This window comes from Nyctereutes procyonoides, unplaced genomic scaffold (genome assembly GCF_905146905.1).
Source record: "Nyctereutes procyonoides isolate TBG_1078 unplaced genomic scaffold, NYPRO_anot_genome, whole genome shotgun sequence".
NCBI classification, from domain to species: Eukaryota; Metazoa; Chordata; class Mammalia; order Carnivora; family Canidae; genus Nyctereutes; species Nyctereutes procyonoides.
Window position 1 is genome coordinate 9,736,087 of NW_026575130.1, and position 72,089 is coordinate 9,808,175.

Below are 72,089 nucleotides of genomic sequence, written 5' to 3' on the forward strand. Positions count from 1 at the left end.
AAACTTAAAAAGAAAAAAACACTTTAAGCTATAAACATTAAAATAAAAAGGCAAATAGACTAAGGAAAACAATTTCAGGAAAAATGGCAAATGGTCATTTTTATATCATCTTCACTATATAAAAAGCCTATTCAATTTTTGAATGATTTTGAAATAAAACTAAAATAAATTCTATAAAGAACTCCCACACATAGACAAGAAAATAAGACCCTAATAAAGAATTAGGCAAAGGACAAAGCAGTCAATTCATACAAAACATAATTAATAAACAAGTAAATGGAAAAATATTAATACTGCTATTAATCAAAGAAATGCAAATTAAAGCAACAATGGAGCACCATTTACTAACTATAAAATTAACAAACATTATTTTTCAATAAAAATACTCAGTGTTGGCGAGGTGGCAATGAAACCATACACTTACATATTTCTGGTATCAAGGTAGAGAAATACAAATACTTAAGCCATATGGAATTTACTTATGTAAAAAAAAACCTTAAAAAATGGAAAAACCAAGTACAACGGTGTTTATGGCAATGTTATTTTTTTAATAAAAATGTCAATGATTATCTCTCTCAGCATAGACTTCTTACGGGGAGCTGTGTCTTTCTTGACCTGCTGCTTCCTCACCTTCAGGCACTCAGTGTTTCTCCAGAGTGTTTGTTCCTGACTTGTCCCTTGCTTTTGGCACTGGGCCAGATGCATAGCAGGGGCTTAGTAATTATTGAATGAATGAATGAGTGAATGAATGCGTGAATAAATGGATCAAATGAATCCACGTTAAAAAGTAGCAGCTTGCGTTAGAATGGCTCTTGATGAAATATGAACCTATTAATTTGCTAATTATGAAAATTATGTTGCAACTCGGAAAATGCTTCAGGATAGCAGCGCAAAGTAGGGGAAGAAACAGAATACATAATTGCACATATATTATGATTGTAACTAGATAATAGTTGTAGGCACATGGACAAACCCTGGAAGATAATATGTAAATTTAATAATGTTTTTTGTTGGAGTCATGGGATTACGGATGTTTCAGTCTTTTTCTTTTTTTCAGAAGCATATTAATTTTTCTCTTTTACAATTATTAAAAGGCAGGGGAAAATATGCACAGGCTTTGAGTCAGAACACTTGGGTATCAGTACCAACTCGACTATTTAATAGCTTTCTTACCTTGGACAAGTTACTGGAACCCTTTGAGCCTCAGTTTCCTTGTCTATTAAATGGGGACTATAATAGCTACCTCTCAAAGCTGTTTGTAAGGTTTAAATAGCCTAATGCATGTGAAAGGGTTTTATAAACTATAAAGTGCTATATAAAAGTGACACCATTATAACTAGCCTGTTTCCTAAGAGAAATAAGCTTTTTATTTCCTCCAGATTGTTCACATTTAGTCATTTACATACAATGTCAAAACAATTCTATAGTCATTGAAACATACATTATCCTGTGTCTCACAAGCTAATACTGAACAAGCTCTTATCACTGGCCCATCAGGCACCAGTGGATTCCCAACTGGGTAAAAGGACCTATAAGATGCTGGGAATAAATGAAACATAAACCCAAAGTGAAAAGCTTTCCCCAGGTAATCAAATAAGAAAAGTTACAGGAAATCCATCACTGACTTTTGGATGTTAATTATTTAATTTTCAAACACCAAAACAATATGAAAGGGAAAAGTCCCCTCCCATTTCTGTCCCTGGTGGCCCAGTCCTCTTGCTCCCATATGGTGACTATTATTACTTTATTATGTCTCCTTCTAGGATATTTTATGCACATGTAAGCAAACATAAGTGTTCATTTTTTTTCCTTTTTAAAAAAATGTAGCTATACATCTTGTTGTTTACATATTGGTACATAAGGAGGTTTCCTTATTTCTTTTACAGCTGTATGCTATTCCACTGAATGGATATGCCTTTACTTATTTATTGGTCCCCTTTGACAGAACATCCAGGTTGTTTCCAATCATTTGCTCTGCCCTCTGAAAAAGGAAGACTTCATTCTGCCTTGAGCAGTGACAATGAGACACACAGGGGAATGGGCACAGAGCAATCTTAACCTAGAGAGTCCATTTGCTTGCTTCTGTTTTGAACAGTTAGGCCTTTGGAATCTCCTCAGTTGTTTTTCTTGCCCTGGATCAAAATTACATGATTAGGAGAATCTATTTGTTAGCCCTTTTCTTAAAAGTCAGTATAATGCTATAGTGAATCTTGTAAAGCCAGACTACCTGGGTTCAAGTGCTGGCTGTTCCCACTTGCTGGTCAAGTTCTTTCCACCTCAAAATAGAGATGATAATAGTATATACCTCACAAGGTTTTATAAGGCTTGAGTGTGTTAATATACCTATCGGTGGCTCTTATTATGTCCAGCATCTTTCAGAGGGTATCTGGGAAGGAGTGACCAAAACAATAAAAGGTGTCATTATCTCAAGAAACTATGCCCTATATCAATGGTTCCCAAAATGTGGTCTGTGGACCAGTAGGATCACCTGGAAACATGTGAGAATTGCAACCTACTGAATCAGAAACTTGGACGGTGGGACCCAGCCATCTTGATTTTAATAAGCCTTCTAGGTAATTCTGATGCATGCTATGGTTTAATAACTATTGTCCTAAAATGTAGGGTATGGAAGCTCAGGGTGGTTTTAAAACATTCAGATCATAGAACACCTAAAAATCATGCTCTTTGTGGAACACTATGAACTGGTGACATAGAATTCCATGCATTTTACTAGTGGGGAATCTGCTCATATTATTTGTATGCCATTTTTTTAATCTCAAAATATATATATGAAATTGTTTTCTTTTAAATCACATTTCCAAAGTTTTCTCTTAGCATTCATTTGTTACTAATTCAGTAGCAATAATAGCTTACATAGTAGCAGGTACAAATATTTAAATAGGAGAAAAATTCAAAAATGAAAAAAAATCTCACTTTTAAACTCAGTCTATAATTACAAAATGAGACAGCTACTATGATTTAATTTTGTCATTTTTTTTTTAATCTGTGTATTCATTCAGCAAACATTTACTGAACATTGACTATATTGTCAAAAATGTGCTGAGCGCTTGCAATTCTAGTGATTAAGACAGGCAGGAGGAGGATATGACCTATCCATTGATCTATCATATGATCCATCTACAGAAAATCACAGTCCCGTTTGTACTATACCCATATTTTTATGCCATTGGGCAGGGTTTCTAGAATGAAACAAACCATTATTGTCCTTATTCTCCCTGGATCCAGCACAACAGCTTCTCCAATGAAGAAATCCTACTATCCTGTAGCGATGACCAAGGGTATCAAATAGGTCTGAGGTCAATTCTAGCCAGCTGGCAAGGCTTTCCTGGAGCATTATTTTGAGAAAGATTATGAGACAATATTCTGGCTGGGCAGGAAATAGTGCTGTGCACAAAAAAAGAAAGCAATATCAACATAAGAGTTTTTTTATTTGCAACCCTTGGAGAATGTAGCCTTCCTTTTCCTTTGGGATATGAGAGGATATTACTCAGCATTTCTTGGATTATAAAATGGTACCTTTTGCCTTGTCTCCTCCTAAGACTACTAATATTGGTTTTCTCCTTTCCCCTTGCACTTTCCTTCTGTCAGAGCCTTTGGAAATGGCCTGCTCAAGTTCAGAGACAGCAAACAGTGGTCTCCGATGTCAAATATATTAGTATGGGATGATTTCCTGTGTTTGGGCTAAGGCTCAAGTGCCCAGCCCTGTTGCTTTCTTCCATTGGCTTTAAGACACCAGGCTTGCTTGTGAAGTAGTGTGAAGCAGCAGGATTTGTTTTGCTGAATAAGAGAGCACACACTTTCCCCTTTGCCACTTGGTTGGTGTTACACAGATGTGAACAAATGGCCCTTCGCCTTCCACCTCTATGTCAACTAACCTCTTGGAATAAACATAAAGAAGACTCCCGCTGCAAGCTTCATGTAAGTGAATACAGAGGAGACAAAGTGGGCATTTATGGTCAAGAATGTAGTGGTTAGGCTGGTTCTCCATTTGCTCTACAATTAAAAAGGTGTGTATGGCATTTCTAGATTACTCTTTATTTGCTTACATGCATCCCTTACAAAAAAATCATGAATCCCTATTTAGGACCCATTAGGCTCATAGCTCTAGGGCAGTTTGAACCAGATCGATTTGGTTCCAGTGGTCTGCTGGAGCTATAATTTGGAATATGTGGTGCAAAAACCTGTTCCATGCTTTAAGAGACGACAAAGACCCTGGAATTCCAAAAAAAAAATTTTTTCCAACCAATTTCCTTCAAGAAGAGCCAATATGGAAACATACCCAGGAGATTTCTCCATTAGCTCTATTGAGAATTAATAAAGATTATATTTATCCTGATTTGCTGAAGACATTAGAAATCATTGTTCTCTTCCCCCTAAACATTTTTTTCTCTTCTAATATTTTGCTTCTTTATTCAAATCCAGCCAAGTTCACAGTGCTTGCTTATCACCAGACTATTTGCAAATATTACTTGGATCTCCTTTCCTTGGCTTCCCATTCTACATATTTCTGATTTCTATGTAAGTTTCTTGAGGCGCCTCAAGAACACTGTCTTGAAATGTTTGCTTTATTTTTCTTTATACTCATAAAAAAAAATGTTCTGGGGCCATCTAATTTTAAACCCTACCACAAAATAATGCTTTACAACTTTTATAAAGTTGCAAACTGGGAATCAAATCAATGTCTCCCATAAGACAATTAATTGTAAAAACCTGATTGATTCTCATTTTAGACCACTGTCACATCTGATTCACAGATGGCTCTCAACTAACCCTAATAATAATGAATGGCAAGAGAACTGAGTGTTGAATTAAATCATAGGTAACTGTTTTTATAATAATATCAATTTCCTTCCCTCACCAGAATGCAGGATAACACTGTAGAGTAAAATTGACTGGCTTACTTTTATATTGTTTTTCTTCCCATCTTCCTTTGAAAAATAATGAGCAAAGGCAAGGGAGAGAAAGAGACTAAAGGGTGACCAAGATATGTGAAAATGCCATGAACTATTCCTAGAGAGTAAAAAAAACAACAACCAAACAAATAACAACAACAACAAAAAAACCCCAAAACCTGGCTTTTGTTGGGACTTTCAAAGATTGTGGACATAATATGCCAAGTCCATTCACTGGCTCTAAGCAGTTTTTACAGCCAGTCATAAAATGGAAAGTAAAGGTTCATTGTGAAACAGTTGGCACATATTTAACAAAGGTAAGACAAGCTGGCACCACTATAATTTATACCCATTAGCACCCAGTGGTGATCTTATGGTAGAGGGCATAGCTAATAAAGAACTTCAAAAGAAGAGAGAACAAATTATGAAATGTTGATTAGTGTAAGCAGTTTACATTTTCAACCATGGTGAAACTAAATTTAAATTGCAAAGATTCACAAATATCACTATTAGTTCATATAAATAACCCAGCAATTCTATAAATGGATAGAGATTTCACACAATGAGTTCTGCCATAAAAAGACTCAGTTATCATATCTAAAATCTACACTATTTAACTTTGAAAAGGAATGAAATGATAGCTCTTGAAAGCACTTAAGAGAGATTATCTGTCAAATCTACACTTGTAAAGATTTTCCTTGTGAAGACAGAAAATAACTGGATCCCTCTGCCTTGTAATAACCATCTATATTTCTAAAAACAGAAACTAACTGACTCCTTAATCTTTACTTTTACAGGTAAAACAATTGAATTCCCATCAGCTTTGTCTTGAGAAACTCATTTTCCATATCCTTGGTTATCTTTCTCTGGCTCTTCTCCACACTCCCACTTTTCTCTTAGAAAAGTAGGTAGGAAAAAAGAGAGAGAGAGAGAGAGAGAGAGAGAGAGAGAGAGAGAGAAGAAAGAGAAGAAAGAAAGAAAAGAAAAGGAAAAGGAAAAAGAAAAAGAAAGAGAAAGAAAGAAAGAAAGAAAGAAAGAAAGAAAGAAAGAAAGAAAGAAAGAAAAGTAGGTAGGTCTCAGTAAAGATGCTTCCAAACCTCCCCCAGAAGTGTTCCCGCTTCTTCAGACTATGCTTTTCTGTCTTTCGTTTGGGCAATTCTATTAAAAACCAGATACTTTTAAATTCCTAAGAGATTTGAACACAAATCAAAGATGACAACTAAACCTCTAAAATTATCATAGCACTAATCCCTCTATTAAGTGTATGGAGGGTCTGCAGACCACATGAGCTCACCCTAAAGAACATGCTGTTGTTTACCTGGGAATCAACTGTTTTACTATGAAACACGCTCTGTGCTCATCTTAGGTCTTGCGCCAAGAACTTACACTGCAATGCACAATATAGAAAGAGGCAAGGAGAATGCTGTGATGAGGATACTTAAATCAGTTGCTTTTTAGTGCATTATTTTAGTCGTGAGAAAGTTGGATAAGTCAAGCGCTTTCTGAGACCCCAAAGATCAAAGAGAATTCAGTCAAGGGCAATGCTTTGAAGAGCAACAACTATACTATTCTTTAGCAGAAGTTCTGTGAAATGTAGGTTTGGCACATTCATTTCTGTAATTCTTACACACATTTCAAATGCCAAAGAAATCTGTTTAAAAATGTAGATTTGACCATTTAAAACTTGTATGGCCTGGCATTTTGTTTCAGGATGCGAGATTACACCATGGTGCAAACTGAAGGTATATCTTGATGTTATTTACTAATCACCACGGACAACAGCCATGCCTGTCAGAAATTAGGGAATAAATACACACAAGTGTGAAATGCTTTGTAGTCAAACCAAAACAGAGACTGTATTTTGTTTAACCAGAGGGATGATACTTCAAAACTGAAAGGAGTGCTATAAATCCAAAATTCATAAACCCCATCTACTTCTTTATCACATCCCTCAATGCTTTACTGCTCCAAGTGTGGTACCCATATCAGCAGCATCGACACCACTTGAGAGCTTGTGGGAAATGTAGAATCTCTCACCCTCCCTCAGATTTACTAAATCTGCATTTTAACAAGATTTCCAAGAGGTCTGTATCTACATTAACATTTGGGGAACACTGCTTCATAGATTACTTTTTAAAAGGAAATTTTAGCTATAAAATGATTTCATCCTTGGGACGCCTGGATGGCTCAGTGGTTTGAGTGTCTGCCTTTGGCTCAGGGTGTGATCCTGGGGTCCTAGGATCGAGTCCTGCATGAGGCTCCCCGTAGGAAGCCTGCTTCTCCCTCTGCCTGTGTCTCTGCCTCTGTCTGTGTCTCTCATGAACAAATAAATAAAATATTTTTTAAAAAACTGATTTTGTCCTCCTAAACTCCCTCTCCAGGAAGTAAAAAGTGCTAATTTGGCACTTTATGGCAATTAGAAATCTCCTGCAGAGCCATCAACAAAGCCTTCTGTCTTTGGATCATAGGATGGCCTACTACACCCAAGCACTATGACCAGGAGGGGAAAAAGAGTTAAAAGATAGCTCTTGGCAAAACATCAGATATTCCCTTCCTTGTCTTACCTTGTCTAGGGAGGGATCTCCCTAGAATCACCATCTTTATTTCACATACTTTCTTAAGCGAAAATCTAGAAAAACTTCAAAGGAGGACCAGGTGCACTAAGATTAACAGGTGTTTATTATTATAACTAATTTACTGAAAAGAATTTAGTGCCATAGCAGTCCTGAGGAGATTATGAACCCAAATGGAAGCGTTAACTGCCTATATGCATATTCACCAAAGATCAACTTTACCCTACAACTCACAGCAAATTGATCTTTAAAAAGGCGAGGGGATGAGAGATTCCATTACCAAAAGTTGAAGGATAGAACTGTGGAGATCTAACTCAAGGTGAACTGCCTTTCCTTGAACTGCTGAATGACTTCCAAACCAGCTTGTGGTTTAATTTTCCCATATGGATAGAATATTTTAGGAGTAGTGGCATAGTTTCTGATGGAAAGGGCAGATATCTAAAGACAAGGTTTCAAAGGATATGGGAAATAACTTTTCACAATTCTAGGTTATTTTCAGTGGGGACCTAGCAGCAATTGGCCATTCTTGTTAGTTCCCCAGCCTATTACTTTCCAGAAGGTACTTAGGTATTTTCAGGCATTTTAAGGAACGTGCTCTTAAATCTCTTTCTTGTTTTTGTTTGTTTTGTTCAGTGTATGTCATATAGCAGTGTCTGCAGAGAATAATAGTCTGAAGACAAGTACTATACATGATTCCTTAAAGTAGTGCTGCCTGAAAAGTGGACCAGAGGTCAACTGTATCTGAATCATCTGCATCGCTTGTTCAAGTGCAGGTTCATGAATCTCCAGATCTAGTAAATCAGAGTCCATTGAAGCTGAATCTTAGAATCTGCATTTTGGGGGATCCCTGGGTGGCGCAGCGGATTGGTGCCTGCCTTTGGCCCAGGGCGTGATCCTGGAGACCCGGGATCGAGTCCCACGTCGGGCTCCCGGTGCATGGAGCCTGCTTCTCCCTCTGCCTCTCTCTCTCTCTCTCTCTCTCTCTCTGTGTGTGACTATCATAAATAAAAAATTTTTTAAAAAGAATCTGCATTTTGAACAAGCTCCTGGGTGATTTTTTGCATGTAAACTACTGCTTACATTTTAAAATCAGTTGAATTTTGGACTACGAGAGCACTCCAGCCTGCATAATTTTCCGTAACTATCTCCAACATTTAGTCTGGGGTTGGAGTGAGCCTGAGGTATCTTTCTATCTTGAGGAATCCCAACCCAGCCTGGGTTATTTCTCCACGTAGAAGTGTTAAAGGAAGAAACAAAGTATATCCGTGGACCCCCTGGTACACTGAAATGCTTCCCTGGTGATTTAAATTGTAGCTTGGTGAATCTCCAGCCCAGGTTCTCTCTGCTCAGCTAAAAGATGTTTCCAAAAGCAGATTCTCTCCAACTGTGGGATTAGAATGATCACTGCAAGAGAGTGGTATGTTAGGTAGATGGATGAGGAAACCCGGAAAGTTTCATCTAGACTTCCTACAAACATAAGGGTTCCAGTTCAGTATCCACATGGTCCATGCCTGAACTCACCTTGCAACTGACTAGTCATATCTTGGGTTGTTGCAGAATGTGCACCAGAATTGTGCTTTCATTTCTTAATTTCTATGCTGAGAAATGAGGAAGTTTAAATTTTCCATCAGTTCTGGTTGAAAGAGCCTATTCACCAAGCTCTAAACTCACTGTGTTCTTATCACATTATTGGTGTTTCTTTTGTCTTTCCTAGGTAGAAACGGAACACTTATATGAATAGTAGAATATGAAGGTTATCCAGTATAATCAATGTTCATAAGTTAGTGTTAGTGCATGTTTTAACTTAAGCTCCAAAGACAACAAGCAAGTAGTGGTTTACTTTTATAGTAAAAGAGTTTTTGGATTCCTTATTTCTTATCAACATAAGTTCAGTCTTCCACTAAAACCAGCAATGAAGTAAGAGATTTCTGGCAAAGTTTTCCCAGCAACCTATACACCCAGCCCAGACTCATAAGCCATCATCATCCGGACACCCACATATTATGAGCAACAGTTAATTTTCCTCATGTTTCACTTAATGTGAGATTTCCTCTTTGAGGTCTTATATTTTTCAAAAAATACACAAGGAATTAAGTTTCCCTTCAAAGAAATAATTAAGAAATAAAAGCACAATTCTGGTGCACATTCTGCAACAACCCAAGATATGATATGCTTGGTCCAAGAACTAAATGATTTACATCCTCATGAAGAGCAGACAGCCATAGGTATATGTCCAGGCTAATAGGTAGCCATCAATTCTTTTCCCCTAAAATGACTGACTTTTGTCCCTCTAAACTACTCAGAATTAACTATACTCAGAATGAGGTAAGCTTGGCATTTGCATGACAGGAAGTAAACATATGAACTTTGAGGGACATGTAGCCACTCTCCCATCTTAACCCTTTGTTCTTTGTGCTCTCAATATGCAAACAGATTTATTCTGGATGACTTAAGAAAAATTTTGGTCACCTCAACGAACTATTTATTGTTCGGTGTTTCTGGATCTGAAGTGTCCAGATAATTGGCCAATTCACTCAGGATATTTTACCACAACTTTGTGTGTTTAAGTGACAAAAGGATAAATGGTGTGAGATAGCTAGCCAGAGGTAGGGGACATGGCTCTTTTCAATATAAGCTTTGTGAAGCACACATTTACATTCAGAGGGGAGCAAAAGTGTGTAATTCTCACTGGTCATCAGTTTATGAAATTACTAAAGGCTTGTTTGCCCTTAATTTCCTAAATGATTGGTAGGAAACTGTCTTTTTTTTTTTTTTTTTTTTTATGATAGTCACAGAGAGAGAGAGGGAGGCAGAGACACAGGCAGAGGGAGAAGCAGGCTCCATGCACCGGGAGCCCGACGTGGGATTCGATCCCGGGTCTCCAGGATCGCGCCCTGGGCCAAAGGCAGGCGCCAAACCGCTGCGCCACCCAGGGATCGATTGGTAGGAAATAAAATCAAGGATTATCACTATGTAATAAATCCAGAATACCACTTTTTAAGTAAGCTGAGCGATTTGCCTCAAGTTATGTAATAATTCCCCGCTGAGCCTAAATTAAAACTCAGAATATAGAGAGACCTGGGAAGAGAGCACAGAGTGCGTTCTCTGGGTCCATACCTTATCAAATAGGATCTCACACCATTCTTACAAGAATCCTGTGAGGTAAGTTTTCTTATATCCATTTTACACATGAGGAAATAGGGACCTGGTGTAGGTCATTTGGCTACCTTCACAAAGTTGGAAAATATCAGAACCAGGAATCAAACACAAACCTTCTTTCTTTTAAGCCCATGCACTTTAAGCTCCAAATCCAGAATTTCCCCAAGCATAATGCGCACACCCCTCTTCAGCTGGTACAAGGAAGAAAACTAGCATAGTAGTTCTTAAACTTTACTCTGAGAGAGAGAATCACCTGTGAAGCTCATTAAACTGCAGCACCCCACACCCTTCCCAAGAGCTTCTGAGTCAGCACCACCCAGGTGATTCTGAAGCAAGCCTTCTGATGGGTCTCACCGTGAGAAACTAAGAAATGCACTTGGGATGAAAATGTAATTAACACTACAAACCCACTTCACAGGCATTCCCTTTTCAAATAAAATTAGGTTAAAAAAGAAGGGGTGGGGGGTTTTAAAATTCACAGATAACTTTTTGAATTTCGCTTTATTTAAAGAAGAAAATGTCAAGGAAATGATAGTGGAGGTGTTGGCAGATCTGACAAAGATTGTAGAGGTGGTACTGGAACAACTGAGCTATTAGGCCAACAGCCCGTGACTACTACTCAGAAATAGCACTCTGCTGGCCACCCCCCCACCCCCAGCAGCCTGAGAGTGTGCCTCTCAGCCCATCATAGCCCCCCTCCCTTCAAAAATAACCACTACCTGGGTGCCTAGGTGGCTCAGTCAGTTAAGTGACTGCCTTTGGCTCAGGCCATGATTCCAGGGTCCTAGGAAACCCTAGGAATCCCCCTGTCAGGTACTCCGCAGGGAGCTTGCAGCTCCCCCTGCTTGTGCACTCGCGCTCGCTCTCTCTCTCTCTCTCTCTCTGTCAAATAAATAAATAAAAGCTTAAAAAAAACACTGCCTGCGATTAAGAGTAATCATTTCTTTGTAATTCTTTCTAGTTTTATTGCTGAAGTGTCCATCCTGAGATATTGTCATTTTATCTTACGCGTTCTTTAAAATCTGGCATGTATTTTCAGTCTCTTTTATAGCAAGTAGCAAGTCTCTACTTGTTATCTTTATTTCCCTGTTATATCTTTTGAAAAAAAAAATCTCAGACTAAAGTTTCTCACAAACTGGATTTTGCTTATTGCATACCCTTGGTGCTGTTCATTTTGTTTCCCTCTCCTTAATATTTCCTGTAAATTCCCCCCATTTGCTTCAATGTGGATGGAACTAGAGGGTATTATGCTGAGTGAAATAAGTCAATTGGAGAAGAACAAACATTATATGGTCTCATTCATTTGGGGAATATAAAAAAATAGTGAAAGGGAATAAAGGGGAAAGGAGAGAAAATGAGTGGGAAATAGAGAGGGAGACAGAACATGAGAGACTCCTAACTCTGGGAAACGAACAAGGGGTGGTGGAAAGGGAGGTGGGCAAGGGGTGGGGGTGACTGGGTGATGGGCACTGTCGGGGACACTTGATGGGATGAGCACTGGGTGTTATGCTATATGTTGGCAAGTTGAACTCCAATAAAAAAAATAATAAAATAAAATAAAATAAAATAAAATAAAAATAAAATAAAATAAAATAAAATAAAATAAATATTTCCTGTAAATTTGGCAGCTGGGCCCAGAGACTGACCAGATTCAGCTTGGGAAAGCTGTAAGTGGTGTGTTCTTCCCATGGAGAAGTATATAATGTATGATGTTCACTCCTTTTTGTTGTAAGCAGCCATTGACTCAATGCCTGGATCTATCTATTCATTAGACATTACAAAATTGTTACATTCTAATTGTACCATTTTGTTTTCATTTGTTAGCTCTAATAATTTTATAAGGAAATACCTAGTGGTATGGTTCACAAAGGAAAGGCAAATAATGTTTGATGCTTTTACCTACCCAGTTTTTAAAGGAACAAACTGGTCCCTGTTACCTTCAGAAGGTGACCACTAGTGCTACATATAAATATATGCATTTATGAACTCACAGATTTAAACATATTTAATGGATTTCAAGCCTGTGCAATTCTTACCCATTTTGAAGTTCAAATTGATCGTGGAAAGCCTTGTCTTCAAGGTGGTTCTCAAGTCCATTAGTCTTTGAGAGCTTCTTGGCTATCTGGTATTACAAGGTCTTCCAGGCTCATCTTATGTGTCTCCTGCCCCAGACTTGGGATCAGCTAAATCCTGGTTTCTTTTAGAGGAGAATAGCATTTCAAGACCTTAGGAATACTCATTGTTTCTGGTAATTGTTTCTAGACCTTTCCAGTGAACAGAGCTAAGAAATACACACACTAGATATGTACATATGCTTTTAAAAATACCTCATAGATTCATTGTATTCATACAATACAAATCTAGGACAACAAGATTTTCACAGGGCTCATGGGACAATAGTTCTTGAGTTCTTCCATGTTGATTACAAATTTTGTGCCCCTTTTGATATGAAAATCAGTTTTGCTAGATTAAAATCTTGGTACACATTTTCTTTCCTTAAATGTCTATTGAGTACCATTTTTTCCTGGCATAAAGCATTGCTGTTGAAAAGTCTGATGACAACCTAATTGGATTTTCCTTGTAAGTCATTTGCTTTCTTTGTCCATATACACAAAGGATTAGGTTTTTTTTTTTTAAGTTCAGTAACTTTCCTTTAAATTTCAGTAATTTTACAAGAATTTTTCTTGGTGTTGGTCATTCTGGGTTGATACTTTAAGGTTGACAGTGTGTTTTATGCAATTTTTTTTTGTTTTGTTTTTTTCCTGTTTCAGAAACATTTTCTGGAATTTTAGTATTTGCATTGGTTTTCTTCTCTAGGAATTCCTGTTATCTTCAGGTTTTATTTTCTTTGCATATCTTTAAAAAAAATTTTTTTTTGAAAAAAATCCACTTTACTGAGTCACACCCAGCTGTAAACATGTCACCATGAGAGCCCCACTCCAATCCCCAGGCCACACAGCAGAGATGAAATGACTGGGGTGCAGGGGGTGGGTCACCGGGGTAGGTGCCAAGCAGGGCAGCGGGCAGGCAAATGCAGCAGGCTCTGTGGTTCCGGGAGGAAACCCCGGGGAGAGTGGGGACAGGGCGGGAGAGAGGGATGGAAGTATATATAGAGGGATAATATGTATAGACGGATATATACATATAGTATAAAATTGACCCTCTGTTTTTTGTGGGGAATTTAGGAAGACCCAAAATCATGCTGTCACCATTTCCTCAGGATTCCAAACTTTAAGGCAATTTCCAACATTATAGAGTACTGAGATAATGAGGATTTTATTACAGTAAAAGATCCAATGTTTTGTTTAAATATAAGCTAGAATGTGCTATGGGTGGTAAAGATATGGTTCTGTGTTTTGTCTTGTTTTTTCTTTTTTTTTTAATTTTTATTTATTTATGATAGTCACAGAGAGACAGAGAGAGAGATAGAGAGGAGCAGAGACACAGGCAGATGGAGAAGCAGGCTCCATGCACCGGGAGCCCGACGTGGGATTCGATCCCGGGTCTCCAGGATCGCGCCCTGGGCCAAAGGCAGGCGCTAAACCGCTGCACCACCCAGGGATCCCTGTCTTGTTTTTTCTTAACATTTTATTTATTTGAGAGAGGGAGGGAGAGAACACACAAGCAGGGGGAGAGGCAGAGGGAGAAGGAGAAGCAGACTCCCCGCTGAGCAGGGAGCCTGATGCAGGGCTCAATCTTTGGACCCTGGGATCGTGGCCTGAGCCAAAGGCAGACACTTAACCCACTGAGCCACCCAGGCGACTGGGTACTATGATTTTCATGTGTTTTAGAAGCAGAAACTCAGAGCTTCCTGTCACATGTGGTATATAACCAGTTCACTATTACTGACAGTGCTATCTATGATGGCAGCATTGGCAACGACATTGAAATTTATCAATCATCCCAATAATCTCATTCATTTTACTTTCTTGAATTTCTCCTAGTTGATCATTTTTTCAGAAGTAAAATGAAAACTCAAAACACACATGAGTATGATTTCATCACCTTCTGCCAGGGCATGCTATCTGTGTAGAACTTCCCTCCTATCACCTAGGAAACACAGCTTTGCACTGGAGATGGTCTCAATGATGCAAAACTCAGATGGCATCAGAACGACTGACATACTGGGGAATAATATACCTTATTTCCAGGGGTCAGTTTAAAAAATTTATTAAAAAAAAAAAAAACTCAGGGTGCCTGGGTGGCTCAGTCAGTTGAGTGTCTGCCTTTGGCTCAGGCAATGATCTTGGGATCCTGGGATTGAGCTCCATGTTGGGCTCACTGCTCAGCAGGGAATCTGCTTCTTCCTCTCCCTCTGCCTCCTCCCCTGTGCTCATGCTCTGTCTCTCTCATAAATAAATAAATAAATAAATAAATAAATAAATAAATAAATAAATAAAATCAATCTTAAAAAAAAAAACTCTCAAGGTTCACCTGAGGTTCTTTCTATCTTTTATAACTTAGTGGGTACACAGAGACTGTAATATCATCTCAAAGAGTGTTTTTCAGGCCTATCTGACAAGGCTATATTTTTGGCCCAGGCAGGCCCCCACGAAGCTGATTCTACTACTATCTTAGATAGACACTTTTAACAGGGCCTGCTCATGTAACACTCTGTGAACTGCTAACTAAACAAAACCAAACTTATTAGAAAGAATCCACTCAACCTCCAATAATTTCTTCCCTAAGGTGTTAATAAGTCTCAAGATGAACTTACACGTATTTTACTTCTTCTGTCTGCCGTTGACCATTCTTTAGGCAAAGTGCTAAAAGGCAACCAAGAAGAGAAAGTAACAGGGACCCTCACATAATCCATAGCCTGGATAATGAAATCCTAAATAAAGGACATAATATTTTATTTTAAAGCTACAACTAGACCTTGTTGGAATTAGACAGGGTCTCTTTCTCCCCAGAACATTCTAAGGATGAGAGGCCACCCTCAAAATGCCACCCTAATACAAACTGATCCCCATACACACCACTAGTCATGGTTTGTTTTCTTATATGGCAAAAGTTTATTTTATTTCACTGCTCCATCAAAATTATTTATCTCATTTATCATACAGTTCCTGCCTAGTGTGTTTTGCCAGAACTAACATGCATGAAAATTATGTTAATGGGCCTTGGACTGGTTTTAATGTACTTCATATAATCAAGAAACTAAACAAACAGAAAGAGCTCTGAAAGGTGCTCATTCTACTCAGAAGAACCGCTTGCTCTCGTAAGACACGTTTTTGAGGAGAATACCTGCCAAGCATCAAACCACCACCAGTTCCCTTAGAAAAGACCTGTTTATTGAAAGAAGAAAATAGACTAAGGGACTTATCATTGTATCCCACTCCATCAAGTACCCTAGGTTTCCATTAGGCAGTGGTGGTTTCATGGAGAGAGACTGGGAAGTGATTTGGAAAAGATTCTTAACACGAAAACTGACCAAAAGAAAAATTAATTTTCAATTTTTGAGGAGAAGTCACCTTTGTGAAAATCGTCCATTGCTTGAGGAATTCAATGTGTGTGTACACAGGGATATCACTATAATGCTGGCCTGGTGGTCTACTTCCAAAACACACGGACGTCGGGAAAAGCAATATTATAAAGAGGCCTTTCTGCTACTTTTGAGAATTGAATATCCCAGGATTTAGTATGAGATGGGCCCACATTATCATAAATTTTCCTCAATAAATAAGTTTTATAGAAAAACTCCATTAAACTTAAAGAACTGAAATTTTGAGGATGAGTTTTAAGTAGCTTTGTGATATTGCTTGAATATTTATATTTACATACAAATTTTTTTAAAAAAATTAAGATTTTATTTGAAAGAAAGAGAGAGAGATAGTGACAGAGATAGTGAAAGAGAGCATGAGTGGGGAGGAGAGGGAGAAATAGGCTTCCTGCTCAGCAGGGAACCCCATGTGGGGCTCCATCCCACAACCCTGGGATCACAACCTGAGCCGAAGGCAGATGCCCGACTGACTAAGCTACTCAGGCACCCTTACATACTAATTTTTTATAAACAATTGCAAAAAGATTTCTTGAGAGCCAGGAATTGGGCTAGTCTCCAGAACACAACCACCACACACACATACACACAAATCCCTTATTAGCAATATCAAAAGAATGCTAAAACCAGATAGAACATGTATGTCTGAAATGAAAATAAAGACATTGGTTTGCTATTTTTAGTCATTTAAATGATAGTATCAGATAGACCAGTTGCCCAATCAAACCTATAGAGTTGGACTGTGGTTAAAAATGACCAAGGGACATGATCTCAAAATGACTGCAATGTGTAAAATATGTAACCCTTATTCTTATCTTGGATACCATCCAGGACATTGAGGTCATCTCTGTCCCAGTGACAGGAGGAACTCTGTGCTTTTCACAGGAGAAATATTTGTTTCGCTTTTGTCTAATCTGTCTTCCATTGAGAACAAGAATTATTTTGCTTCATGAAGAATAAGAAGGTAAAAACACAGCTGGACATCACCAAGCTCAGAAGAATAGGCTATAAATATGAGAGTGGGCAGTGGGAGCAGGTTGTCGAAACAGGACCTTGATGATTGAAGGCTAGCAAAGAGCTGTGTGAGCAAAGGGGGCCTGAAACATGATATAATTTCAAAAAAGCACCTTCTCAATATGGCACAACAACAGCAAGACCATTGGAACGTTTGTTCTTTGACTCAAACAAGGCTTTGTCCATAGAAAGAAAAACATATACTTCTGAAGAAAGGGGGCACATGAAACTTATTATTTATTTTGCACTTGGACTGAATATATGAGTCAAACTTCTTCCTTACTTTTTGCTTAACAAGGATCAGCTAGGGGGCGGAGGCAGCAGCGATGAGATAGAGGAGAGGTAAAGGGTGAAAAGACCCCTTGGTAGAGAGAGAAAATAAACCCTGAAGGAGTGAAATAACAGAAAGAGAAGAATAAGTAAAAACAAACAAACAAACAAACAAAACAAAAAAAACAAATGGAAGCCAAATCTTAACAGTAGACTTCTCCCCCTTAGGCATGTCACTGTCAGTCCTCCAGGGAAAACAGTATAACAGTCACTCTCTACTCTGTTCAACCATGTGACAAATATCATGTCTATAAGTATGCCATGTTTTTAAAAAGATGCTGACCAACTGTTGTACATCCATAAGAGTGTGACTAGGGTGATGAGAATCATGCAGGATCTTTAAGGAGACTAAGTCTATTTAGTTGGAGAAGATTTGGCAGCAGCGTGATAATTAACTCAAAGTTTTTGAAGGGAAGAGGGCAGATAAAGATGTACACTTAGAAATATTGCCCTTGATAATAGAGGACCAGTGAAAAGAGAGAAATTTGGGATCAATGTAGAATTTTCTAATGTCCAGAATCCTCAAAAAGGAAATGAACTTCTTCATAAAATAGTGAGACCCTTATTTCTAGATGTACTCAAGTCAGCTGCTGAGTACAGCAGCTGAGTACATCAGAGTTATTATAGAAAGGACTTAAATTAGTGAGAACTGGGATGCCTGGGTGGCGCAGTGGTTGAGCCTTGGCCTAGGGCATGATCCTGGAGTCCCAGGATCGAGTCCTGTATCGAGCTCCCTGCATGGAGCCTGCTTCTCCCTCTGCCTATGTCTCCTCCTCTCTCTGTGTGTGTCTCTTATGAATAAATAAATAAAATCTTTAAAAATAAATAAATAAGTGAGAGCTCCCAATTGCAAGCAACAAAAAACTAATTTAATTTAGATGACTTAAACAAAAAGGAAATTAATTGGTTCAATATAATTCTATATTCAGCATAGATGGGTCCTGAAGCTCAAATGATATCATCAGGAATCTTTTATCACTCAGTTCTGCCTGCCTCTGTGTTGGCTTCATACTGAGGCAGGTTATTCCTCAGATTGTGGCAAAGATGGCAACCTATGGTTTCAGTCTTACACTACATCAACTAAGCAACAGGAGTGGAAGGAGTTTCTTCTTTCTTGATAACACCAGCTATTGCTGGAAATCACTCTAGCTCCCATCAAGTACCTCTTCTGAACCTATAGTTATGACATTGGAAAGGAAGCAATCCCACTAGCCAGAACTAAGTCATGTACTCACCCTTGCACAATTCTTGGTGGTCATAGCATGTAGCACTCCCTTTGGTCACATCTGGGTTATGTGCACATCCTTAAAGTAGGAGAGGAAGGTGGGCATGGAGTCAACAATCCCTCCCTCCTAAACCATGTGGACCGAGTTGCCAAAGGAAAATCAGGATGCTCTTATCAGAAAAGAGGGAGGAGTTTCAGGATAGACTAAAGTGACAGCTATCTACAGGATAGCAACAGGCAAGGAGAGGAGCCAAACTTTTTTAGCCTTTTCTAGTTAAAATTTTGTTTATTGCTAAGTCACACTTGCTAAGTCAAGAACTAGGAACTCATTCTATAATTTAAAGCCAAACTGTTGACTTTTAGTTACATAATCCCTTAGATATACAGTTACATCAACTCAGAAAGTAAATTATTCAACTAATGGCCTGTTAATCACCTTCCTTTGTAAGATGTAAGATGGAAACCCATGGTGTACTAGCAAAATGGCTCTAGGAAAATAAAGCCTTGATGTATAGTATTTGCCAGTTTCCATGGTATAAATATTCCCATAAAGGCCAATTTCAAGCTATCAACATGAGGTCACTAAAAACAGAGTCGGGAAGATTCTGATGCACATATTCATCGCTCCTGAGTTGGTGCCATTTAGCTCCAGCACAGCAGTTGACAAGACTGAATACATAAATATTCCAATTCTATGAAAAATGATCTCAGATGATAGAGTCCAGTTTTTTTTCCATTTCATTTGAGGATATGGCAAGATACTGTAAATTTAAAATATGCCATAAAATATACAAATTAAGTACATCAATTTCTCTATAGTGGATGCTATTAGCTATTCAGTGAAAAAATATTCAGTGAAAAAATACAGTGTATTTTTTCATGTTGAATACCCTGTATTTTTCAACATGATGTGAGTGAACTCTTCATAAAATGATTCTCATTTCTTATGATTTGATCTTAAGAATCATGAAAACAGAGGCACTACTAGTTGGTGGCTTATTATGATATCTCCAGATTTGTTTGAAAAGCCTAAGATCCCTCTCTATCTGACAAAACTGGTATACTTTTTGGCAAAAAGAACCAAATTTAATGGGAAATAAAACATGTATCTACAATGGTTTATCAATAACTTGATTTGTTTTGTGATAAATGCAAAAATAACTTGATTTTTTTCGCGATAAATGCAAAAAAATTCATAAGAACAAATACAACTGTTTATGAGCGTACATGGTAGGCATTTGGCAAGAAAGGAAGAGAGCATAGGCTGGCACGGAAGCTCAATGGGAGAGCCATTGAGAACATACTGAAGGCACCTCTAGCAAAGCTTCTTATTATGTTTCCTCCCAAACAATCTCAGTTCAAACTTCAAGCATCCCACATCCCAAATAGACCAGTGCAGTTATTTTGAAAGAAGCTGTTTCTAATTCAACTTTTTCAAATATTGCAAAATAGAGTATGGCTAAATATATATTTCCTAGTTTGTTTACAGTATCCTGCTGGAATTTTAGAAATTGATTTTGTCCTGTCAGCAACCTCAACTATTTAACCATTTTGAACTATGAAAAAGGCAATTTTAAGTCAACACTTGGAAATAAAAATACTTAACAATTATGTAACTCTTCCTTTCTCCCAGGTGCTGTTCTATTTAATGTAGGCCCTTTGATGCATTCACTCAATAATGTACCAGACTGAGGTCTGTAGCCCCAGTAAGTGGGTTCCAAGAGGCCATCCAAACCAATAAGGCCTGACTTAGGGATCAGGAGCTGAAGCCAAAGTCAAGCAGTGCACAGAATGACAGGAGCAAGGGAAGCATGAGGCCACCAAGGGAGGCCAGAGACAGGATCATTCCTGGCTCCCTGAAGGTGTGTGTGTGGCTTGTTCCACTTATCATTTAACAGATGGAACAAATATAGAATCCTTTTGAAAAGTAGAAATCTGAATGTTAAAATGGGTGGATTTTTAGAAAATTCTGCAGGGAAGTTATTTTTATGGAAACTATAAAACTCAGAAACCATAAAAGGAAAGATTGATCTATTGAATTTGTCTTAAAATTTAAAACTTCTGTAGGAAAAAATACCACAAAGAAAATAAAAAGATAAGCTTGAATAAAACTTTTGTAACATATATTGCTTATACAAAAAGATCTCTTATAAATCAGTAGAGAGAAAGAAGGAAGGAAGGAAGGAAAGGAAAAAAGAAAAAGAGATAGAAAAAGGAAGGAGGAAAGAGAAAGGAGAAAAGAAAGAAGAAAGGCAAAAAAGGGGATCCCTGGGTGGCGCAGCGGTTTGGCGCCTGCCTTTGGCCCAGGGCGTGATCCTGGAGACCCGGGATCGAATCCCACGTCTGGCTCCCCGTGCATGGAGCCTGCTTCTCCCTCTGCCTGTGTCTCTGCTTCTCTCTCTCTCTGTGTGTGACTATCATAGATAAATAAGAAAAAAAAAATTAAAAAAGAAAGGCAAAAAAGAAAAGCAAAGGACAAACATGAAAATCTCATAATTTTATATATATCACTCACAATTTAAAAATATAAACATCACTCATAATTTTAATAATGCAAATTAATACAACAATGAAGTGTTCTTTTTTGACCTACACATTTAAAATTAAAGCAAGCATGTCAGCAAGTGTGTGGTAAGAGATAAATTATGAAACTTTTCTCGAGGACAATTTGGCAAAACATCAAAATTTAATATACACATATTTTTGACTTTGCAATTTGGTTGAAATCCAGAATCCAGAATAATAATAAATCAATAAAATCAGTATTTTGACTAATGAAGAAGCAAGCCACCTAAAAATGAACACTATTGTTCCTAGATGATTGATGATGTAATTTATAATATGAGAGAATGTGAGCTTTCTTGGACTAGCCTGATGGATTGCAGGTCAACTTAGAAGAATATTTATGAGCAGAACTAATAACAAATTCTGAGCCTACTTTGATCTGTGATTTGCTTGAATTGGTTTTCCCTTTGCCCTCCTCTGGACTGATTATCCAGTAGAAACCGAGGCTACTCAACACCCAGCATATCGCATAGGTTAGCAAGCTAAAAGCAGCATTGTACTGGAGGCCAGGAGAGAGTGTAACAAAAAAAGCAAATGCTATGTGAATGCATGGGTGGGAAAGGCTTCGCAGAAGAATGTTACCTGAAATGGGCCTTGAAGATGAAGAGCAGAGGATTGGAAAAGCCAGTCCAAAGGTAGGGGAGAGCAAGATCTAGAGTCAGGAATGGACAGAAAACTTTGAGACTTAAAGACAAATCTAGGAGATATTGGACTAGGAGCCAGAACATTCTTAGCACATATCTGCAACCATCAGTCGATCAAGGAAAACAGAGCCCCGGGATCCCAAGATATCCTATATGAGTAGGTCCCAAACTTTATATATCCATGACCCTCCCTCAAAATTCTTCCCTTATGGGACAATAAGCATATTTGGTCTAAATTTTTCCTTCGGGTCTACTCCCTTTGTATTTAGTCTTGTCTTAAGGGATAATACCCACAAAATGATATGTTTGTATGTTAGAAATGGTTCTTCTAATACTTAAGTAAATATATAGCTAGTAAAGTGTTTTTCAAAGTTCACTGTATACTACCTGATATACTGACACACTAACCAGTAAAATGACACATATCTCACCTTAAGAAATGTTGGTCTTCACAAACCATGAGAGACTCCTAACTCTGGGAAACAAACAAAGGAATGTGGAAGGGGAGGTGGGTGGGGAGATGGGGTAACTGGGTGACAGGCACTAAGGAGGGCACTTGATGGGGTGAGCACTGGGTATTATACTATACGTTGGTAAACTGAATTTAAATAAAAAAAATTAAAAAGAAATGTTGGTCTTCAAATATAGTCACTTCATACTGGTGTGAAAGCTGTCATTTGTTCATGTTTATATCACATATGACAACCCAGACCAAATGAAGTGCGAAATTGAAGATACCACATGGCATTTTTAAACCATGCTGAAGCATAACTTAACATACTACAGTACAATGAGAAACTAACATTGTGGGGGCAACTATTGTGTGTAGTCTGTGTGCTGGTTATTTAAAATATCTTCTGAATGAATGGACATGGAATTTTCACAAATTCAAATAATGTAATCAAGCAAGTAACCTGCAAATACAAACACCTTCATATTCCTAAACCTTGACTACCTGATATTAAATATCATTTCAAAGTAGTTTGAGCTGTTTTACTTCCAACCTTTGAGGAAAGTTGTTGGATCTCACTTGAAAGGATGACTATCCTTTAAGAAAGAAGACCACAATACCACAAGAAACAAGAAAAAAATATAACCTTCAATTATCTTACAACATTTACTAAAGGCGGGAGAGGTTTCAAAATAGTGTGACAGCCGGCTGGAGGCATGGCGTGGTTTCTCCTTTATCTGTTTATTTGCTTAAGGTACATATATTCATGTGTCCCACCAGCATAGTTTTCTGGGTGACCAAGGAAGATTTTTAACTAGGATTAAAATTGTGACAGTATGGACCCCTCTTCATAGAAAACCAAATGACTTCTCTTCCATTGGTCATAGAAAGGAATCAGGGGATCATGGGTGCCTTATTCTCCTGCTTACATGAGCTGTGGTTTGGGGGATTTAGACAGTCTGTTTTACTTCTCCTGTTTATCCCTAAACCATACAAAAACTCTCTTCTTTATGCATCCAGCAAGGCTGAAGTGGGACAGGGCTGAAGGTGACAGGTAAAGCATGTTCTGGAGCACTGGGAGAGGACAGCCAAAATGATTAAATGTTTGGGAAACAGTCCCCACAATGAAAGAAGTAAAAGAACTTAGATCATTTGTGTCTTTTTTTTTTTTTTTTTAGATCATTTGTGTCTTAAAAGAAGTTTGTGAGGACAGCGATATGACTCTCTTCCTAAGGGATTGGGATAGTTATTGACAGGCACATGACAAGGATCCATCAGTCACATGCATACGAATGGAGCAACACTGAACTTAACAGATGTTTCTTGCTGCAATTCCCTGATCGCTTTCTAGAACACCACCAGTATATGAGAGGCAGGGCAACAAACAGTGTAGGCACATAGACTCTGAAGCCAGACTTAGCCTCAATCCCCTTGCCTGTAAAATAACAATAATAAAAGTACCCACCTCATTAAATTTTTGTGAGGATTATATTTGTTACTATATGTAAAATGTTTGAACAGGTGCCTGGCACATAGTTAGTGCTACGTGTTTGCTATTGTTGTTTCGTTAGTGTAATGCTAATTATGTAAACTATAAGCGCTTGCTCTATTTCCATCAAGATTAACAAACTGGAGGATTGTTCTTGAAACAATAGTGTTGTATGGTGACAGATGGTAGCTACACTTGTGGTGAGCATAGCATTTAAAAAAAAAGTTTGGAGATGCAATTAAAGTGCATGAATTTGAGGTAAGAAGTTGAATCGAACAAAATGTGTCACTATGGGGGAGTGGGAGTTTTATCCTATAGGGGTGACCTATTTTTGTTGTTTGAGACAGCCTTTCTGAGATGGTGTGAACATCGTCCTTCCTAGAGGGTAAAGTGTATACAAGATGACCCATTGAGTTCTTCACAGCCAGCTGGTTTGGTATCAACAATGTGATCACAGCAGCTCTGGATAGAGAAATTTTTCCTAAATGCAGCTACAAGAACATCTCCTGTCAAGGTCTATGTTGTTTGACTCACACGCATAAGGCCAACAGATCTTTGCTATCTACCAGTCAATAAACATGTGTGATGGCGTCTCTCCCTATGGCAGGAGGGAGTGAAAAAGTGTCTCTGAATCCAGACTTTACAAAGCATGTGAGCAGGCTCTGTGTGTCTCTGCTGTCCATGTCAGTCAGTAAAATTAGGTCCTGACATCTCCCTTTTCTTAAAGGCATTTAATGAGTTACATATTCATTGTTTTAAGAAGCACACTCGAGGAACAATACAGTTTAAGAGCAGAAAAAAAGAACTACTCAGGCTGGGTTCTATTGCCATAAAAACTTGGTGATAGGAAGCAACCTCAAACACTGGTGAAATCTTCTGAACCAAGTGGGAGTCTGCCTGCTGAAAGACTGCACCATCCCCCTTGAGGAGGAGCCGCTTAGTGGTAGACAGATGTGGCTCAGTGGGAGTTTAAATCCTGGAGATCCTTGACATTTGCAGATTCAGCTATTCATAGAAGACCATTGGGGGAGCAACCTCAAGGGGCTATGCCATGTAATCGTTTGTAATTCTGCTGCAAGGCTGCAGTTCTCAAGAGACCACATAGCTAGTCATGTACTAGGTCAGTTCACCATACTGTCAAAATTGGGACAACTTTGAAGGGTAAAAGAGGGTGCTATTAATAATTACAGTTGGATAACAGGCATAAAGTGAATCTGTCCTGGGCAAATTAAAATGTATGATCACCCCACCCAAGGTCCAGCTTTTGGATCTTCTATGAATATAAGGCACATCTCCGGTGAATTATTTTTAAAAAAAATATTTACTTTTAAAAGCAATAAAGAGATAAATTCTTATTTCTGGTTGGTTAACTCCTATGACAATTTGCAGACAAAATGGATAACTGTAGGAAGCCTGGGGAGCTGCCAAAACATGTCCATTTGGGACATTCATCAAAATCTTGCCCTCGAACTTTGTGGGACTCCTAAGAATTTACCAGCTTGTCAAACATAGCATAAATTTGAACCTTGTGTGTCTACCAAACTCAATCGGGCCACTTAAACAGCAAGGTAAGCACCTGAGTGCCACTCCAAAAAAAACGTCACTGGGGCTTGTCATTCAGATTGCTAAAGGAAATGATCGAGTGGTCAATGGTGACCCTGATATAGGCGTTTGCTGATAGCTGAAATGAATTATTTAACTTAGAAAATGTTTGGAATCAGGAGGATCATATAAAAACAGCCCTACTAAGGCTTCTAGGTAAAAGGAAATAATTACAATGCACCATACACTCAGAATCTACCAGGCTCTGCTAGGCTCTCTATGGATGCTCTTTTATAATCTTCACAACTCTGTGAAGGAGATATGATCCCCATGTAACAGCTGGAGAAATCAGAAAGTTTGCATAACCGATGCAAAGGAAAGTCATTTATAAAATCAGCAAATGCTTTTTACACAATCATGGTCTGGAGCCATGCTTAAAGTTGGCAGCAAAAAATCCGCTTTCATCTTCTGTTCACCTGGGAAGGGGAAGAGAAATTAATTCTTTGCTGCCTCCAAGAAACCACTACTATTCAGTCCGCCGTGTACCAACAGAATTCTAGAGACTAATTAGACTAAGATTGGTGCCTTTCTACAAACTAAGCTATTTGTTGGCAATGATTTTGTTGCTCCGTTGCAATTCCCAGGAGAACTACAGGAATCCTGGGGCAGCCTAAGTGACATAAACAGGGCAGTGGTTTGCAAACACTTTACTACCAATAGTAAGAAGTCCATTTTGGGTCATTTCTTTCTGAGTCTTCAGTTCAACATCTGTATTGAGTCATTAAAATGAAAAGGAAGAAATTGGCATTGATGGGGGTAACGGGGAGAGACAGCAACTACAAACTAAAGCCAGGAAGTGACTAAAACACATTTTGTCACAAATGCACTGATGAAAAAGTGTGAACACTAATTTGTTTAAAAACTAGGCACTGAATCTGCAGTATGTGACTCCCAGATGAACTCCCTTTAGGCTGAGGTTTACACTCTTGGTAATTACCGATAATTATCATTTTGGTTTTTTTTTTTACATAAAAGGAAATAGGTTATAGTTATGCTGCAATAATCCACTTACGCACAGTTTTTGTTAATTCTATCTAGGATAGGAGATGGGAGTGTATAGGGGAGAACACCTCCAGTTAAGCTTTAAATGAAAATGTGTTTCAAGTCACCACAAGTTGGGTAAATACAATGATCCAGGATTTTTAATGCACGTATGAAACACTGGGAGACTGGCATTGGCAGATTCCTAAGGTAAAAGAACAACTCAACTAATCTAGCAAAGATTGCCTGGATCTGTGTGTCCAGGTGGGCACTGTGTTTCAAAGATGAAAAAAAAAAGTGTTTTGGGCTGTCTTTCTCCAGGACACACCTTCATTCTAGACAACTCCTTTGGTAGAAACAGCCTTCCCCCTCCTCCCAAGCCCCCTGGCAAACGCCTGTTCATCATTTAAAAAGCATCTCAAATGTCACAGTGAAGTTTTCTCTCAGCTCTCCTATGAAGCCTTCTCTCAGCCCCAAGGCAAAGGTTTGTGATCTCTTAGCGGGCTCCTTTGTGCCCTTGTACAGACATCCTTTTCCCCTGTTCATCACACACCATGCTAGCATTCAAGAGTGGTCTGCCTCCAGCATGTCATCCCACTGACCTCCAGGGCTGACTCTCGTGACCTGAGGATTAGACACGGGATCTCTTCCTCATTTAATACCCAAGAAAATGGCATGCACACCTAGTAAAAAATCTTCTGTTTCAGAACAGGGTAAAGAAGTAACTCATAAATAAGTGTCTGTCCGTGCGTGTATATTGCCCACTGGGCTGGGAGTTCTTTGGGCTCAGGTATTAGGCCTTGGTAATTTTTATAACTGGTGCTTATATAGTACAGATTATCTGTACCTCATTGTGTACATCATCATTGTGTGTTCATGAGATAACTTCAGGGAAAATAAAGTAACTATTCTCCTCTCCTTTTCCTAAGTTTTTTACGTTCTAGGATCTGTCTAGATTTTAAAATGTTTTCATTTTTACTGTAACTGAGGTAGCCTCAAATTTGTAAAGGAATCCAAATTTCTATTTCCAGCCCTGACCCTCAGACACACAGAAGGAACTTCCAACTTGACTCTTTACTTCTACATCTAATAAGCATCCCAAGACTACCATGGCCAAAACAGAACAATGGATTTTACCTGCACCCCCTCTCTGAAGGTAACCTTTCCCACTCTTCCCATCTCCATATCTTCAAAATGTACCTGGTATCCTTGATCTCAAATCTGCCTCCTGCTACTGCCCTGGTCCCAGCCCCCATCGTCTCTCCGGAAGGACCTCCAGCTAGTCCCCTATTCCCATCCTTGTCCTGTCCATACAGCAATAGCTATAGCACCCTTCTTAAAATATTAATCAGATCATGTTATTCCTGCACTCAAATATCTCCAGAGGTTTCTCCAGATACTTAGAACAAAACCCAAACTCCTTCCTGGAAGCTTCCAGTATAAAAACCATCTGTGGTCTGTCTACCTCTTTGATCTCATTTCCTACCTCTCTCCACCATATTCACGGGATCCACATTCCCTCTGTTCCAGGAACCTGCCATGCTCTTCTCCTCTTAGGATTTTGCCTTTGTTCTTCTCTTTGCCCACAAGGCACTACCAGGTCTTCTGTCCAGCTCTGTCTTGTCATTCTTTGGTCTTAGCCTAAGTATTAGCTCCTCAGAGAGCCTTCCCTGACCAACCATCTAAAGCTCTCCAAGGGTCCCCTAGAACAATCCTCTATTTTGCTTTGAATATTGTTGCGTTCATGGTCTGTCTCCTCCACTGGAATGCAAATTTGGTGAAAGCAGGGATCATTCACTACTCTATCCTCAGCTCCTAGAACAGGGCGGGTGCTTCTTTGTGGAATGGAGATGGAGCAATTCTGGGGGGAAAAGTTGTCAACAAGAAATCTGAATTTTAGTACAGTCACCAGGAAGTGGCTGTTCTGTAGACACATGATACTTTCTTTGTTGTCAGCCACAGAAAATAAGTGAGGACTACACAGAAAGAACAGTCTAGTGACAAATGTGCAACAGTTTGCTCCGTGACAACTTCCAAACTACATGGAAGTATGTCACTGCACTCTGTAGAACAGATGTTATCCAAACTGCCTGTAGGGCCAACACAGCTGTGTTGAACAGGTGGCCTGTTCAAAAGAGAGTAGGCAGGACTGTCACCTCATGAAACAGATTCTCACTGACTGAAATACCAGAGCAGCTCCAAAATCTGTTGGACCAAATGAACACCCCAACCCTTCAGTACAATGGAAGGAGGACAAAGAATTGATCTATTTTATAAATTACAAAACTTGATCCTACCCTGACCCAAATTCTGGTCACTGTGACTAATTAGCTTCCCCTCCAGATATATAGATTAGACTCTGTCTCTCCAGTTCTGCCTTCCCCATATCAATCTCACACCCCTAACCCTTTTTTTTTCCCAGCTAAGAAGGTATTTCTTTACTGAAAGTAACCCAAGGGCTATCCCACAATGATTTCCATTACTTTTGTCCATTTTAATGGCTAATAAGAAATATAAAGCAATCTGTGTAATGAATATGTAATAAGAGCTCATCATTGTAGAGCTGAGCCACCAGCATGGTACTCACCATACGGAGATTAATGCGGCTGTAACTCCTTACAGATTCACCCAACCTCCTCTGTACTCTTAGAAGCACATGATGAGCTCTTGCTTGAGAATCTAGAACACTCCTCACTCCTTCCCTCCCCATGCACCTAAAGATATTTCATTTTTTGATTCCTAGTCATATCATAGAGAACAAGGTGGGGTGGGGGTGGGAGTCAGAAGTCCTTATCCTACTTCTGGTTGAGTCCTTACTTTTTTATGTGGCATAGAGAAAGCACATGGGCTTTGAAATCATGCACATCATGTGACCTGGGCAAACGGGTAGACTCCTGCCATCTGTGGCTGCCTCTGATGTTTAATGTCTCTGGTTTTAGGCCTTTTGTGATCAGCAATTCACAGTTAGGCCATCAAAAGCAGGAAATGCTGTGCATCTCAAGAAATACTTCTCTGTGATGCTCCCTGCGTCACATGGCATGCCTGCTGGCGACAGTTGCTATGGCGGAAGAGAGCCACCTCAAGGTTCTGTGATGAGGTTCATGGAGAAAGGAAACAGAGGGCCTACTCCGTGGCTTTCATGGCTGTGAAAGAAATGAAGGACAAAACCCAACAGAGCTGAATTTTCAAATGACGTGGTTAGGTAGGTATTTCAGCTCTGGAATAAAAAAATACCAGTCTTTGCCACTTACTGGCTGTGTGCTATCAGAGAACTAGCAACTGCTTCAGCCTCAGTTTCTGAAAATGAGAAAAAAATACAGCACCTACCTTGTAGGCTGCTGAAGGATTAATTTAGGTAATATATGTGAAGCGTTTAACATACCTCCCGGAAGGCGGGAAGTACATCAACACATCTTGGGCTTTTACTTTGGCGGGAGAATTTGAGTTTCCAGATGTCATTTATTGATAAATGGTGATTAAGTGCATCTTTAGTTATCCTTCTTGTATCCTTAATGATTTTGTTGGAAGTGTTCATGTAAGATAGGCAGAGCCTCTTCCCTACCTATATTTCCAATATTCCTGGAAGGGTTAGAAGAGGGAGGGAGTGTGCCAACAGTGGCATTATTCCACAAAACTAATTGCCTGGGAGTCTAATGCACAGGTGCCCTGGCATGGGTACTGCATGACAAAGCACTGACAGAAATACCCACTTCGTAGGATAATTGTGAATATTAAATGGGATCAAAAATAAGAAACTACTTAGAGTCTAAGGAGCCATTGCCTCTTCCTCTTTCCTTCGCATGATTGGGGAAAATGTTTAGAGCTCTTATTTAGTAACTTACCAAAAATGTTTTCACCCCCTAAATCTTACAAGACCGTTTCTTTCCTTGATATATTTTTGATATACTATGTGTTTCTTAAACATTTTTTTTCTAATAATTTCCCCTTCCTTCCTCACCCTTTGATCCTTTCTTTCCCTTGCAGTGTCTCCTTTTCTCACATTCCTTTAATTTACATTTTGTTGCAGAATCCTGGTACAAGAGCTTTATTGTGGCACTAATCACAGAATTGCTTTTTTAAATGGTCAGTTTTAACAGAAAAGTGTAGAATCCTTACAGGATGCATGCTGCCACGTTCTGATAGATACTCTTTTTTTCTGAATTTAAAAAAAATGGCTCTTTTGGTATTCTATGCAAATGAACGTTGACTATAAGTTGGAAACACATTCAGCTGCCTCCTCAAGCAAAGATGTCTTTTCAGTGTCAGAATTCTTGAAAGTCCTTGAATAAAAATTCACTTCCCTCTAGAGTTATATTGATGTATTTTTAATATTGCTATTTTCCTTTTATTGTTGCATAGAGATGCATTCTAATTTTGTTTGTAGTTTATAATCAAAAGGAACCAAGGGAAAAGCTAGTAAGGGTCTATTGAAAGAGTTAAATCATTTCCCTACAGCTTTCCTAAGCGGAACTGATAGTCTTAGCCTGACTTAGAGAGCTGGAATAGAAAGGCTGCCAACATCTGTTTTGGTCAGAGACAGATAAAAGAGACTAATTCATAGTGGGAATAACCCATGTGTGGCATTCTGTATTCCATTACCCTTTTCACACACACACACAAAAATACGCATGATACAGATAGACAGATATATTTCTACCTAAACTTTTTCACAGTGAAAATAAAAGTGAAAGACTCAAAAGAGTTATTATTGATTTATTTACCTAAAATGAAGCCAGAAGAGGCACAGCACATCAACAGCACCACCACCACCTTGCAAGGGTGGGTCTTTGCCGTTTGACAGAACTGGTCTTGAAATCTAAAAATACAGAAGTGAAAATAACTTTTCAAATACCCATAGAAACATGAATTAGAGCTGACATAAGCAAATGAAATGCAAGAATAATGTAAGATCTTTATTTTATTCATAGTTTCAACCTTCTCTCCATTAAAACGAATTCAGGAAGTGCTAAAATATAGCCAAATAAATTTATCTGAGACCCTCTTCTCTCATTATTGGTAAAGATGCTAACAGGTAGGCAAGAAAAGTCATTAAGCTATCTGGATAATTGATGAAATGAGTAAGCCACACAGAAATAATCAAGGCATGGCTGTATCAAGAGATCAATATCAGGGATCCCTGGGTGGCGCAGCGGTTTGGCGCCTGCCTTTGGCCCAGGGCGCGGTCCTGGAGACCCGGGATCCCACATCGGGCTCCCGGTGCATGGAGCCTGCTTCTCCCTCTGCCGGTGTCTCTGCCTCTCTCTCTCTCTCTGTATGACTATCATAAATAAATAAAAAAATTTAAAAAAAAGAGATCAATATCAGGGGAAAAAAATGTTTTGCATTTGACAGGAATGTAGCTATGGAGGTGGGAGTGTAGTGAGGAAGATTTGGTTTCTTTGGTTGGTTACTTACTTGGCCAGGAATGAAACCTACAGGTTCATTTCTTACCTAAGAATACATAAAAAGTCACCAACATCCAGGGTCATCAAGAAATCTGTTTAACTCTGAATTATTTCAGGTAAGTAGCTCAATGCTTAAACTCTACTTTCTTTTTAGACACTAATCCCTGCATGACCCAAACAGTGTTGTAATAGTAACAGAGTTTTAGGACATACTTTTGACAACGAACAGGAAAATCTTGAGTCAAAGCAGCCCAGTGGATGAACTATATGCCACAGTGCTGACACCCAGAGCCTAGGACTCCCATGAGAGAAAAAGCTCCACCTTGGCTACTCCAAAAGTGGAGTGGAAGCGTCCTTGTTTGTGAGGTGTGAATTCTCTTCTCCAACTTAAAATTAAGCAAAAGCTCCTCATGACTAATCATACCTTCTTTTTCTATCTCTTTTCCTCTTTTTTTCTTTGTCATCTTTTTCACTCCCCCCTCCTCACCCCTTTCTCTTCCATTGCTATGGAAATTGGTCACGGTCTGGGTGGGGAATATGTCTTCTACCTGAACACCAGAATGCAAGTTCATTGGGGTCTAAGACTGTAGAGAGAAGTGCTCAAACGTGCACTTTTAATTAAATAGAATAAAGCCAGGACCACCTCAAGGTCCTATATTGAAGAAGTTGCTATGTCAGAGGGGGAGCTGCTCCTCCACAGGGAGGGTCAGGCTGATGAGGCACATTGTTTCTTCTATCTCAGAATCTGAAAACATTTGCTTATGAGCAACTGTCTTGTTAAATAACAACTGTGGTCTTTGATACTTAGGACACAGTACAAATGTTTTATGTTTATGAATTCTTTAAACATCTCAGAGTCTTAATTAACCAGAACTCAATGAAATGGAACACTAACCACCACCACCTTCCAAAAAAATATTTTAAATTTTTTGTCATCATAAATTTTAAGTAACTCACAGAGACCACAGATAATAACTGATAAAAATACCTCCATGTACACCTAAGATAGCATATATTTAGGCCAATCTCTTAAATCTTCTATAGGCAGAGCACATGATACTGAACGTATAATGATCATACATATTCAGAATTTTAATCCTGAAGCAGAACAGAGCCATGATAATGGAAGAAATACTGCTGTGTTCTCTTTTCTAACTAAAGCAAGAAAAACTGCTACTGGCCTTCAGAAAGATTTTCAACAAGAGAGAATATTCTTTTTTTCTTTGCATTCCAGATAATTGAATTTCTTTTTTCATCTGCCAAAGAATGTCAGTGCTCTGATCCTTCTAAGAAATCTGGGAGTAGTAGCCTGGAATTATTTATGATTTATGCCTACTGCCATAAAGGATTTGAGATCCGTATTCAAAGAATTGATATGACCAATATGCTAGACTCTGCCCTTGACTTTTTGACCAAAGATGTGTGCTTCTTTTACTCTAACTGTAAAACAAAAGACAAAGAGTTATAGGATGACAGAGTTAGAAGGGATATCTACTACTGGAAGCTGTAGATCATTTGATAGAGAGCCAAGTTCCAGAAAAGTAAAATAACCTGTCTAAGGCCAAAGTGCTCATCAGTACCAGAAGTGAGATAAGAACCAGGTCCCCTGACTCACAGTCTTTCCCATTGGCCCAGGCAGTCTTCCCACTGTGCAGCTTTTAGGAGGATACTGCAATCAGGATGAGACAGACCATTTTGTAAAGTCAGAATACTGGAAAACATGCCCTGAAAGTATAAAATATTAAGCCCAATTTTCCTCTAAACACCAACTTCTACCCTCTTAGATTAACCCAAGGGGCACCTCAAATGGGTTACAAGCTAGGATCTCAGCTATTATGTGGCCACCTACGATGTATCTCCTTTCTCTGCCAGTGTCCCTGGCAAAGCCAGAGATCAAATGGAGTCCAAGAAGCACCTGCCTCTGAAAGCACCAATGCCCACCAATAGGCTTCCAGATTCTCTCCTGAATGGTGGGGTGGGGATTGGTGGTGGTAGAGTCCAGCTCACATGTTGTGCACCAGGAGATACCAGACCATTAGGCTGGGAGTGGGAAAGCATACAACGAAGGAGGTATAATAGGTTAGCAAACTCTTTAGTGTCTGAATCATGTACTGGGATATGGAACATGGCTCAATGGGTTCAGAGTACTAGAGAAAAAGAATGCCATGGGATTTTGTTTGTTTCTTTTTCACATGTAGTTATTTAATGAATCAGGTTCACATTTAGGGCCTGGGGGAGATATGACTTTTTTTCTCTCCTGGAAAATCTTCAGTTAATTTGGGGTTGGGAGGGCCCATATCAAGAGGGCAAAGTACCTTTCTGCCATAGATCCTCCTCTAGTATCTAACGCAGAAGAGACTTTGGCTCTGGAAAAATAGGGCAAATTCTAAGTAAGAGTAGGAAACTCTACTAGTAAAAGTTTAACCATCAGCTCTCTAGGAAAAAAACGTATACATAAATACATGCATACGCTTAATATAAATTTACTGATAATAAAGAATGGCTATGATATATAAATAAAATATTTATATAGAAATATATAAAATATCAAGGCTCTGTATTAGAAATTCTATATAATCAGTTGGTTTCTCACAGAATGCTTTCCTTGATTTTTATCTTACTATTGTCTCCTTAACTACCTATGGTTACAGTGATCAAACAAGTATAAGTCCCATGTGAATACTGGTTAATATTTTTATTCATATTAAAAAGTAATAAACAACAAAGACATAAATCAGAACAGTACTTGTTTATTGACGATGTAAGCCACTTCTTTGCTGAATCAACAATAGTTTCCTTTTTTTAAAAGATTTTTATTTATTTATTCATGAGAGTCACAGAGAGAGAGGCAGAGACACAGGCAGAGGGAGAAGCAGGCTCCATGCAGGGAGCCCGATGTGGGATTCAGTCCTGGGTCTCCAGGATCATGCCCTGAGCCAAAGGCAGACGCTCAACCACTGAGCCACCCAGGTGTCCCCAGATAATAGTTTCTAAATACCAGAAGATACTTCCTTAATTTGGAGGGCTATCCACAATGTAACAAATATAAGCATAAAACACATTTAAATTTATTATCACTAATGTTATTAATATTTTCTCCATCACTTGCTTACATCTAGATAATCGACAAAATGATAAATCAAGCCATGATTTGTAGCCAATTTCTGTAATGTAAATATTCCCATCATGCAGATTTCAAACTATCATGTGATGTCACTGAACGTGGGATCATGTAGAGATAGGAAGGAGCACAGCATTATATAATCTGTCCACCATACAGGTATGATAGATGTAAATAACCTCAGGACCACGGATCATGTTAAAATGTAGTAGAATAACTTAAAAGTGGAAAGTTGGGGGTATTCATTACCTTTGTTTTTAATATAACTCATGTAATTCTGAGTTTATATCATTTCATTTTTAATAGCAGCTGTATTTAACAAGTGGCTCACAAAATTCCTAAAAACTTAACGATCAGCTCTCATAAGCCGGGACAAACTGGCTCTAGCACTCCACTGAAGGGAAAAGACATTCTTTTGAAAATGAGTATCAGTAAAAAAGATTACTAGTTTATAAGATTCATGTTCCTATTAAGTTATAAAGCCATTTATTAAGAAACTGAATTTTCAAACCCTTGTCCAGTCAGTAGATTTGGCTTTTCTGGAGCCAAGTGTGTGAGGGGGTTGGGGGTGGGGGAGTTGGATTTTCCCACTTCCCCCACAGCCTTTAACCACCCCCCCATCAACTCTCCCACAGACACCCACTGCACAGAAGGGATTCATTTAACACACCTCAGGAGAGCTTCACCTTGTCCTATCCAAAATAACTCTTTCTGGAGCCAATTTTTTAGTGTAATTTATTCCAAACCTTTGATGGGGAAACTTGTACTCTTGAAGCTGTTCAGATGTGCAGCCAGCGGGGAGCTCCTGGGCCACATTGGCTTCTACAGCTACAGATGCTGTGGCCAACCCCGACGCCCAGGGACACCACGTGGATTTATAACATTCCTTGAGGGATAGCGGATCCATAGCCTCTAAATGAATGCATTATGCCTATCCACGTACATGTTTTTCATCTGTGACAGGTATTTTATGGATTGGAGCCTTCATTTAAATGTTACATAATCCTCCTTTAACAAATAATGTGAATATTCAATATAATTGAAACAAGAAAGACTGCCTTTGTTTCAGCATAACTGGTTCAAAAATAAAAGGACTTGGTACACATTAGAGACTGATCATCAAAAAGATCAGTTCAGTTACATTAGAAGGTATCATGTCTATCAAAGTTTATTCATAATGAAAGAAATACAAATGATATAAGAATTTTTGCCTCCTTATATGGTCATCTCAAACTCTTCAGGCATAAGAAACTGGTGAAATGCACCATTTGGTCAAATTATTAATTTGGCTTAACTAAAAGCAAAGCCAGGATGAATCAATTAAAAACATTAAGTTACAAGATGCTTTTTTACAAAACACTTTTTAAAGAAATTAAGTTGCGCTACTCTGTGGGATAAGACATAAGAGAAATTCTTCCACATTATCACATAGAGTTTTTACTTCAACAACTTAAAGTGTATGAGACTGATGTCAACTCGGGAATCTGTAACCTAATCTTAGAGAGTTTGTACCTCTACCATTTAGCACAATGTAGCTAAACACTCAAAAGGAATCTCTAAAGTGAATGAATGAATTAATGTCTTAATGACTGAAGATAATTTATTAGTATTATTTTTTAAAGTTTCTTCTGTTGCATAGACTAAAAAATATGTTTGTAATTTTTCTTATAGTACTATTTTTTAAGTAAACATTTTCTCTATTAATATTATTAAAATGTAGTCCTTTACTAAATTATCATGTTTTGAGTTATGAGAGTCTATAATTAAGAAGTCATAATATGCCTCTATTATTTTTTTCTGTCCAGGATCCACCTCCCTTTCTGCCTTTAATAGGACCCTGACTTTCTCCTGGGAAAATCTCCCCTTCTCAGGATACACTGAGGTTGACCTTGACCCCAGTCCACAGATGGGCATACGATCCAAACCTGGTATAGTCAACAGTTAGTATCCAGGGGCTTTTATACACAAATCCCCTATGTACCTGAGACATACTTATGCAAGGATCTAAGTACCTTTAGCACAAGAGGATAAATAGCATGGGTGCTCCTCTGCTTTGTGTACTGCGCATAACTATCAGTGGCATGGTGAACTTTGCTTTTCTATGCAAGGCAGTGTGCTAAGCATTACCAGAGATACAAAGGTAAGTTAAGACAGTGTCTACTTTCTAGGAACATAGAGGCCAGTTGTGGAGCCAAATGTATCCCACACCAAGTACAGCATGAGTGCTAGAACAGATGGGTAAGCAAACGGCTCTCTCAGGAGAAGCAAGAACTGATTCAATGTAATTAGTTTTCACTAGAAACAAGCATCTCTGCATAATTTCAAAAATGGCTTGGTTTTTAATAGGTGCTAGGAAAGAAGCCTCACAAGAAAAAGGAAAAATCTATGGAAAGGTGCTGAATAGTGAAAATGTATAAGGGATGCATGAAAGGTTGGCTTTGGAGTAAACTAGGATGAAGGGATTATCAGATTGAGGAGAGCTTTGAACGCTTGACAAAGGAGTTGGGCCTAATTCCACAGGCAATCCTGAGGTATTGCGGTTTGGAAATGAATGAGCTACAAAAACCAAGCTAAAGTTTAATAAGAAAACTCAAGCAGCAGTGTGAAGGATTTCAGGAATAGGAGAAAGCAGGCAGAAAAAGTAGGGAGGACAATAGTTCATCCAGGTAAGGAAATGTTAGAACTCGAATCATGCAAGCACCAGAAGGCACAAACACAGAGAGATTTTAAAGACTTCCGCACATTGACTAAAATAAATACTCCTTGATAAATAATGGATGTGGGAAGTAAAGGGAGGTGCCAGTACTTCTTGATAGAATGACTCGGAAGCAATTAATACTGCTAATCAAATAGGAAACTCAAGTTGAGGAACACAGCAGGAAACGCAGGCACATTTTATACTTTGGAGGTGTGAGGTGCTGGTGACATATGTAAGAGGTATTGAAAGGCAATTGCAAATGAAGATATCTAGTCAGGATGAAGATTAGAGCTAGAGGTAGAGATTTAGAAACCATGAGATCTAAAGAGAGACTGTAGGATGGTACATATGGTTGTGTGGAAAAGAAAGAACCACCAGTGACTCACAATAGTAGAGTTTGAAACCAAAAGAATCCAGAATCATTGAAATAAAGGGATGGATAGCTTTAGGAAGGGAGTGATCACCACATAACAGGTTGTAGACAGGAGGAAGGTGGAGAAGAGCATTTGCCCATTAAAAGCTTAAGTTTGTTCATTTGACTTTAACGGAAAGCTTGCAATTTTTAAACAATTTTGATATATATATATATATTACAGTTTTTTCATTCCTAGGACCAGAGCCAATTAATATACTAGTAAAACTAATAGATATTATGGAAAAGTGATTTAAAGAAGAATAGTCATTTCCATTTCCTCAATCCCAAACACTCTCTCAAATGTTATTTTCCCGGTTTTTCTCTCCCCAAATCAGTCTCCCCCCCCCAAAAAAAAAGTAACAACAGGAATTCAGGCAATATTTTTTAGACTTGCACTTTCAAACGTTTTCCTGTTCTTTTAAATATTTTAATCAACTTTATTTAAAAACCACTAACCTAGGAACTATTAGTCTATAAAACTTCCATTTGAAAAAGTATATAATCACTTCGATAATGATAGATAATTCAAATTTACTTTAGAAGAGAGATTAAGAGCCTTCTGTTTCTTGCTGTGTTCTGGAAGCTCAGCAATGGGAGGGCATCCAGCCTATGGAGAGGAAAATGAGGAATATTCCTTGCTGAAGAAGTATTTATTTTGATAGAAGGATACTGCAGGCCAGAAATACTGCTTTCCAACAAAGATTCTCATGGTGGTCTAGACACACTTTCTGGAATGCAAAAACCAGGACTTTATTCTCCTTTCGCAAATGTTCATCTAAGTTTAGATGTTTCCAAAATCTTACATTCTCTTTCAAGTCCTTCAGAAAGTCACACAACAAAATGTTTTTCCCTCTCTCTGTGCAACTGATTTTTAACTGTGAAAACTTTTAGACCAAAAAAAAAAAAAAAGAATTATCCAAAATTCAAGGATTGCCATCTATGCTGTAATTTCCCAGAGAAATCTGCAGCAATGAGGGCTTGTGCTCAAATGTTCAGCTGCCACAGTCTTATATGGCTTCTCTGGAAGAAGCCAGAGGCATAAATCCAAGGCAGTCACAGCCTCTTTATGGCTCCAATGGCCAGCCAGAGCTGCTTTTAGCTGCCAATGTCCCAATAGCCACAACAAACCAAGCAGAACACTCTATGGAATTCAACCTGGATCTAAACCTACCCCTGGTAAATAGGAAACCCCATCAGCTGAGCAGGCCCATGGCAAAAGAGACACATATCAAATATAGAGATGGTCAATGCTCCCTCTTTTTCTTCTTCCTCCCTCCCTTTCTTCCTTCCTTCTTTCCTTACCTCTTTACAACTTTATTAAAGGATAACTGACATAGAATCAACTGCCCATATTTAAAGTATTACAATTTGATGAGCTTTGGCATATATATACCCATAAAACCATCACTACAATCAAAAGAACAGACATTTCCATCACCCCTCAAATGTTTCCTTGTGACCCTCTGTAATTCATTTTTCCTTCTATCCCCATGCTCAAAGAATTACTGATCTATTTTCTATCACTGAGAATGTGTCTGCATCTTAGAATTTATGTAAATAGAATAATGCAAGATTATATGCGTATTCCTTTCTGTCTAGCTTCTTCAGCATAATGATTTTGAGATTCATCATACTGTTCTGTATATCAACATTTTGTCCCTTTTACAGTAGTGTTCCATTACCTGGATATACCAGAGTTTAACTATTTACCTACTGATAAGCCCATGGGTTGTTTCCAGTTTCATAAGTGAAGCTGCTATGAACAATTGTATACAAGTATTCACGTAGAAATATGCTTTCTTTTGTCTTGTGTAAATGGGGAATAAAATGACTAGGTCATATGGTAGGTAAATATTCTCTTAACATTATTGTGGGAAAATTAAGTTACTTAGAAACAGGTTGAGCCTTTCCAGGCTTGTTTTTAATCTTTGTTAGGCAGGTCCACAGTAACATCTAGTGTAGGGCTTGACTTCACAACTAAGGAAAAGCATTTCTGAGCACCCTACTGAATGTCCTATGTGTTAAGAGCTCTTTCCACTGTGAGTGGTGGAAAGATGAATTTCTCTTGGCTCTGTGTGAGCTCCAAATATTGTCCTGTTTAAGTCTTCCCACTAATTCCAGGGCCTCAGAATTTTTCTCACATACATACTGACCAGTACTCAGCTAAAGACTTGAGGGTACCCTTTTCATATCTCTACAGCATTTTCTGTCTCTCTCTCCGTGTAGCTTTCTCCTCTCTGGTACTTAGCCCTGAGAATTCTGGACACCTTGACCTCCTCTTTCTCCTCAACTCAGGGAGGACATCACTGCAGCCTGGAAACATTCACCAAGCAGTAAGCTGGGTTAATCATAGGGTTCCCTTCATTTGTTTTTCTCTCAGAGATCACTATCTTGTACTCCCTATTTTACTTATTTTAAATATGTATTTATTATTTGAAAAAGAGAAAGAGCGTGGAAAGAGAGGGGCAGAGGGAGGAGAGAATCTCAAGCAGACTCCCTACTGAGCATGGAGCCTGATGTAGGCTTGATTTCATGACCCTGAGATCATGACCTGAGCTGAAATCAAGAGTCAGATTCAGCCAACTAACCACCCAGGCACTACTTTTACTGACTATTTAAAAATAGCTACACGCTATTGTTTCACATATTTTTTCCCTTTTTTTAGTTGTCCAACGCAGAAGGGTAAACACAGTCCCTGTTACTCCATCATAGCACATTGTGAAACTGATTCAGGAAATTTAATGTCAGGTTCAAAGAACTTAACTATAAATTCTAAGGATTAATGTTGAACAATTTCTACAAATTTGTCAGTCCAACCCAGAGCCACACAATGTAAGTGTGCTAAGTAGAGTCAGTGTCCCTAACAAAAAAAAATCTTATTTTCATTTCCATAAATTAAGATTCAAAGTAATAGTGCGTGTTGCTTGCTCTATATTTTCAGGTTCTAGCATAATGATTTGGTGATATTTTCTCTCTAGTTCTGTGCATGCAAGCATGTGTGTGTGGTGTTCCTATAAACATGCATGAATATATATTTTGTATCCAGCTTTATGACTGGATTTAGACCTAAAATTTATACTTTGTTTAATGCACATAAACAGGAAGTAGCTATTTGTGAATTCATTTGTTAGAATTCTGTTTATAGAAGTATTTTAAAGAATAATGCTTTGTTCACATGAGTGAGAGGCTCCTGTCAGTAGGAAAAAATATGGGGTGAGGTGCCTTAAGGAACACCTTGGAGCTTCACTATACAGTCAGCCAGATTCACTCAAGAGCCCTCTGCATTTCCCATTTGCTAAGATTTAATTTTACTCTCAAAGGAGTAAGCTCTTAACTTGACTGGAGCCTCGCATGAGAATTAGTTGCCCATTCACCTACTCCCACAGCCCCCCTTCCTCCAACTCTGTTCCTAGAGCTGCCTTGGCTGCCTGCCCAGACCCTTGACTTCTTGAATTTGGGCCCATCGTGTTTCTCATGCCTGGCTGAACTCAAGGCCATCCACCTTTCCTTGACCTTTGGTATAAACTTTCTAGACTCCTGTCTGCCTGTCCACCTGGCCATTGCTTGGCCTGGTGCCCAGCACATGTTAAAAGCAAAAGGCAAGATTTAGGAATCTACTTGTTTCCTCTGAACACAGAAAGGCAGCCGGCAGTCAAGAGAGATGGATATACTATGTATTTATAAAGTTAAATGAACCAAGGACACAGCTACAATATTAATGCAATTCAGCAAAACACTTTTAATCCAGGCACTGTGCAAAGGTCTAGAATACAAGGTGATTAACACATTAGCCTGATGATGGAGACTCACCTTCTAGTTTGGAAGACTAGCAAGAAAGAGATTGTAATACAGCATGTGACAGAAGCAGTTTCTCCTCGCCTGCTTAATTTTGAACTCTCTACTTTTATTTACATATACATTTGGATAATAGACTATATATAATACTACTACATGAAACTGACACCATGTCCTAATGATTTCCAGTTTATATGTCTGTCTTTCTAAGTTACAAATTCCCTGAGGATAAGGGCCATGTCATTCCTCTCTTGTCACTTCTAGTGACTAACATAAATTTTCCTTGAATTGAAATACATGAAGCTCACATATATAATGGTCTACTATAAAGTAATAAATTAATTATACAAGCAACACATAATAAACTAAAGAACACCTCTTGATAAATAGCAATGATTCCAATTATCTTAAGAAAGTACAGGTGGTTACAATTCACAATGGGAAGTTAATAGGTTAATTAATTGAGTGGTTAAAAGGTAAAATAAATGTATTAAAGTTGTTTATTGTTTGTTCACCCTACCCCAAGCTTTATCTTTAATTTATGTGGGTGGTAGGGTTATATCCATATATAAGCACTATGACACTGCCAGTGCCAACATTTGGGTCATTGACAAGATGGCAATTAGACTTCATATTTTCAAATAAGAAAAATTCTATATCTTGCCATTGTTACCATCTCCCAGTCTTTCAGCCACTACCTTCATCTATCACACCTTTACTCTATATGAAGTTGCCTGGAAGAAAGACGATAACCCTAGACAGTTTTGTGTCCAGGAAGAGACAGTAAGTGTTTAGCAGCCAACAAGGGGCAGGAGGAAGGAAGGACAGTCAAGCTGACTTTTGTGGTTAGGGTTCCTGCAAGTGGCAAAAAGCCAAATATATAAGAAAGGAAAATTCTGTATACTTCAGTACAGCTGGATTTGGAGGCTCAAACAATGTCATCAGAACTCCACCTCTCCCCATCACAGCCTGCTCTCCTCTGTGTTGGCTTCATTCTCAGCCTTCATCCAGCTCACTGAACAATTCTACCTTTTGTGGAAGCTGAGTGCACTGTCATATTTTTCTAGAAACTTAACATTGTAATTGATAGTGAATAAAGGATGAATGAAATTGATTAACCACTCTCTGCTTTGATATGCTGCAATGTCAAGCTCATTGACAAAAGTATTAAAATATGATCTAACCAAGGGATGAGCAGAACTTTCAATTTGGACAATTCCTAAACTCAGTGGTAGCTTCAAGTCTCACAAACACATACTATATATATTATACAAAATGACATAATTCTGTGGGTTTGTTGATGGATATGAACTTTAATAAGCAGTATTTATTCAGCTTATCTCTCAAAGACTATGCTGGCATTTATAATCTAGTTCTTAATTACATTTTATGTCCTCAGTTGCCCACTATTTGAGGTAAAACAATATCATTTAGTTTTCATCTTTGTCTTTGTCTGGCCTGGCTTAGCACATGTAATTTGCGAGGTCAGATTGTATTTTATTCAAGTGTTTATCCCCAGCAGAGTGTCTGTCCAAAGTAGGTGGGTAATAAGTATATTTTAAATGAATGGCTTCCATCTTCAACAGTCTGACAATAGTTTCTGGTGTTTTGCTGACTCTGCCAGTCCCTACATTTTTGTTTGTTAATTCATCCATCTAGTGTCATACCTGTATCTCTCAAGATTCTGGATCATGTGCACTCTGTGTGTGTATGCGTGTGTATGTGTGTGTATGCTTTAATTAAGGTATTATAGTACAACACAATAATCTCAATTGCTCAACTGTACAATTTGATGAATTTTTGCCAAGAGAATCGATTTGTGTGACCATTAACCAGCTCAATAAGTAAAGGGTTTCTGGGGAGGCTTCCTCCTTATGCCACTTCCAGTGTCCCACCAAAGATAACTACTATTCTGACCTCTATTATTATAGATTATCCTATTTTTGAACTTCATATGAATAAAATCGTACACTATATCAGTTATCTTTCCTATATAACAAACCACCCCAAAACTTAATTGTTTAAAACAACCATTATTTGTTCATAATCCTCTGGGTCAGCAATTTGGCTTGGGCTCAGCTGGGAAGTTCTTCTGCTTTTCTCAGCTGGGGTCACTCATATGGCTACAGTTATGTGGCAACTCAGTTTGGTGGCTCATGATCTAACAAGGCTCAAATAAATACCTAGTGGTTTTTGCTGTTAATTGGGCTGTATGTGTCTAGCAGAACAGACTAGGCATTATCATGTGACATCTGTGTTCTAAGAGGGTAAGTGCTACAAGCCTCTGAGACTCAGGTTGAGGAGTCATACAATGGTACGTCCCCCCCCCCTCATATTCCAATGATCAAAGCAAGTCATAACAGCAACTGATATTCAAGGAAGGAATATATAAACTCTGTATCCTGTTAAGAATAGTTGCAAAAATATGTGGCCATTTTTAATTCATCGCATACAGTATGTACTACTTATGTCTGACTTTTTCATCCAATATTATATCTATGAGATTCATACATGATATCATAAATATTATTAATTTGTTCTTTTTTTCTTGTGGGTATTCTATTATATGAAAATACCACAAACTATATATACATTCTACTGCTGATGGGCCTACAGATTGTTTTCAGTTTGGAGCCATTATGAATAAAGCTGCTATGAACATTCCTGTAGATATCCTCTAGTGGACACAGGTACTCATATCTACTGAGTATATGCGGAAGAGTAAAAGTATTGGGTAACAGGGTATGTGTATGTTTAGCTTTAATTATACAAATATATATTTTTCCAAGTGGTTATTTGGCAAAGGGATATGATCTAGAAGTTTCATAGTGGCTTGGAAAACTATTTCAACACTATTCCCCGTATGTTTTCTTGGGTTCTCAAACAAAACCATGGATTTTTTTTTCCTCTGTCATGTACTGCTCTTACTCTTTTAATGGTAAAAAAAGATTTCAACATAGCCATTTCTTAATTAATTTGATCTAGACACATTTTCTTGAGCAATCAAAATACCAATCCTCTTTTCTGAATGGTCTAGAGATAAATAACAAATCTAATATGTCTAATGGACAGGGTATGCAGCAGCAGAGTCAAATATACATGATCAGAATCATACCAACACTAAAGTGTGAGAGAAGGGTAAAGGGAGAATAGTAACATTTATTAGAGACCCACTGTGTGACAGTCCCTGTGCTATGTACTCTGCCCATGGACTCTCACTGGGTCCTCACAAAAATATTGGGAGGTAGGTTTGATTATTCCCATATTTAGATGAGTAACTGAGACTCATTATCTACTTAAAGTCACATTTCACCTGCTAAGTAGCAGAATCTAGATCTAGATTTTCATATGCAGTACCTAGCACTGTACCAAATAATTATGAAATAAAGATCTTTAAAGTGAACAAGATTCATTAATTGCAGCTGAGTGGGCCGTAACTGATCCACTTATCAACACTCAAATACACTGAGGCTCAGGGAAAGCCAAAATGATAGGAGTTGCAAACTTCTCAACATGTTCCCAGAACACACACTAAAAATGTCTCATATAGTTTGTTATGAATTGTTTTTCAAGTCAAATCCCCCCCCCCACTGCCTCAGGTATTAGAGAGTGAATACCTCTTTCCACATGCCCAAGAGTGAGGACCACCGTGTGGTTGAAATACTCCACAGTGCCAGGAGAACATACTAGAGCCCACATTCATGTGTTCTGTTTCTTGATCGTATTTTCCCAATTATAAATTCCTCTTTGCCCACACATGATAACCTTTTGAGCTCCCAAATGAAGCTCTTGGTGCCCTGTTAAAGTCCCTGTTTCCACTTTCTCCATTAGCCCCAAACCACTTAGCACCCCCAGATGCTGGACCAGTCTCTCTCCTGTGCATGCCAGACACCCTACAGGCCCTTCTGTCTTTGCTCAACCCTTTCACTGAACACAACACAGCCCATTCAAACATATATATGAGGCACAATTTACAATTAAGAGTATTTAGTCTGGGCTTCCTCCAGTTTTGTCACCATAGGGAAACACTTGGTTCAGCTTTACTTACTATGAAAACCACGTACCTCCATACACAACTGACAGTTCTCCCATTTTGCAACACACACACACACCTCAGTCTCTTATGGAAGTTCATCAATACCTTTGTCTTTTTTAGTCTGCAAGGCATTTTTTCTTCCCTCAAAGCTACATATTTTCCATAATTACTAGGCCTTTCTTAAGAAAAGAAAAATAAACAAAATCAATAATCTATACATGTTGCAATTGTCTCAGTCTTTCAAGTACTTTCCCAAACTGTGACTCAGCATGGAGCTTTGAAGATTACCCACCCCAGGCTAAATAAAAATGAATGTCCTTCTCTTGATTACTACCTAAAAGAAAAAGAGCCTGAAATCTCCTGAGTTCTTAGAACTTTCACCCCTGGACGACACATGGAAAGTGCGAAAAGGCAACACTACTTGTTGGAACTTGGGGGCTTTATTGTGAAGGCTGAATGCATAATGAATGATTAAGAGAATAGGCTCCGGAGGTTTGAATCCTAGGCCTGCTATTGGCCAACAGTGTGACCTTGGGAAGATTATTTCACCTTCCAGAAAATAGAAATGATGTTATCTATCTCATATTATTGCTGTGGGAATCCATGAGATAATTCATGAAAAGCGCTTCTTACAGTGCCTACCTAGCATTTAATAAGGTCTTGATAAATGCTGTTCAACAAGCTGTCAGAATCACCATTGCATCTTCAGCCTGCCTCCCAATCTTTGTCTTCCTTCTTATTCCTGAACTATTGCCCTAACATGGAAATTTCCACCCTCTGTCATTACTTCTCATACTCTATTTCCAATTTGGCTCAACTTCATCCCTCCGCACAACACGAATTCCTACAACCCCACCAGGCTCTTCCACATGCCCTGTGGAACCTCTATCTCAATGTAAACGCACATTTTGTCTTTTTTCCTCAATGCTGGCTTGCCCCTGAAGATACCATTTCTCTAAAAATCCTTTCTAATGGTAACTACTCATTCCATAACCTATCACCTTTGAGATGAGCGTATCCCAATCACAAACTTAGTTCAGTCATCCCAACATCTGCTTACCTCTCAGTTGAAAACCATCCATATATATCACTTTCCTCCATTTTTTTGCTGCCATGTTTCTTAGCTCTTTCATAAATTATACCTGATTTGAATTTTGTTCTTACTCATGTATTTAACAATTATGCTGCATTAGTAGGTACATGAAACTGCATCATGCACTTAGGAATATAAAGATAAATAAGACATTATTCAAGTTCTATGAGTTAATAGTCTGGTGGGAAGGTAGATACATAATAAGAGAACATTATTTATTATGAGTGCTATCAAGGAGATAAGTACTGGTATAACAGAAGCTCACGTCCTGCAGGCACCTCCATGTCCATTATGTCTTCCTCTCCAGGGCCCATACCTTATATAACCTGATCACCTCAACTTTTCTACTTGCCCTCCCTATAAACAGACCCCTCCATTGTATATCTGATTATCTCAGATTATGCTCAGCTTCAGGATCTTAAACTCTTAAATGTCCCTTATTGATGATAACCTCCAATCCCTACTCTCTGCCCTGCTCTCTGCCCTATGAAACCCGCTCTCTGCCCTCATTTTTCTTCATTTCCCAAAACATTCCCTATTCTTACTATTCACTGATCCCATTTATGTCATTTTAATATCTCTATCTAGTGTCATTTATTCCCTTAGCCCATGTTCTCCAGTCTTACTAAAGCATTCCTAACCTGGGTCTTCAAACAATCCACAGTCACATTTTCTTCTCCCAAGGTTCTAACCATTATTGGAAACAATTAAAAATAAAAATAGCAATAATTTAAAAACCGAATAGTTCCATTAAGTCCAATCCAATCTCAACTGGCAAGTTTCCTATGTAATAGTACTTTCATTCAGTGAAACCCAATTACATTCCCTACAAAGCCAATTCCACATCATTTCCTTTTCTCCAAATCCTCCTACCACATTACCTCAGCCAAAGCCACGGGATAAATCTTTTAGCTTGCCCCTTTCCTCTTCAAAATATCTTTAAACTCCCATACATTTTCTCTTTCTTTCTTCCCAGCACAGAGAACAGAACAGGTTCCTGCTCTCCAAGGCTAACTAACCACTATGCTTGTGACCTTGCTCTTGGCCAGTTCATCCTCTTGGAGCACTTCATATCAGTTGTCATTCACTTGAGTCTTCTCTTTCATCCTCTCCACTGGTCCTTCCCCTTCAGCCTACAAGCAAGCTATTATCTCTCTTCCCATCCTAAAAGAGCATTCCCTTGATATGCTACCCCTTGAGCTATCTTCCATTTTCTTTTCTCTTTTCTTTTCTTCACTGCCAACTTCTTGAAACAAACCTATACTCGTTGATTTCCACTTCCTGGCCACCCACTCATATCTTATGCCTATGCAATCTGCCTTCCAGCCATGGAGCTCTAATAACAGTGCCTTACTTACAGATCACCAAGGAAAATACAAGATACTAGAGAAATCATTTGAAACCAAGGTTAAATAGAATAGAGTTAGGCTTTTTCAGTGAACTTCTCATAAGAATTAAACACCACCCAATTCTCACAATTGTGTGTTGTTGATTTAAAAGGAGGAAAAAAAATGTTCTTGTTTTTCAGAAAAAGGAAGAAACTTCAGGATGTAAATTACAAATTACATGGGTTCTTTTTCATCTTCCCTGAAGTACTCTTAATTTTTAGAGCATAATGACAGTATATGGTGTTTTATATAACTATCTTGATTTATAATATGTAAATTTTCCATTTTGTGTGAAATGAATCATAGATCTTATGGTTCATACAGTCGTCTTTATTTCTAAAAGTAGTTCCCTGATATAGCAATGAATGAATTTAATTCTTTCATTATTCTGAAGAAAGACAGCAATAAAAATTTGGGGAAAACATACCTAGAATGCAGATATGTCTATAATCTCCAGTCCTAGCTGTCAATGACCATGACGCACACTCTTCTAACCACGGCAGAATAAAATTCAAGATTAGTAGTATGTTTTCATGAGTTTTAGGAGTTTTTTACATGTTGCTGGTTTGTCCACGCTTTTGCTATGACTCACTTTTACTGTGATTCTGCTGACAATCTGTTCTAATGCATTCTTGTCTTCCAAAGTGTATCACTACTTCTGCCTTGACATATCCATATTAGTGTCATCAATTAACCCCATACTTGCCAGTTTCACAATATAAATGCTTTATAATTAGAATAATAACATTCAATCATAGTATAAGAATCAACTGAGCCTTCAGAAAACTGAGGGTGTGATCTCTCTGGTTTCTCCAGGTTTCAGACAACAATTTCTATTTCTACCTCATGCCATGCAGGGTGATATCTAAGAGTGTCTAAAGAGTGAGAGTCTTTCTGTCATTTTAGACAAATTTAAAGTGTTAAGTTTTGATTATACTAGAAGAAAGGTAGGAGCAAAGCATGACTTGAAGAGTGTTAAAAATTCTTGGTTCATAGATTTTGTTTCTTAGAGTGTTCCTTTTATAGGTATATTCTAGAGTAGAAGGAGCTCTTTATAGTGAGTCTTAACCATCATATCACATAGTTAAGCAGGAAAGAACTGAATTCTGTTTGCAAGTACATAGAAAATGCCAGAGCCAGATAGCCAGGTTGCATGGAGGTTACCCGCTCTCCTGCAAAATTATTATAAAGGGAACAAAGTACAGAGAGCCAAGGCTATCTTTTAGTTTTAATGATCTAAGAATTCAGAGTGGAGAAATCATCATTTTCTTATATTTCACCAAGAGTCTGTTCAGTTAAGAGCGTTAATTCTCTTAACTGTGGAACAATAATGCACCTTTCCATGGCTATTTCTTGACAAGTGAAGAAGCCTGGGGTAAAATCCTCTATACCATAATTAAGGCTGGAATACATCTTGTCCTTCGTCCAAGACTGCTTACTTATACAATGTTATTCACACACCAAAGGGAATTCTAGTTACCATGAAAAACAAGCCACAGGGACACTATAGAAATTTCCCACAATTATTTGTTCCAAAGTAAATACATTTCCTTTGATTTTGACAGAACCATAAAACACAGAAGTGTATTGTGAAGCTCTGTTTAGCTGTGTGTTTACCAATACCCTGGAGGCTTTACTCTTTGAAACACAGCAAGATTACATCATGCTGTTTCATCTCTCATCACTTGGCATGCATGTATGTTATACCTAACAATCAAACATCAGCAGGGAAAAACAATGAACTAATTCATGAATCAGGATTCTGTTTTATATACCACTTGTGGAGGATAATCATGACTTAGCTTAAATAAGACTTAAATAAGACCTGATTACAGTTCTCAAAGCAGGAAAGTGTTGACCAAGCCTGGGTCCCTGATATAACACATGAAACAATCTACTCATACTTTCTTTGCTAAAGGAGCATATAGACGTTAACTCATGTAACAGGGTATGAACAAACAACAGAACATACAGAAGACTGCCCTTTCTAAATTTTGTCACCATTCTTCTTGTCCATGATAACAATAACTGTTTTTGCTGAACTTTCTTTTCTCTTCCAATTGAAAAGGCTTTCAAATGCTTGAGCTCCTGTAACTCTTACTCTCCAAAATCAGTCACTTCAGGGGAGGATTTTGTTTTTATTTTAGATGGAAAACTTCAGTTTTTACTCTATCTCTACTTCATTAGATTATGGGTACAGTGGTATTATAAAAGAGTGATAAACGCTCACATACCCCATAAGAAGTCTCACTACTTTATAGTTCTGCGTGTGTGGCTATCCTTTCATTCATTAATTCGCTCAGTAAATATTGAGCACTTAAACTATGCCAGGCGTTGACCTTCCAAGAAACAATACAGAAGGATTTTGTAGTTCTATGGCCTTCTTAATTCTGGTTCATTCACATCCTTTCCCATAGCTACACTTTAGCTTTACATCACCTAGAACTGGGTCACTTAAGACTCCTAAAAGCAAACTACAGCTTTCTATGTATGCCCTTTCCCCACTCCTTTACTTTTTTAAAGCTAGTCTTTGATATTGCTGATACTTTTAGTTTCTCATCACTTGGAGGCCACCAAACATACCTGGATTCAGATACTAGCTCACCTAGATCCATGTTTAGTCATTATGGCAACAGTCTAGCCAGTATCTGCCTTTCTAGTTTCCTTTGTCCTTTCATTGCCTTCACCAAGATAAAACCCAACTCAGTTTAAACCTAGCTGGATTCATGGAAGCATCAGTAGATGGCATGGCTCCAGACAAAGTATTAGCCTTTAGAATCAGCCTGTGGTTTGCATCTGCTTTGGCCAGCTGTCAGCTGTGTGACTTTAATAAAGTTATTAATCTCGACAGACCCCAGTTTCTCCATCCACATCATGGAAATAATAATTACTATATTACAGGTTTTGCTATGAGGAATAGAGAATGGGCACTTTAATTATATAGCATAGATGCTGGGCACGTAGTAGGCATGAATAAATAGGAACTAGCATTATTTTATCTATTTCTGGTTCAGGTCTGCTAAGCCTTTCTGGAGAAAATTACATATTCATGTTACTGGGCTCCATTATAAATTTATGAGCTCCAATCTTAACTGGGCCCTCAAGGGTTTCTCATCTACTCCATTTCCGTTCTCCATAACAGCTGTTCCAAATCTTTATCACTTTCCTCAAGGGTCCAACCAGCTCCCTGCCTCCCCTGCTCTCAGCAGGTGGCTTAACCTCCCCTTCACTGAGATAACAGGTGCCTATGAGCAAGTCTGCTTCTGTCCTGATAACCAATCGGCCATGTCATCACACCTCCTCTCCTGCTTCACTTATATCTAAAAAAAAAAGAGGTATCCTATTCACTCAATCACTAAATGACTCAGAAAGTATTTATTGAATGTTTAAGAAGCTTACGTCAGGCCCTGTGCTGGGTGCCAACTTGTCTTCAAACGTTCTAGCCTCATGGAGGAATCAGGCCCACAAACAAACCAGAACCAAACAACACGATCTATGCTACAACTGATGTGAAGACAGATACTAGCCAAGACTTGCACAGGCAGTTAGGACAGCTTCAGTTAGGAGTCTGCATCTCAGCTGAAAACTGAAGAAGAGTAGCCAGGGCCTTTCAGACAAAAAAAAAAGCAAGACAATGTGCCAATCATGGAGACGTGGAAAAGCCAGGTGCTGGCCATGGGTCAAGTACCAAGGGAATGAGTGAGTTAACACTTAAAGTGTAATGAGATAGGAAATTCCATGTATTAAAGGGTAGAAACCAGTCAAATGATTTCTTACTCTTTTAGTCCTTTAAAAAATGCTATCTAAACAACATTCAGATAGGACACATACTGCATAGAGCCCTCTGCCTGAAGATGAGACCCTGCAGCTCTGTGGAAAATCCCAGACTTCATTGTGGGGGTAGATGGCAGAGAATTGCTGTGGCCCATAGCATGTCACTAAAGCTTGTCCAGAATGTCTTTCTAGTAAATCATGAAGGTCTCCAAGCTTTCTTTTTATGCTTTCCAAAGAAGAAACTGTCAGCCCACATTATCTATATTCCAAAAGGTCCTATGATATTGTGATTTATGATAAATACATATCAAGTCTTCATCCCCATTTCTGGCACAGAGCCCTTGAAACCATTGGAATTTCCTAAGTAATGAGAGCAATAAAATTAGGTGATTTTTGTTATGTTAATTAGATGATTTTTGGAAAGCACCTAAGGAGGAGGGCTGGTTGCCAGGAGAACCAACCAATGTGACTGGGGGGCTGAAACTTTCAGTCCTGCCCTTGACCTCTGGGGAGAAGAGGGGGTGGAGTTTGAATCATTCACCAATGTCAATGATTTAATCAGTCATGCCTATGTAATGAAGCCTCTGTAAAAACTCAAAGGGACAGAGTTTCAAGAGCTTCTGGATTGGTGAAAATAGGGAAACGTGGGGAGGGTGGTACCCTGGAAGAGCTCATAGAAGCTCTGCACCCTTCTCCACACCTTGCCTTATGAATCTTTTCCATTCAGCTTCTCCTAAGTTATATCCTTTTAAACTGGTAATCTAGTAAATAAAACGTTTCTCTGAGTTCTGTGAGCCATTCTACCAAGTTAATCAAACCCAAAGAGGGAGTCATGGGAACCTCTGATTCACAACTAGTCCAACAGAAGCACAGGTAACAGCCTGGGCTTTCTATTGACATCTGAAGTGGAGGGCAGGCTTGTCGAACTGAGCCACTAATCTGTGGAATCTAATGCTATCTCTAGGTAGACAGTGTCAGAATTGAGTTGAATTGTAGGACACCCAGCTGGTATCCAAGAATTGCCTGGATGTATGTTCTTCAGTCCTCAAGCACACATGCTGTTGACAACGTCCTTTGTTCTACTTCCATACCTCCTCACAGTTTAGCATTATTATTATTTTGAATTACCTATGAAGGGAACGCTATGATCTTTTTCATGGTGAGGGCCTTTCAAGAAAGAAATTGTACCTAAATTTACCTTTGCATACCCAACACCAAGTACAACACTGAGTACACATATACTGCTATGAAATTTGCTTTTTCCTCCATTAATATGTTATGGAAATCATTCCATATCATTGCAAACCTCATTCTTCTTAATAGCTGCATAGTATTCTATTGTAGAGAAGTCCTAAAATTTGATTTCTGTTGGTGAAAACATAGGTTATTTCTAATTTTTCTTTACTACTAATAATGCCATACTGAGTATTTTTATAACTATATCTTTGTGCAGGTGTGTGAATGCATCGGTAGGATAAATTCCTAGAAATGGATCCATTTTAAATGTTTCATAAATATTAACAAACTCTTTTCCAAAATTAAATATTTTTCAGTTCACATTTCCACCAAGAGTTGTTTGAGAGTACTGGTTTCCTCATATCCTCATAAACACTAAATAACTCTATTTTAAAATCATTGCCAACTGGATATGTGAAAAATATATCACTATGCCTTTAATCTACATTTCATTGAATATAAAGAGGTCAAGGACCTTTCAATATGTTTAAGAGACATTTGTATTTATTCTTTTATAAACTACCTGTTAGTATATGTTGCTTGTTCTTTTTTTTGCAATGTTGACTTCTAATTAATTTGCAAGAACTTTTCTAGCTTTTCTAAGTTTTCTTTTACCATATTGGTTGCAAATAGTTTTCAATTCAATGAAGCATTTTCCAGTGTTTAATGGTTATATGTTCTGGGTGGATTTTATCTTTTATTAATATTAAAATAGCCCCTCTGTTCTGTTTAACGTATTTTGTCTTAAATGTTTCCTTTCTTATATATTTCATCCCCAATTTCCTTTTGCGTGCATGTACCTGATGTATCTTTTCATGTCTCTTTTTAAAAAATAATTCTTTGTCATTTACTTTTAAGTATGTCTTTTATAAATAGAAAATAGTGATCTTGCTTTTTCACCTAATTGGAAAGCCTTTGCTTGTGAGCGTGTGTGTTTGTTGTTGAGTGGTGTGGGGAAGAGAAGGAACTCACATTCATTCTGCCCATTCATATCTTCTTACTACTGATTTACACTTCTTGCTGCCTTCTTAATTTGTACTTCAATTTATTATATCTGCTTTTCACTTCCTTTCTTTATTAGCTTGTGCTTATTTCACTTTAAGAAATATAACTGAACTTCTGCTTCTTGTGCTTATTAGCTTGTGCTTATTTCACTTTAAGAAATATAACTGAACTTCTGTTTCTCTAGCAAAGTCAAGAATTATTCAAAATCTATAAACACACAACCATCAAGAGCAGAACTTCAGCAGAATTTTAACTCCTCTCCCCACTTTTAGGCTTCACTGAAGTAAACTGAAATTTTAGTTACAGATTGTTTTGCTGTTATAATCTATCTCCTCTGGTATAAAAATCCTTAAAATTTGCATCAATTTTTACAATGACAATACCTGTCAGGTACTATGAATTTCATACTCACCATTCTATCTTGTATGCCTTGGCTTTCCTTCTTGATTTCTTTATTCTGGTTTATTTTTCATTTGGCTGGAGTACTTCCCTCAGTATTTTTATAAAAGGTATATAGGTAGCATGTTTTCTATGTCTTCTCACATCTTCACAATCAAATGATAATTTGGGTGGATGTGGAATACTGGGGCTATGGTCCTTTTCCTTAGAATCCATCATCTCTTAGTTTATACTGTTTGCCTATGAAAAGTTGATTTCAATTTGATTATCTTTCTTGGTGAGTAATCTGGGTTTTTTGCCTGGAAGCTTGGATTGAGACTTTTCAAAGCATATGAAGTAAAAAGTTACTAAAAAAAAAAAATTAAGTCTGTTCTAAGGATTTAATGATTTCAAAACAGCAATTTAAGAATAATTTATATTCTACTTTAAAAAGTGGCTAATTTTTACCAAAGGCATAATTAGTTTTTTTTAACTGAGTAGTAAAAGAGCAAATGTGATTATCTCTATGATTTAAAAAATTAGGTTATACCAAATGAATTCTTTTCTAATAGCAAGGGTTTTGAGAAAAGTTTATAAAACTAAGCACTGCAAAATAAGTTTCTCAAAAGCCCAGGAGGTTCTCCGGAATTGGGAGGGAATTCTGGATTCAATCATGTAACATTCATTCAATGGAAGAGAATGTGTCAGGCACTTTATTTACATTATTTTCTTAAGAAGTGGTTCTCAAAGAAGTTAAACACTTAGTCAAGATCCTACCACTGGTAGATAAGTGGCAGAACATGGATTTGAACCCGAGATTCTATGCTCCAGTACATATCCACTTCTCAGCACACCCTATTATGTGGTGTCAACAACGTTCAAGGCAGTTAGCTAGGAGTTGTGAGGGATGCAAAGGTGAATGTCACCAAGTCCCAGTCTTCAGGTTGGGTACATCTAGTTGTTATTTAGCTAGGTAAACCCTACTTAATGAACTTAGTTTTTTTAAAAATAGCACTTTTCTTCTGGTTAATAAAAATTAGGCCACAAATAGGTGATTCAGAAGAAAAAATGTCCTTATCCAGATGCACTTTTATATATTAGCATTTAGGGCAAATTGCCCAGAAATCCAATGCTAATTTACCCCCAGGATCTCAGCCTATAGTTACTGCTGAAATTTTTGGCAAGTAGATTTCCCCAAGGGTAATAATCAAATTAAGAAGTATTCTTAAAGAAAAGGTGTGAGAGTCTTGGGCAACAGTTCAAAGCTTAGTGATCAAAGGTGGGAGGGGTAATCAGCCAAGTGGTGTTCCAGCATAGAAGAGGTGAGAGGTTGCCTATTTACCTTGCCTAAGCTCCTGCTTAATGGATCAGTGGTGGAGTTTGATGTGCAATGGTGACAGTCTGTACTTTGTACCCAAAATTAAAGTGGACCATGTTTTAACTCCTAACTCCAAAGTTACTATAGCAGATTTGGGGAGTGAACAAGTCCAGGGTCAGTCCTGAATGTTCTACAAGTATGAAATAACAGTGTGAGTTCAGCAATCCAGATAAACACCTCCCATATCCCCCACCACTCTCTTAGAATAGACTCTAAATTGATGAATTCTGTCCCCATTGAACTGAGAGTCCCCTTAGACCAACCAGAAAATAACAGTAACAATAATAGCTAACTTTATTGATCATTTACATGTGATATGTATTATCCTAAGTGCTCTACCGTTCATTAATCCCCACAACAATGCTATGAGCTTATATATCTATTTTATACATGAGAAAACTGAGGCCTAGTGAGATTAACTGATTTAATGATGCTTTTATACAGTAAGTGAATGACAGATCCAAGATTAGAAACCGGATAGACTGGCCCTGAGCATGCATTACCAACCTAGTGGTCACATCTGACCACTAGAGAAGATTTTCTCTATCACTTGGATCAATCTTGCTTAGGCTGAGTGAGAGTTTGGTTGAGGAAACTGACTCACTAGAGGACCAACTCCTACAAAGTTAAGAGCTTTTGCAGATCCCAAAGGGATCTAGAAGAAGGAATGTCAACATTTAAAACATCAAGATGGGATGGGGTCAAAATCATGGGAGGACAATACTAAGGGGAAGCTACAACTGAATGGGCAGGTCAGTACTCATCCCCAAAACACTCCATAGCAACAAGATTAAGTAATGCCCACTACCTGGTAAACCAGAGAACACTGAACCTGCTCACTGACCTGATCAGAGCTGATTTAAGAATTGAGTATGGTTGAGCCAAATGGAAGCATTATGGGAAAGTAACTGAAAAAAGGGGAGAAGCTAGAAGTTAAAATAAACATAAAAGGAACAATTTTCAGGTCCATGTCCAATTCCAACTTGAGAAAACATCTACTTATAATTTCCCATTTCAAGTTAAATTTCTTCTGCCAAGATACCTGACCTACTTTAATGTCTCTTTCTTTTATGCTTCACATAAAATACATGGTTAGTACAAATTTGTTCATGGATATCAAGTGTAAGACAGAAGGAAGGACAGCCCTCAGTGTCATTCCTGTCTCCCAGTGATTCTATTGGAGAATCACTTCCTCTTTGCCAATTAGCACTCCCCAGGATAGGATATCTACTCTAGAAAGCCTGCAGCTGTACTCTCAAGGAGGCACTGGTTAGATATGTTATAGCTGCTCCAGATGAGCTTGACCAGTAAGATACGGTGTGTGGCAAACCAAGGAATCATCAATCCGGCATAAGACAGCCAATCTGGCTTTTTTTTTTTTTTTTTTCTTAAAAGACCAACAGAGAGTGTCTCATGCTGACTAAAATTCATCTTCAGCAAAGTAAGACTGAGGAACCTAGAGGTTAAGAACACAGGTATCAGCTTTCCTGGCTGGCTTTTTAACTTTATATAGCTGTGAAAAAAACCAAGGTTATTTTAGTTATTTGAATCTCCCCATATTCAGGGCTTTCAGTCAAGGATGTCTCTGGCTGTCAAGAGAAAATGTTGGCAGCAGGAAGGGGAGATTGGGCACCTTTTATTTCCATCAATCCTAGAGGCATTGCTTTTTGCCAAACTGCTCACCCCACATGAAAGGATTCTCTTTCTTCTGGTTTTGATCTAGTTCTCTGGCAAGACAAATGTGATTTTTCTTAGCACTTCTCTTCCTTCAGCCAAGGCACAGACATGGTCTCACTTCTATAATCCTTTAACCTATGCACCAGAGTTGATGGTGAGTCTGCTAGAGTTCCATCTAGACCAGCTGAGGAAACAGGGTGTCACTTCCTGAAGAGGACACAGGTCTAGAGAAAGGCATAAGCTCAACGAGATGAAGGTCTGTGTCAGTCTTGAACAACCCTGTGGTTCCAGCACTAACATAATACCTGGCACATATGGACATCCAGTAAATGAGGGTGGGTGTTCAATAACTTCTACAAACCTTCTTTTGTACAGAAGCTAGTGGTGCTAGCTGGCAGTGCATTAGATAATCTGGAAGAAATTTTATCCCATCTGTATTCTCAGTAGCCAACACTACAGATTATAACAGCTTTTCCTAAAGTATTTCATGGGACACTAGACTCAAAATGTGCTCAGCAAAAACTTGATTGCACAATCAAGTAAGCTTGAAATACTGCACACCACAGGCCCTTTCAAGAGTCCCTATTCACATTAACCTACTAAGGAGATTTTTCAGTCTTTCTGTAAAGAAGTATGTTTAACTTCAATCCAAAATTGCTTCAAATGTTTTTGATCATGCAATCTTCACCTTGTACCTACTACTTACTATCCCATGGAAGTAGTGCTCCTCTGAACTCACCTTGGAGCTTTATTTAGAAACACCGAGTTATGTCATAATTAGACCTCTATGGCTCCCAACAGTCCTTTGAGTGGATAGTTGAGACTTTTCTCTAACATAGTTAATAACATGAACTTGATGAATTATAATTTCCAAATCGCCCTGCATGAAAATAGAGATAATGAGTTCTTTCTGCCTTCCTCTAAGAAGAGGTTGGCACTCTCTTGTCTCAGAAGGAGAGGAGTTAAGTAAGAGCAGCTTCTACATCAGCTCAGCAATCCTGTGCATTGCCTGGTTATAGAGCTCCCAGGGGCACAGGGACCTGGTGGGATTGGGAATTGGACCTCTGTTCATGAACCCTGGGCTTCTTATTGTGACTGCCTCTGTGTCAGCTTGGCTAAGCTAATATGCTCAGTTACTAAACATCAATCCAATTTTGCTGTGAGAAAACTTTGTAGATGTGATTAACATTTATAATCAGTTAACTTTAAGTAAAGGAGATAGTCCTCAAAAATCTGGGATGGCCTCTTCCATCAGAAGAAAGACCTTAAAAGGAAAACTGAGGTTTTTCCTGGGAAGAAGAAATCCTACTTGTGAACAGCATCTCCTGCCTGAGAGCCTCCAATGTCCTGCTGGTTCTGGTCTCTGGTAGAACTTTGACTGATAACACTGCTCATTGTAGCTTTCCCTTATCAGCATCCCTGTCAGTCAGGCTAATCAAACTTTTCAAGCAGAGTAAGGAGGCTGAAGGTATGGACATAGCATCTTCCCCTCAGGCCAAGGAAAGGATCTGCCTCAAAGCAAACAGCAGGAAGTGTCAGGATCTGCAGTCTGCCCTGACAAGAAGGCTGGGAAAGAGAAACAGGAATGGCCTTTGCCTCCACACTGGGAGTACATGTTCTCCCTGAGGCAATGTCTGTCTCTGCCACTATTGCTGTCCAGCAGTAGGGCTGGTAGTGAGCAGTTTGGAGTTTGGGAGGGGTGGTAGGATTTGCTCAATGTTGATGTATTTCCATGCCTAGGCACAACCAGGTGAAATAATTTGTGGAAAAAATGCTTGCCTTGGATTTAATTATTTTTTCACAGTTTAATAGTATCTCAGGGCATTTATTTTGCATTTAAGATGAAGAGCATAGATTTGTATATATTATGGAAATAGACTATACTTCTCATTTCGGTAAAGAATGTGAAAGCCCAATCTACTCAGTAGCATTGACATGAGGGAGAGATGGGATATGTTTGTTTGTGCACTTACATGGGTGTTCTTTAGCTATATGTGGAGAAGACTTTAATTTTCACAATATATGTTTAAAATATGTGCTGACTCAGCAATTCCAGGTCTAAGAATTTATCCTGAGGATATACGTGAAGTTGTAACTTATAAGAGATTTCATCTCAGTTGTGAAAAATCAGAAGCCACTTGGGGTGCCTGGGTGGCTTAATCAGTTAAGCGCCCAACTCTTGATTTTGGCTCAGGTAATGATCTCAGGGTGGTGACATCATGCCTCATATTGGGCTCCATGCTCAGTAGGGAGTCTGCTTGTCCCTCTCTCTCTACTCTTCCCCCACTCATGGGCTCTCTCTCTCTCTCTAAAATAAATAAATAAAATCTTTATAAAAATTAGAAGCCACTTGCATCAAACAGTAAGGTTAGTAAACTGCAGTATAACAATATACAATTGAATAAAATAAAAAGAGCAACCATTCATTGAATAGTGTACAAAGCACAGTTCTGTAAGGGTTTTTATATTATTAACTTACTCAGTCCTCACAACAAATCTACAAGGCAGGTTCTATCATCATCTTTTTACAGACAAGCAAACTAAATATAGTGGAAGGATAAAGTGCACAAGTTCACACCGTTAGCAGGTGGAGCTGGGATTCCAATTCCAGCCTGGAGCACTTTGGCTCCAGAGCCCAGACTCTGTGTCTATGCTATGCCTCACTCTCAAGGATGATGTTATTTCATACATCCGTGTATTCAGATACACATATACAAAACACAATAACAACAAAAATGGAAATTCTATACTTTAAAATCAATGATCTTCCTTTTTTCTTTCATGCTTATTATCTGTTTTTGCTAAATTTTCTATAATAAATTTAGTACATATTTTATATTTTAAAAATAAAAACAATAAAGGGCACTTGGGTGGCTCAGTTGGTTAAGTGGTAGACCCTTCATTTCAGCTCAAGTCATGATCCCAGGGTCTTGGGATTGAGCCCTGCTTTAGGCTCTGGCTCAGAGGAAGTCTGCTTAAGATTCTCTCTCTCCCTCTCCCTCAGCCCCTCCCCATGCTCATGCTCTCTCTCTCTCTCTCAAATAAATAGATAAAGCTTTTTTAAAAATCAAAACAATAAAAATTCATGTTGTTATTTTGATTGAGAACAAATTCCTAATTTGTCTGGTCAGAGACTAGAGTCAGTTCAATGCAGACACAACATTCAGGAGAGCTACTCAAAGTCAATTCATTCCAGAAGAATATGAGCCAGGCAGCACAGGAAGGACTCTTCCAGAACACAAGTTCCAGGCCCCCAAGTCATATGCACCATCAATATGCCAGTCAACCAACAAGCCCTCAGCTAGGAACAGAGCTAATCTAAGAACATCTCCTATACCTTCCTTTAGCTAGTTTCCAAACCTCAGTTCTCTCAACACAGCCAATTATGATCACCAAAAGTGACCATGAGTTTCAAGTCCATAATCTTTAGAAAAGTCAGGAACTAATAAATGTGGTGAGTTGGGACTTCACAGAACTCTTTCTCAGTGGGTGTGCTCTGGATCTTCTGCAATCTGGATACATATTGAATGCTATGAGAAATAATCAGAAATGTAAAGGTTAGAACTGAATAGACTTACAGATAAACTCCAAATATCTTCATTTAACATAGATCCCAAGCTCAGAGAAGTTAAATAACTTGCTCTCAGCTACTCAGAGCTGAGAGGCCAAACCAGAATTAAAAACCAAATTTTTATTGACTAGTCCATACCCTCTCTATTAAGCCATGCTGCCTCAGGGGTTTGGGTTCAGTGGTAGGGAGTTAAAGGAAGTACTGATATACAAACAATAGATATTTTCTCAAAACTATGTTGTATTCACTTTTATTATACTAGCAAAAGAGAAGTATACAGAGTAAAACTTGAAGGCCCCATTCTACACACCACAACTTCCCCATCCCTCAATTATCACGGTCAGTAATTTGGGGTGTGACCTTCCAAACCCCTTTCCACAAATGTCATACATGTATTTAGTGGCATGCTAGAACCAGCTCATACTGGTTCTTGAGAACCAACTTAAATATTCAGGAAAAGTTGTGAGCCGTTGTTAAACACAGTCATTATTAAAAATTAACTTATACAAACTTATAATTAAACTATATTAAAAACAAAGATAAAAAGTACTCAAAACTTATCACTTTCTTTTTTTCACAACTTTTTATTATTTTCTACATTCCTGGGGTTAGTTACATTTATTGGGTCTGTATGATGGAAAGAGTAATGGTGTGTTACTCTGCATCTCTTCCCAGCTTCCCATTTCTACATTCATAGGATCCACCATAGTGAGAGCATTTACACCAAGGAAATTGACAAACACTATACAACACGGCTAGCCTTGCCTCTTCAGAGACAGCCAGCTTTTGAGCATTTATTAGCATACCATAAGAGATCTTTTTTCAAGTTTTTTTCCTTTATAATAAGCAGACTACTGAAAATTTGTAGAAATCTGTCAAATGCATTTCTGCTCCTCAGTGAAAACAGAGAAGCACTCACTGAAACGTGTAAAATACCTGGTTTTTAAACTATTACTCATTTTCTCTTCCTCAATAACTAGCTCCCTTGATAATCTGAACTTCTATTTTAACTAAATCCCAGCTCCTTTTAACCTTTCAAGGATATTCTGCATCCCCTCCCCAGTTCACCCCCACACCTTTCAAGCTTTAAGAGAGAAAGAGCATTTTTAATGGCAGAGGTTAAGTTTTCTGAAGGTAATTACTTAATAGGCAACAAAACAAGAATGGCTGGATTTGCTTGGCCGTGGTAAGCACGAGATCCTCCTAGGGGCTACTTGGGCACTCCTAGCTCCTGAATGTCAGGGGGAAAGCAATATGCTTAGTCCCTTTTGTTTACACACCAAAAGATTAGGTTTCCTTAAATTCCTAACGAATTTCAGAAGATTAACTTTTAGATAGGAAACTTCATAGGCTGAGTAGGCTAAGAAAAGAAAAAAGAAAAAAATCATGTCACCCTCAAGCAGTTCCATCAAGGGATGAAATTTTAAATCACATCATGTCTCACACCCATTTCTTAGTGCAAAATAAATCACTTGAACAGAGGGCAAGCCAATTTTTACTTTAAAAATGTTGTGTCCTAAGGCTGTCTTCTTGAACTTCAAAAGCACACTTTGTAATTACTCTACCTATCAAAGGAAACTCAACATTTCACCTCCAATTTCTTCAGCTTGTGTTATCACTTTTAATTGTTAATAAACTACATTAATTTTAAACTGATTATTCTGTTTGGGAATTCAATGTTTTCAAACAGAATACACTGAATTATATATAAATGGACTTATTTACGTACCAGCTAAAGTTAAGTGGAGCTTTTTCTCACCTGTCATTGGTTTTATTTTTAGTAATTTCCGACATTTTGGAGACTCATAGCAATTCATGTCCCTCATTTTTTTTTTTTTAAAGGAACTGTTCTAGGAATGAGAAGGATAAAAATGCCAGGGATTTTTGGGAGGTTTTGCTCAACATTGGTATCATTTGATTAGGTGACATGAGCCTGCCTGTGACTTTTTTTTTTTTTTAAGAAAGTGAAGGCTAAAAAAATAATTTGTTAAACTCAGACCACACTATCAAACTTCATTCAGATTCGTTTAAAGCTTTCTTTTTCCTAACAAGATTTCCCCAACCTGGAATTACTAAGTTCTTAATATCAACCTTCCTGCCACCGTAGGCACTGACCATATCTACCTGACAGAAGCATTTATTTGCTCACAAATCATATTTTTCCAGCCCTGTCAATTTTCTGTCATGGCAGCAAACAAATATTCTTGAGATGGAAACATGCCATGTTTGTTTCCACTTTGACATCAAGGTCAGAATCAGGAGGTGAGAACAGTTCCTGCCTGACTAAAAAATTCCCAGAACATCCTTCTCTCTACCTTAATTATGCCCATGGTGCTGAAGATTTCACTGGGGGACCTCCCTCTCCTCTGCCAAGCAAAACCAGTTCTGCAGTGCCTTTCCGGGCCTCCCGGATAACTAACATGCTTTCCACACCAGAGCACTTGTAACCACCACACCCACCAGCAGCATCACCATCATCATCCTCTATTCAGGGTTTGCTGTGGGGCCAGGCACTGCTATGCATGTTTTCCACGTGTTGATTTAAGTAATCCTCAGCACAATCATTATTATTACCACCCTATAGCTATAGATAGGACACTAAGGCTCTGAGAGGTTGGTGCTCAAGGCCATTTGACTGGTAGATGACAGAGCAGTCAGCTCTGCGGACTGTGCACTCAAGCACTCCACCATATCTTCCTAGTTCATCAAGCTACTTGGTTACCCACATATTTGTTTCTCTCCTGGCCCAAGCACTCCCAGAAGGCAGGAACGATTTGTTACGCATTCCAATATCACCCGGGGTGCCTGCCATACTGCCTGGTAAGTAGTAGGGGCTCATTGACTGTTTATGGAATGAATGAATGGGTTTTTCCTATGCTTTCCAGGTATGTGAACTGGGAGATGTCTCCAAGAGAAGACAGCCCATGGTGGCACCAGGGAAATAAATGATCAAACTGGTGGCCCTGGACAGTACATGGCCTAAAGCCAAGATCTGTCTACTCCTGGGCTATATAAGGTGAGCAACAAAACTGATCTTGTGGATTAGGCAAACACTGATCAAGTATCACCATCCCCAGAGAGCTATGGCAAGGAAAGTGCCATAGACAGTACACAGCATACTATAAGTCAGTGACTGGGTTGCCGTAAGCTAGCAGGGCTGGCCGAGTTCGTGATAAAGTGGGGAAGGCTGACATTAGCATATCTTTCTGATTCTTTTAGCAATCCACCAGCAAAATTACAATTTAAAAGTATTCAGTTATTTAAAAAAATAATAAATAAATTTATTCAGTTATTGATACATACCCTATATTTTCCCCAAAATAGTCTATATATTTAGCAGATTTATAAATTCAAAGTGGAAAGAAATAAGAAAACAAAAACAGGGACAATAAATGGAACTTAGAACAAGGCTAACACTAAAAAAACAAAGTGTGTAATAGTCTTTCTACATATGCCGTGGCTGGGACAAAATATTGAAATATATATAGTAATTTATAATGTACATTCACAAAGACTCTCATATTGGGTCTTCAAAGTAGCCATTCCCTATAGCTAATGTTATTATGTGCAAGTTACAGGTCAGGAACTAGAGGCTCAAAGAAATCAAGAAACTTTATTGAGTTCCCACAGGTAGTGTGACTGGAACCAAGGCTGAAATCAACCCTTTGGGTAAGAAACGAATTCCAAGGCCTGTTGCCTAAGAGGCCTCACAAATCAGCCACACCTGAGCCATCTCTTCCAAATGGGTGAAAATAATGAACCATAGTTTGGGTAAAATTTTTATTTGTTCCTTTAACCTGCAATTATTTATAGCATATAACAATAATTTTGGAGATGTATGAAATCTGAGTTTGATTCTAGAACTGGTGTTTTGTGAGTTTGATGGTGCATCTCCATACACTGCTGCTGACAAAAGTCACACTCCTCTCCTCACAGAGCAGGTCTATGGAATTTCCCTGAATTTGCTCTCTGGGTAAGATCAGACTCCATCTCCCCTTCCTTTACCATAAGTTCCTTGGGTTTTAGTGAAATCTCTTGGGGGGTGGGATTAGTAGGGAGAGGTGTGCTCCCTGGGTAGACTGGGTCTTCTCTACACACAAGGAAACATGTTAACCAACATCCAGACATCTTGGTATAACCCTGATGCTGCCTTCTCACCTCTAATTAGATTGAAACCAATGAATCAGAAGAGGCTCAGACATGATGCCTGAAAACAGAGCAAAAAGAAAGCAAAAGAGATTTCTGATGATGAAGAAACAGTACTTAGGGACAGATCATTTCTAGGAGAGTTACTTCCAAAGAGGCACCTGTGTCTTCCTAGCCTCAGTGGACTCTCCTTCCCCTCTACCCCTCTAGCCTCAGCACTCCATCCCTCACCTTCCCCCACCCCCAGGACTGTCCCCCACCTGAGCAACCCTAAGGAAAGTGCTTCAGACCCTACTTTTCCGGAACTGTGTTTCTGAGCCTCTGCTTCTGCCCTAGACATCTATAGAAGATTTCACTGCAGGGTACACCAGTAAACACAGTGAAGAAACATAACAGTATCCACTTAGACGTGGGATTAATTGCAGCCAGATACACTGAAAAACAAAAATTCCTTAGCCTCCTGCTGACTTACTGTGTGAAGGAGGGGTCCTGCTGATGTGTTAGCAATCTTTCCTGAACAATAAAACAAACTAATGCTTTCTGTCTGGGGGGCAAATCACCACTAATAGGATCTTGCCAAATACTCTTGCTGCCCTCACCTTCCTTGCTTTCCTTACAAGGTCCCTTTCTGACTATGACAATGTACCAGCATGTACAGATATCAATACTTCTTTTCAGAAAACTAATCACAATTCTAGGGGGAAACCCCAACATAATCTTTAGACACGATTGCATGTTTTTTAATGCTTATAGAGGAACATGAAATAAAATCCAAAGGCATCTCAAATAAAAGAAAAGGAAAATAGTTTAATCATTCTTCTTAGTCAAATACTCTGATAAGACGACCACAAAATAGCAAGCTACTCATTTATTGGAACAAACTTGGGAAATAACATAGTGTATCTTCATTTTATAGTTGAAGAAATTGAGGTCCAAAGAAATTAAGGGAATGCCCCAAGCACACAGTACTAGTTGGTGTTAAGACAAGAAATTGAATGAGCAAGACAGGCAGCAACAGAAGAAAAGCACTAAAGAAGGCAGCTTGAGATCCAGGACTGCAGGGATGATGCAGGCAGCTTCATCAGTTAGAGACAGACACACCCTGTCATCTCCCGCTGGTCCCATACATTCCCTCCATCCCCACTGCCACTCCCACTATTCACACCTCTCTCATCCATCCTGGAGTGGGTGCCACTTCACCTTTACATCTGGGACTCATCAGAGGTAATAAGACACAGAATGGATGACAGAAGTCATTCGAGCCCCCTTCCCACTCAGTGGGTCCACTTTCTATCCCAAGAATGAGTGGAGGGAGGAGTACAGCAAGAAAGCAGCAGTAGTTGTTTTTGTCCTTATTTATATATGCCCTCTCCCTAACCTCATCCAAAAACAAACCCCCATCGTGTTGCAAAAAGATTTTAAGCCAGCTTATTTTTTTTTAAGTCTTAAGCACCAGAAGTTTATGACCATTGGTGTTTGAATTTTTTTGAAAGTTGCCACAATGAAACATGAGTTCAAAGTGTCATCATCCTGTTGCAGATGGATAGCAAAAATGACCTGTTCAACTAGCTTACAAAATTAAGTTAATGAGAAAGAAGCCTACAACACATGTTACTGAGTTTTAGGGTTTTAAAAAAATGAATGCTATCACTTAAGAACTAGCTTCCTTTTTCTATAGTCTGGTACTTGCAGCTTGAAATAACAGTTGGTCCATGGTGACAGCACACTAAGGAAGCCACATCTGCCTCTAACAATCCTCTCAGAGGCTGAAGACTGAGTCTGGACCCCTTAAAGGAGTCCTGAAGACTGGATTCTAACTTACTCCCTGCTGACTCTTTTCCTAAATTTCTTTGTGATGTTCAGTAATACATAAAGTTAACTTTTCCCATATAAATAAAACTGATCACTCCTGCCAGCTAGCTATATCAAAGAGAACTATTAAACTGTGAATCTTTGGAAAGAGGGGGAGTGTTGAGAGCCTGGATATGCAAAACAGCATCTAATATTGCATGTTATGAGCAACCAAACACATCTGGGAAAAGAAACCCACTGCCACTTAAAATACCTGCTCTATTCTCTAGCACATCTGTGGTGCAATTAAAGAACCTAGCACACAATTAAAATTCAGGTCAGCACACAGCAACAATGGGGCTCTTTGATGTGAGGTCAGCTTTGGTCATTCTCATATACTCATTAAACAGGTTAATCAACTTAGTGCAGGATATAGGACAGGAATGACCGAAAAAATCTATTTAATTACCATTACCCTGAAAGCACTGGCAGAAAGATTGGTTTTATTTGTTTGACATAGCAACTACTGTTTCATTGTCACTGCATGCTGGAGCTAAGAGTGCCACTTCTGGAATCGTGTACTTTGTTTCCAGCTAGCGAAATGTAGATATAACACAAATATTTGTTTGCATTTATTATTAATATATTAAAAACAAATGGTTTGATGTATGCCATTCCCTTTTCCCCCTATACATTTCTTTCTCTTTGTCCAAGTAACAAAGCATGAGGTGAATTTGTGGAATGTGTCTCATGCTCTTTCCATTTGTTTGCCTTACCTTGAGTCAAGAAAGCTCTAATGTGACATATTCAGTCTGGATGAGTAAACTTGAGTTGCATTCTCCTAATGGGTTTTACACAGGCCCTGCAAGAAAGAACAGGTAATATGAACATGTAGTGCCTACTGTTAATGCTTTAGTAGAAAGACCAGTAAACTGGTCAAATAGATTGAGATTTGAATCCAGCTCCATGATTTGTACTCACTGATGAAATGAAGACCATAAGATCACTTTGCAGCACTGTTGTGAGGATACATTAAAATAATGTAATAAAGTACTTAGTCCAGTGCTTGGAATATGGTAGAACTTAATGGTGACTACTTTTATCATTAAGAAAATGCTTTAGTCACTGAGGAATCTATAATGTCATTAATTAAGATAAAATTTTCTTTTCTTCCCTAAAAACAGTATTCAGTGCATCTTAAAACAAACCAGGGTTTGTTTGTTTGATTTGTTTGGTTTTTTGTTTATTTATTTAAGTAATCTCTGCACCCAACATGGGGCTCAAACCCACAACCCCAAGATCAAGAGTTGTACACTTTTCCAATTGAGCCAGCCAGACATCCCAACCAGTTCTTTTTTCAATGATAAAACTAAACCTACAATATATAATATTAAAGGAAAAATGAAAATCCTTCACTAGATTTTTAAGTAACAGCATAAATGACTTTAAAAGGAAAGCACTGTGAATGAGTGTTAGAGGCATCCAAATGATTCTTGTATCATGCCCAAACAAGATATAGGGAGTCCCATCTTTAGGGAGCAGGAGGTGGCATAGGAACCCTCAAGATTAAAAAATCACAAGTAGCCTCAATAACATATCCGTTAAAAAAGTACACTTGAGGGGATGCCTGGTGGCTCAGTGGTTGAGCATCTGCCTTCAGTTCAGGGCATGATCCCAGAGTTCCAGGATCAAGTCCCATATCAGGCTCCCTGTAGGGAGCTGCTTCTCCCTCTACTTATGTCTCTGTCTCTCTCTCTGTGTCTCTCCTGAATAAATAAATAAAATCTTTTTAGAAAAAAGAAAGTACACTTGATTCTTGTTATTCATGGTAGTTATGTTCTATAAAGTCACTACAAACACTGAATTAGCAAACACTGAACCATTGTTCCCAGGGGGAAATATAGGGTTAGGTTCCTATGAGCCTCTTGTCACAACATTTTTGTCAACATTTTGTCAACAAAAGATAAATATATAACCTTGCTTTGTGTGTATTTGTGTTTAAAGATACCTTATAAATAAGGTACTTATTATACCCTATAAATAAGGTATAAATATGTACTGATGATTCATTAATGTTGAATTCACAGCAACAGCACTTTAACTCAGGTCTGAATGAAGCTCATCTAATACATTCAGTTTCTTCATTAAGGCATGGTGACAGCCTGTTGTGCAAAGATAGTAACTCACCAATGTGCTTGGGGACCATTTTAAACAGCAAAATACAACAAAAAGCATAAAATACAAAAAACAGGGCACTAAACTGACCACAAATGGGCTATAAACAAGAATGCAGAGAGTTGCACTGTTCAACCTCAGCTGCAAAACTTGGACATTGAGCAATTCAAATTTTTCACCATTCCAGCGATGTCTGTGAAGGTACCACCAACATTGATTTGGGGGGTACAAATAAATTTTAACAAGTAGGCGAATTCACAAATACAGAACCCATGAAAAATGAGGCTTAACTATGTCAACTTGAAAATTGACCTGTCCCCTATCAATAAGCCCAACATAGTAAGTCTTGTCTTCAGTGTTTGATGGAAAGCTTTCTTTCTTATTTTTTTTAAGATTTTATTTATTTATTCATGAGAGATACAGGGAGAGAGGCAGAGACATAGACAGAGGGAGATGCAGGCTCCATGCAGAGAGCCCGATGTGGGACTTGATCCCGGGACTCTGGGATCACGCCCTGAGCCAAAGGCAGACACTCAATAGCTAAGCCACCTAGACGTCCCTGGAAGGCTCTTTCTTAGGAAATGACCAGATAAAGCCATTAGCTCGCATTTAGGGGCTAACATTGTATGAAAAGCACTAAAACAAAACTTTAAAAACTCGAATGCAAGTCTGGAGAGTCTCAGAGCAAGGAGTTCTAACTCTATGAGAAGCAAGAGTGAACTGAGACTCACTGAAGGGCCAGTATAATCAGGCCTCCCATTGCCCATTTATTATGGAATAATTAAATAAAAGAATAACAACAAAAAATGGTAATAACTATGTCACATTTATTATGTGCCAAGCACAAGTCTAAGATTAGTTTATTAAATATATATTAACATAGTTATTTATTAAATACATTTACTATTATTATTTATGGTTCAAGTTGTTGTTTTCCTCTAGTTTTTTTTTTTTTTTTTTTTTTTAAGAAAAGTTGGTTTGGGTGCTCCAGGAAGAAAGTTACCCCAGGTGGTTGGAAACAGAAAAGTATACTGCTGGGAAGACTAGAAGCCATAGATTTCTAGAAGTGTTCTCTCACCCCACCCCTTACATAAGAGCATCCATTGATTCATACTGAAAGCAGCCACTACAAGGTTCAACAGGATCAGCCAAGTGGATCTTCTTCAGACAGCTAGATAATTCTCAGGATGACAAACTGTTAGACCTGGATGGGAGCCTAATCATCACCTAATTGAACCTCTTCTTCCGCAAAGAAAAATGAAGCTCACAGATGTTAAGTGATAGATCTAATTAATAATATGCCTCTGAATTGATCATTTAGAAAAATTATCTGGCCATACCAATAAATGGTGAAAATAACTTGATGAAACCCACTACTAATTTAAAAGAAAAAAATGAGGATGGGCACTTGCCCTCTTACAAATTAAAATGTTATAAAACACATTATGTTTTTAAATGTGGCATTAAAGAAGGAATATACAGACAGACCAGGGGAGTGGAATATATGCCCCACAAATAAACATAGCAAGTTTATATGGATATATCGGTAATCATCTATAGCATCATTTGAAATTATTTACCAAAGTAAGCTATAAAGAACTAATATTTGTATAAACTAAAACACACAGATATAAGATAGGTGGATTAATTTTATAAGACTAAAAGAAATTATAGAAGAAAATATCTACTATGTAAAATATTTCTCTGTTTAAGAAAAATGACTCAAAGTTAAAGTAAACAAAGTGATGGTTGCCTACTCAATATCTATTCTCTCCTATTTACATACTAACAGAGCTCCAATTTTGTCAAAGGAGCAAAGTACCCAACTAAAAATCCTGTTTTAGACATCTCTGCAGCAAGGGGTGGCTATGTAATAAGTTTGGAAAGAAGAAATGTGTTGGAGACTGTTAAGGAGGACATCAAGAGAGGCTTCATAAAAGAGACAAATTGTAGCAAATGCTTGGTGCTCCACCCAGAGCCCCTCAAAAACCCTTTATCTGTTCGGTGCACCCACATCCTTGTTTCTGTGCGTTCTGATCCTGATAGCTGGCCCCTGTTACTTTCTTCAACTACCTTTGAGCTATTAGAGCATCTTTGCCCCCTGTGACTAGGGCAGGAGTCTGAATGTGGGAGCTCCTTGGCTTTGAGAGGACATAGACCTGCCCACATTTATGCTCAGAGTCCAAGGTCAGGCTATAGCACTCCCTTGTTTGGCTTTATCTTCTTCTCTATGCTGCCTCCTTTACTCTATCAATTTCTCCTAGAAATACTTCTTTAGTAAATCACTAACACAAGAACAGGCCAAGGTCTACTTCCGGGGAATCTGACCTAAAATATATTCTCAGCTGGCCTCCCCATTCATCTTTTGTTCCTTCACACCACCACCTTTTTCCTTCTTGGAACATGGACAAAATGCCTGGAGGTCCTGCAGCCATCTGGCAACCACGAGGCATAAAGCACCAAGTCTCAGATCCAGGCACTAACGATGATATAGCAGAAAGATGGAAAAAAGCCAAAATACCTGATGGTTTAATGAAATTGTCATACTAGTCTTGGACTGA